The sequence below is a fragment of the Cibotium barometz genome, chromosome 30, assembly GCF_041138505.1.
Source record: "Cibotium barometz isolate CiBa-2024 chromosome 30, ASM4113850v1, whole genome shotgun sequence".
In the NCBI taxonomy this organism is placed as follows: domain Eukaryota; kingdom Viridiplantae; phylum Streptophyta; class Polypodiopsida; order Cyatheales; family Cibotiaceae; genus Cibotium; species Cibotium barometz.
In genome coordinates, this window is record NC_141075.1 from 14,765,804 (window position 1) to 14,837,892 (window position 72,089).

General features: G+C 38.6%; 1 protein-coding gene across 1 annotated transcript; it reads left to right on the forward strand.

The window, feature by feature from the left end:
- The first annotated feature begins 18,991 nt into the window (after positions 1–18,991).
- On the forward strand, positions 18,992–32,703 carry LOC147621201 (uncharacterized). The gene is made up of 3 exons (XM_086823762.1): positions 18,992–19,340; positions 19,440–19,604; positions 32,689–32,703. The coding sequence occupies exons 1-3, from the start codon at positions 19,176–19,178 to the stop codon at positions 32,701–32,703; spliced, it is 345 nt and encodes a 114-aa protein (XP_086679888.1). The 5' UTR covers positions 18,992–19,175.
- The last annotated feature ends 39,386 nt before the right edge of the window (positions 32,704–72,089 follow it).

Here is a 72,089-nt window from a genome sequence, read left to right on the forward strand (position 1 = left end):
CGTCACCCTTCTCGTGCCTGCACCCCCTCCCCCTTTTCCACTCATCGTCCCCCCCTTCTGTCCTGTCCGATTGGGCCTCCCTTCTCTCCCGATGCTCTCGCCCTCGCCCTCTCTTGTTTTCGTCTATGCTCATGCCCCCTATGACCCCTTATCTCCCCCAGCCTCCTCTATCTCCCCCTTTGCTCTTGCTTGCACCTTCCCTGCCCCTACCCCTACCTCCACTCCCTCCCCTTTTTTGGCCCTCGTCCCCCCCCTCAGTCCTTCTCGCCAATGCTACCACCCCCTCCATTTTTATCCCCCCCAATCCCGCTTGCATCAACTCCCACCTTCTTGCAACCCCCCCTTTTTCTTCCTTTCATCCCCCTTTTCTTGGCACTCCCTTTAGCGCTTCCATCCCGCCCTCATGCCTCTTGCCTTGTCATCCCCCTTCTTCTGTTGTTATTGAGATCGCCCTCAGCTCGGGGCTTTCTTTTATTTTTGGCAAGTTTCGGGCCCTTTTGGTCTTCACCCCCAAGAGATTCCATGGTAGCTGCTCTGTCTTCCCCGAACGAGGGTGCCATTACCTACCTTTCATTTTCTGAAGCAGACCTGTAGCTTCTCGCTATCACTACCCCATCCCTAGAGGCCTCTACTATGGTACATGCAAGATTGTCTGTAATCGCCCCATGTGTGGCCAACTTAGAGATCTTCTTGAGGCTAGTCTCCTAGGTGCACCTGTAAAGATCGTAGATATTCATCCTTTTGGGTGTGGCTTCTACCAGGATAGATTCAACTCACTAGCGGCATGTGATCTTGTCATGCAGCTAAGCCCTGTTTCATTGCATATGGCCCAGGCCTTCTTTGCATAGTGGAAGCATGGCTTCGACCCGACATCTGACCCCCTAGGTAGAGTTTTAGGCTTTCCCGTGACAATTTGCTTTACAAGCATTAGGAAGGAATGCCTTTCTCTTCTCCTCCCACTGATTGGTGGTGCCATCAGAAGAGTGATGGGATCCCCCCCACTATTGCCTCAGCCCTCGCACAAGCTGTCGGGATTCCATCTCTCCTCATCTATGTTGCATTGTCGGATATTGTGCCTCACATGATATTGATTCCCAACCTTTGAGGAGACGCCATTATGTAACAAGTGGAGTATTCTGGCATTCCAGGCCAATGCTTCATTTGCAACAAACAGATGGGTCATCTCACGAGAGCTTTCCCTCGGCACGTCAGTCTAGGAGATCCCCCGAGTGGTTCCCCCCCCGCTTCCCACTTAGATCCCACTAGGGGGCCAAGGGAGGAGAAGGTCCTCCTAGGCAGCAGAGCACCAAGTAGATGACCCACTAGACAGAGTAGTGGTAGACGATTGGCCCCCATCCGGATTTCTACCGAGCACCAGAGAGCTGAACATCAATGCCGTGTGTGCCAGGCTCGTAGCATGCGGCAGGATTCCATTTGTCAGTGAGCCCTTATGAGCATTTATCTCAAGATTCTCCTATTGGTGACGTCCCCTCTCCAGTCGTGAAGCGGGCCCCTCCAATCCCACGAGTATGGCGACCGATCCCTCATCTCGGGATTCCCCCATTATCCTCCGCAGTGTTTCGAGAGGTTGACCGGTATCTCTGAACCCCCATTGAGACAATCCCCGTAGTCATCCTCTCTGATGGATCTCTCCTAGCAGCACCCTCCCCTGCCCCTCCACCCCTCCGCCCTCCCTAACGGCCTCCCTCCCCTTCTCTCCTCATCCTCTCCCTACTTTATCATTGACTTTACCCAACGTTGATGGCACGGAAGCGGTAAAGCTGTTTACGCCTTTATAGAATGCCACACTTCAACACACGCATGCAGACACACCAGAACACCAGACCAAAGAGCATGAACAAGACTTATATTTCAGAAAAGACCACTTTTACAGAGTCGGATATCCTAGATACCAGCTTCACTCGCAATCAGCCCTCTCCAGCTCCTGGTCGCTCCAAATCTGTTCCCTCTCTTGCTACTCTGCAGAGCTGACCTCTTTGTTCTCTGCTCTGCTCCTCAGCTGAAGACCACTCTCCCCTACACTACCAGCACACTGCCAATTCCCAAAGCAAGACCCAGTCACACCTCTAAACCTCCCTCTCTTTCTCTTGTAGTTCCAGCTTGCTAACGTCTCTTTGTTTTGCAGACGACCCAGCCTCTGTAGCAACCCCGCCAGCCCACTATTCCATCATCCCTCTCTTTCTCTTTGCACCAACCATTCCCACCAGTGACGCCTCAAACCGCCTCCTTTCCCACCAGCCATTCCCACCAGTGACGCCTCAAACCGCCTCCTTTCCTCTCTCACCACGCCTCTGCAAGGCGGCCCACTCTTCGAAAACCCACTGCGTTGGCTCTGTTGGCTCACTAGAGCACCTCTGGCTACGCCCAGCCTTGCCTTGCACCTTGACGCCCTGGCGGCCTTTTCTACAGCCCGCACTTCCACTCTTATTCTCCTTTCGCCAGCAGTTCCTAGGCGCCTCCCACTACTATTTGGCGTTCTCTCCTCTACAGCCGGCACCACGCCAGCCTTGCACGTCGCCTTGCGCTGTCAGCCCGTCCACCTTTGACGCCTTCTGGGCCCTGCACTTCATAAGCAGCTACTTTAACGCTAGTCACAGCTGCTTCCTTCCTTCGCTACCAATCGCTAATCACCAACCGCCGCAGCCCCACACCTGTCCTCTGTGACGGCTCCTCCAGCTGCTGCTGCTCCTGGGCGGCTCCCACACGCCAGCCAGTCTTCGTGTCGGCCCTCTAGCAGCCACGTCTGCACGCTCGAGAGGCCCCACAGCTCTCCACTGTCACAAGGTCGCCTCCAGCTCCTCCTCTGCGTATGGCTGCGGCTACGCCCGCCTGAGAACCTTTTTACACGACCACCACTTTCGACTTTTCAACAGCTACGCCGACTCCACGTTTCCATTGTTGCGCTGGCCAGCTTCCAGAAGATGCGCTGGCAGCCATTTAAAGCTCCACGCAGCTGGCCACATTTTTCATCATTTTATTATTTTTTTCCAAGGCCTAAAGATGGCCACCCTCACACCTTCATTTCACACCAATATCAAGCTACATTGGCCACTTCATCTTATTTGCCCATGCTTCCATATATACTTTCCAATGCAACTTACGAGTGCCATTGTATTTCTAGGACGTCCACACAAATTCAGACTACCAAGCAGCTGATCTCACCTCCAGCACTACATTCCGGACACAAGCTGTGCTTCCAAAATTTCATCATTTTTCCTGCATATACACTTTCATCAAAACCAAAAGCCTGATTGCCGCATCCACAACGCCCACACTGAGTCAATGGGTGCTCCCATGACTTTACCACAACACGAACAACACTCATGTACACATGTACAAGTTGAGTTTGAGGTTCTCCAAAAACTTCATACATATTTAGCAACCCCCTTATTTTCTTCACTTCTATTCTCATTGCATCCATCTATCCATTCATTCCTATCTATCTGATTCACATCCCATCTCATCACATCTATTTACCTCTCATTCTCATCACTTCTATTCTCATCACATCCATCCATTCATTCATTCATTCCCATTCTCATCACATCCATCCATCCATTCATTCCCATCTGTCTGATTCGCATCCCATCTCATCACATCTATTTACCTCTCATTCTCATCACATCCATTCATCCATTCATTCCCATCTATCTGATTCGCATTGCATCTCATCACATCTATTTACCTCTCATTCTCATCACTTCTATTCTAATCACATTCATCCATCCATTCATTCCCATCTATCTGATTCGCATCCCATCTCATCACATCTATTTACCTCTCATTCTCATCACTTCTATTCTCATCACATCCATCCTCTACTCATTCTCATCTATATGATTCATATCACATCTATTTATAGAATGTAAGAGAATTCTTATTTTTGATATAAAGATTCTTTACGCATCTATTTATGCATAAGAACAACTTCAGTGAAAAATAACACTTTTATAAAAATCCGTTTATGCATCTATTTATGCACAAATTTAAATTTAAGGAGAATAACACTTTCAAAAAAATATATATCTTTTATGCATCTTTCTATGCATAAAGTCAAAATTGATGAGAATAACTCTTCTGAAATAAAAATAAATTTCTTTATGCATCTTTCTATGCATAAAATCAAAATTGATGAGAAAAACTCTTTTGAAATAAAGATAAATTTCTTTATGCATCTTTCTATGCATAAAATCAAAATTGATGAGAATAACTCTTTTGAAATAAAAATAAATTTCTTTATGCATCTTTCTATTCTTAAATTCAATTTTAATGAGAATAACTCTTTTGAAATAAAAAGAAATTTTTTTATGCATCTTTCTATGCATAAAATCTAAATTGATGAGAATAACTCTTTTGAAATAAAAATAAATTTCTTTATGCATCTTTCTATGCATAAAATTAAAGTTGATGAGAATAACTCTTTTGAAATAAAAATAATTTTCTTTATGCATCTTTCTATGCATAAAATCAAAATTTGATGAAAGTAACACTTTTATAAAAAAAATTCTTTTATGCATCTATTTATGCATAGATTCAATTTTAATGAAAGTAACACTTTTATAATAAAAAATTTCTTTTATGCATCTATTTATGCATAAAAATCAATTTTGATGAAAATAACACTTTTATAATCAAAATATTCCCAATATGCATCTTTCTATGCATAGAAATTAATTCTAATAAAAATAACACTTTTATTATAAAAATATTTCTAATATGCATTTTTCTATGCATAGAATAAAAGTAACACTTTTAGAATACACAAGCGGTGGGGATTACTCTTTTTGAATAATAAAAGATAAAACTTATTTCACAAAATTTAAGAAAATTTTGCCATAACCTCCTTTGTATGGCTGACCATTTTTCCATTTTTTTCATTCTCAAGTTACTTAGAAATTATCCCAAATGGTTTAAAGCATTCTAAACTAATCGAATTCCACTTTTTAAAGAGAAACAATATGAAAAGTTGAATTCTAACAATTTGATTACACATCTAGGATAAAGAAAGGCTGAATTCAAGAATGAAGAGAGGGGGAAAGCCTTCCCAACAAGGCATAGCATCATTTTTCATTTTAAAGGAAACAAAAATTAGAAAACCATTAAATGGAATAAAGAAAAAGTAGGATTTCTACGTTACATGAATTTTTTTGAGCTTTCCTTTGGCTTGATGGTTTGAGGGATCTACTCTTGTTTGCAACAAGAGTGGCCACCAATTCTTTTGAAGAGGAAATGGTCAAAAACTAATGAATTATCAATAAATTCACTGTTTTTAGCTCTGGGGGGAGGAGTAGAGTAACAGGACATAAAACACTATTAACCATTTACAAAGGGGGAGGCTTCATTTATAGAAAAAAGTGAGTCTCTAACCAAGCAAACTGATTCTAGAATTTTCCAGATCAGATTGGTCAATTTTTGACCATTTTTAGGTCAGTTTAGCTTACTTTTTGGATCTAGTTGAAGCAGGAGAGAGGAAAGATGAAAATATCTCATTATTTGTGAGTTTAAAACTCAACCAAACATGTGAAATAGGTGCCTTCTTCATGAGGGAAATTCCCGCACATTGAGGTGTAAAAAATGCATCATTTCTTCTAAATATCTCTTCTTTTTTAACTAATAACTTTGTCCTTAGTCAACACTTCATCTTATGTGAGTATTTACTCATTTTTGGGGATATTTCCCTTTAATCCAAATGTAGGGAGGATATATATTGAAGAAACTCAGACATGGAATGATCTCAAAATTTACCTAAGGAAGAGATTATGTCCTCCCGGCTTTTTGGAAACAAAGATGAACGAGTTCGTAGAGTTAACCCAGGGGAGCAGAACTATTGAAGTATATCACCAAGCATTCGCTCTCCTCCTCAAATACTCACCACCACTGGTGGATGAAGAACGACTGATGGTGGCCAGGTTGAACGAACCTTTGAATATCCTAGTGAAGAATGCCAAGCCAGTTTCCATGGCCGAAGCAGTGCAGATGGCGAAGGATTTCGCCAAGGCCTTTGATGTCAAGGTCACCCCAAAGCTAGCACCATCACCTTTCAAAAGGTTTCTCCAGAATTTGATTTCAACCTTCCACCATCTAAGAGATATAAGGGTCAAGCCTAGGATATGGGAAGTTCCACAATGGAAGAAATGTCCTTTTCCCGGAACTCAATCCCTTGGAATTCAACTTCAGAAGTTCCACCCTTAAACAAGGGAGTGAAATGCTATAACTGTCAAGGATTTGGACATCGCAGTATGGATTGCCCAACTCCTTTTGGAATAGAGTTTTCATCGGGGTGGGAAAATTAGGGATCGAGATTCCAAAATCCAGCTCCTCCCTTCCAAAGTAATCGGGTTTCTTTCCGCCAAAATCCAAGAAATCCCAAAGGCATACCCTCTAACCAACCCGCAGTTTTAATCCAAAGTAATGCAAGACCTTCGCCTCAGAATAGTGGAAGTCAAAGAGAGATGTTCCCAAATCGGTCGTCCACTTCCAATGCAGTAACGCTGGAAGTGATTGAAGAAGAAGAAGAAGATGAAAGAGATCATACTCCACCTACGAGGAGATGAGGACATCTCGCATTTTTGAAGTAGGGTAGGCTGTAAGATTCCTCCCTCTAGCTTTTAAGGTGTAAACAAGGCATAAACTCTTCAACTCTCTCTTCATTTGCTTCATAGACACCAAGGTTAAAGCAGGGCTACAAATTCCATCCAAACATAGCTCTTTGCCTTCATGCATAAACTACATTTTCATGTGCTTTAAATCCATTGAAAACTTTCCCAAAGTGTGCAATATTCCAAGCACCACATCAATGGGCCCCATGTCAAACATGATCAAATGGCCATCGTAGGCATAATCAGAAGACAAAGAAATCCTTCTTGCAATGCAACTCTTACTTAGCTCATGCTGTCCATTTTGCAACCTCCACTTTTAGAGGCTTCATCATCTCCATTGGGCATAGTTTCAAAGAATTTATTGATTTAGAGTTCACAAAACTATGTGTGCTCCCTAATCAACAAGTATGTGAATGGATCTGCCTCTTGAATCTTCCCCATGAGCCTCAAAGTGTTGGAACCTCTGCATCCCGGTTTAGCTTCTTGTGAAATGGCACATAACATGGTTGACCTTTCTTTTGTTTCAACTTCTACCCAATCCTCTCCACCCAGATCAAATGGAAACTCTTGAGAAGGGACAAGAGTAGGCTCTTCTATCACATCATTTGCACAATCTTAAAATTCAGCCTCATCCCATATAATCCAATGATGCCTCTTCATCTTTAACCACCTCAAAGATCAGGTTAGCTCTGACCTCCTTTGCCTTGCAAATCTTTTTATGCTCAGAACTCCATTTCTCATTGTTGCAAAGGAAGCAAACTCCTTTCTTCCTCTTCTCATCCATCTCATCTTGTGACAATTGCTCAAATCACTTTGCCTTGAAGAAGGGAAGAGGATTTAGCATCACTTTTGAGACGAGGTTTGGGCATAGAACCACTCCATTTCACATTCCTTGCTATCCATACACACTAGGATATCGTTGTATGGGAGTAGAAGTTGGAGTGAAGCTTGCACGAAGTACATAAGGTGTTGAAGAGGTAGAAGTTGGCCATTTTACTACATTTGAGCTGAAAGTAGATAACTTAGTTAATCCCGAATTCCATCTATTTGGAACATCCACCTTATACCTAGATTCAAAGACCTCTGCATAATACATGGCATCTTGAAAAGTTTGTCTTTGAGCCTTCACATCAACTCCAAGTGATGATTGCAATCCATGTATGTATTTCACTATCTTGTTGTACTCATTCATTCCCCCAACAAACATGGAAAGCTTCCTAAATTGGTTACTATACTCCTTGTTGATGGAACTTCCCTTTTGCTCCAAATCATACCATTGTCCCACCAATTGAGCTCGTTCCAGTGGAGAGTGAAGTTTTGAAACATGGCATCCTTGAATGCCTCCCAAGTGTCAAAATGCATACCCTCATGTTGAGTAAACCGCCACCATGAATGGGCATAATCTTCCATATGCAACACAAAAAATTGTACTTTGTTTTCCTCTTCACGGGGATACAATGCAAAGTACATTTCCACCTATCTTTGATCCCTTGGTGACTCTAATGTAGAACGTCCATGGGTAGTGTGTAGTATATCCCATTTCCCACTCACATTGTACACACCCCTTGAAGAGCACTCCATGGGATACAAAACTATGGGCTTCTTTCCAAGCCTAGAACCCAAAACATGCCCACTTTAATGGTCTCTTGAACGTATATTTGACTTTCTTTGCATAGCACCAAGATTCCCATGTGGATTTGGTGCATGTCAAGCCTTTCCACACCCCTTTGTACACCTAAAATCAGGTCTTTAAGAGTTTCAAACCTTTCATCCATCTTGTCCACCATTTGATATATCAACTTGGCATTCTCATTGCCTTGATGCATGCCTTGACGCATAATCTCACTACTAATGTAGAGCAGCTCCTTTTGGGCATCTCTATGTCCATCCTTGGTTGCATATTGGTGAGAGCAATCCTTAACATATCCAAAGTGATTTTCCCCAATGAGATTTGATCATGTCACCACTAGTGTGCACCGGTAATCCTTCATTCACTATTTGCCCATTAATGTCATGTAGAGGTACCCTTTCTTGTTGCATTGTCCTTAAGTTTTTCCCATGTTCAACAATGGAATGTGATGCCACATTTTGACCATTTGGATCCTCACCCAATGGAGAATCACCCACATGTACCATGTCATCACAAACCACCTTATTGGCATCATCTTGACCATTTGTACCCTTTGGATCCTCACCCAATGGAGTATCACCCACATGTACCATGTCATCACAAACCACCTCATTGGCATCATCTTGAAGTTGGTTCTCTTTACGGGCAATTGTGTTTGAGCTTTCGATGGCCTTCCACGATTTCCAATGCTACCAAGTGGTTAGTATAGCAAATGGAAACCAAATTGGGAGTTCTTTAGTTTTTGGTGTTTGTCTTGATGAGAGGAAAACTCCTATCACCATGAATCAGCACTTTGAGCACCCCTATACCTCTGTATTTACTCTTTTAGCTTAAAGTCAACTATGTGAGGTTGACCACCCAAAGGGTAACAGAATTGGAAGCTTGTTGGCTCATTTGTAATCTCTTAGGTAGTACTCTTAAGCTATGTAAACACCTTGAATTCAGTCCACCCTGTTTAGGACTACAGTAGGGTTTTCAGTTTGACCAAACTAGCCCCTTTGGACCCTGGAATGGTTTTCAAATCAACCACATGATGGCTTGTTCGATTTTCCTTGAGATGCCCTTTTAAGGCTTCCCAATGCCCTTCAGAGATTTTAAAAGGTTTGGGACTGAACTACACTTTTTTATTCACTACTACAGAGAGTGCAGGAAAAGCATAAAAATTTAGCCATACTCTCCCCACAATACGGACCAAATCTCAATCGTAATCCACTAGCATTTGCCCAATGTCCAATCATGACATAATGTCCCAAGTAATAACCACCAAAAGCATACACTTTCCCATGCAACTCTTATAATTTGATCATTACCAAGTGTCCATGGCATGCTCAATCAAGTAACAATTGGCTTCCATAGCCTCGGCATGCTTGCAATGTAGTCGAGTTGTGTGTCGAAGGAGCACTTTATGGTTGCCAATCTCTCGGCCAGGCCTTCCCACCATCGTACCTAGTTCGAATCTAGGCACAAGTTGGGGCCAAGTCTTCATATCCAATGTACCTAGTCCCCCTCCTTGTCACTTTTCCAAAAGCGCTCACGATAAGGAGAGTTCATGCCATGCTCCCCCCGGGTCTCTCCTCCAATGCCCGAGGTACCCTCACAAGCATACTAGATGCTAGGAATTAAAGTGAGAGTACAAGTGAGGTGTATGTGGATGTAACTTCAAAAGAGAAGGTAGGAGCACTTACAATGTGTTTAGCATGACCCATGCTATTTTCATATTATCCACTACAACGAGCATGTACTCATGCTTTCCTTCAATCATCCAAAGTAGCTCCGATACACCAAATCACATCAAAAAAGCATCCAACACCATGTGAATCACAAGGCATATGATTTGCAAGGATTAGCTTCAAGTAAGGGCTCCCAAAATCAATGCAAGCATTGGCCATTAGGGAAAATTTGGACTCAAAAAGGGGCCTGGTAAGAGATCCCTTGGGATGGTGATGTGGACAAAGCAAGCCAATAAATCCACATATAATATTGGAGGGTACGTGCATCATTTTTGAGTTCTTTATTCCATTAACTGACATGTAGGGTGTTTTTTAATTCAAAACAATGCATCTTGAGTATAGTTTTTTATTCCCACTATGGTGCCTTATTTTATTGAAAAAAGACACCACTCTCTTTCTTCATTACACTTTTGAATGTAACGAAGCCAACTTTGCTAACCAAACTTGAACCGAACTTCGTCCCTGCAACCCATCATCTTGCATTGTCTCCCTCATTGTCTTCCCGACTGCACAACCACAACCACTCCAAATCCGAATTTTTTTGAGCGGGAGGTTTTTGATTTTCTCTTCTTCTCAAGGCGGCAAGTTTTGAAAAAGGATGGAAAAGTATTTGTTCTTCATGCGCCATACCTGCTTGTGCATGAATAACAATCCCATTTCTTACCTTTTTCAAGTGAGGGTTGTGCTTACAAGTACTCTGTACATTTTGGTTCATCCAGGATACCAACAAGTTTGTTTGATGGACAAGGAGGTATTATTTAGTGATGTTGTCTTTTGGTTTTAATGAAGCAATCTTCTTCACGGGAGATAAGTGTAATATCTTTGGTTTTTTTTGGTTAAAGTGTGAGTTCATGATGCTTTTTGGTGTTGTTAAAGCACAGAACAATGCAATGGAACCTGTGCAACAAAAGAGGAAAAAGGTGGACATCCACTTCCAAGTAGAACCCGATTATGCTCCCTGCTGTAAGAGAAATTGGTTTAGGCCAGCATGCGAAGCCCGCATTACTGAGCTTCGAAATGAAGGAAAGAAAAATATGGACCTATGGTTGGATGGTAGTATTTACCCACCAGATCCAACCTCCTCTCAATCTCCATCATTCTTTGGGTTGACAAGTTTCTTCAAGTTTGTGTGTGAGGGTGAAAATGGATTGCTTGGGTATTGCAAAAGACTGTTTGGCCAATGTCAAAGTATCTTTGAAAGACATTTGAGTGATAGAGATGCCAGGATAAAAATGCTTGAAGGTGCGAATTTTTACTTCGCATCGATCACAACAGCTTTGCAAGCTTCAAACGAGGACAAAGCAAAAGTTTGTGCTGGGTTACAAAAAGAGTTTGATCATTTGCAGCAGACTATTTGTAAGATGTAGGACACTATTAAGGAAAAGAATGAAATTTTGGTAGTTCGAGAAATCAACAATTTCACATTGGAGAGTGAGAATGCACACCTTCGAGAACAACTTGAAAAGTTCAATAGAAAATTGCAATATTTGAAAGACACACCATTGGGTGCTCGATTATGCAAGAGACAGATCAAACCATTGGAAGAACTCAATGTTGGAGGTGGCCAATGGAAGCGTCGTGTAAAAGCTTGCAGGTATTGGGATCTATAATTTCTTTGAGCTTAAATTTCTTTGAGCACTCACTTTCATTTTCATATTTAGTTCCTTTTTTGGAGATGGGGGATTGGGTGTGGGGGTGGTATAGTTAGATGAATGGTGGACTGAAATAGCTATCGTTGTTGCTTCAGGATGGTCACATATGTTATGGATCCAAAAGAGCAAGGTTCTGATATATTTGGCAAAGTTCTGACAAAAGACATCGTGGAGTCAGCAATACAGCATCCTAAGTTTGCAAGACTTCGATCAGACATAGCAAAGCAATCCTTGCAGGAGGTGAGTGAAGCATTCACGCCTGCAGATGCACAAGGTATATGTGACATGGCTGGTATAAGCACAAAGTCTTACAGGATGTTGTTTAATAAAGTTAAAGAGGGTTTCAATTGTAAGCTTGGAAAAAAAACAATAATTCCCATTCCAAAACCATTTCACGTGAACAAAGCTCGAAATATTCTCAACTTGGGAATGGTCGAACTTGTTGGAGAGCCTTGTCACGTGTCTAGCACATTGACAGCGACTAAAAAGAGCGGGGAACAGAAAATTATAGAGCTTACAGAGTTCAACAATTTCATCATGGATGTTCGAAAATTACAAATGGCTATGGTGAAATTTTATGACATCAGTGTACATGAGTGCAATGGAAGGCTGAAATTTGTTTTGAAACTTGATGAGAGTGAGGTGATCAAAGGACAGAAGCTGGAAAGGGTTAGCATTACTTTAATGAATAGAGCTTTGGATGCAAGTATCAGTAATGCTGATGAGAAGCACTTTAGTGTACAATCTGAAAATGAGATTTGGTGGCTGGCTGCATTTGAGGTGACGTGCTATCCATTTTAAAAAAAAGAATATTATGTTGCTATCCTCTTGTTATGATGTTGTAGACAATCTAACAGTTGTTGTTAACAGGTTCCAACAGAGACCCATGAAATTCTGAAGTGGTACTTCAACCAGACTGAGCTTCCTTCATGTAGAAGGATATGGTGAATATGAGGTTGAATGGCACCTGGCTACAGATCTTAAAACCTTGAAATGCATGTTTGGTATTTCCCAAGGAGCAATGGCCAAGTATCCTTGCCTGTATTGTATGACCGACCGAGGTGTCTCCAAAGGAGGAAAAGAGAGAGAATGGAAATGCCTAAATGCAATCAGTAATAGGCGTGAACCCCCAAATCGTGATGCTCCAGGAGTGGATCCTAATTGGGATCCAATTCTTCCTATCCCTTTGATCAGAGTTCATATTTGTGTTTTGCATGCGCTGGTTAGAATAATTGAGAAACTAGTCTACATGTACATCGAATTTTCATGGAATATGAAACCAGCAGTAGAGAGTGAAAGAACTATTAAAAAAATAGAGAAAGTGCTTTCAGATGCAGGTTTACATTGTAGTCAAGTGAAGATTGAGAAGGACTTGAGAAGATCAGGGAAGACCGGAAATGTTCCTAGCAAACCATGTTTTGGAGGTGCAAAAGCCAGAAAGTTCTTATCTAATCATACCCCCAGAGAGGTCATCTGGGTACAGATTTTGAGGTGTGGAGGAAGGTTCATGCAGCTGTACCTGATCGAGGCTCTTCAGGACAAGCAAGGGTGGCAAAGGCCAAAGCGTGGTTGGCACTTGATCGCCTAGCACCTTTGTTGCAAAAAGCAAGGTTTGAAGATGGGGATGTTGAGAAATTTGAGGCAGTTGTGACAGAGTTCTACACTAGCTATGAAAAGGCATGGGGTGCGACAAACTTGACACAATACATGGTTATTACTTGAAAACCTACAGCTTTGAGTTTTTTGTGTTGTTCAAAAAATATTGTACGATACTAAATGTCTTGTTGTTGTTGAGCATTTGTAGCACATTTTGCATGCACATGGAACCTTTTTTGCGGAAGAGTTTGAAAGCCTTGGGATTTGGTCTACCCAAGGCATGGAAAGATCTCATTGGCAAGCACGTTGTGCCTATCAAAGGGCCACTCAACATGGAGGAGGAATAAAGAAAAGTAATCCCATGAAGCAAATATGTCAGTGGTGGTATAGGCGGATTCAAGTGAGGGCTCGTGTGAAGATCAAACATGCTGAATCAGCTGTGTCATGTGCAATAAGAAAGGTTCAGGCTGAACGGAGACGTTCAATATATGTCTCCTCACAGGGAAAGCAGAATCATGCTGAATGGCTAAGACAACGACAAAGACAGGGCAGAGTGTGGAAGAAAATTGATCATTGAAATATATATTGTAAGACAATGATGTAACTGTGAAAGATTTTAAAAGAACAAGAGCTTTCATCTATGTCCCATATAAAAGTTTCCAATATATATACATTTCATAGTTTGTAATGGTAAACAAGAAGAGTATTGAGAAATATGATGAAACTTCTTAGCAACTGGAACAATCTAAATTTGTTAATCTGGAGCAGAGACTTCCCCCAGCCGAGCCTTTTTTGATGACATTTCTGCATCATCTTCTTCATCCTCTATCAATGGCACAACAGGGACCTTTGGCCTTGCTGTTCTAAGAAGATGATTCTTCCCGTAATCACTCAACAGATTAGGATCTGTGATTCCACATGCCAACTCGTAAGCAGCATATGTTAAATAATATTTACATCTTAACGAATATACTCCAGGTCCCTCTCCAAAAATTCGAACAGCTGTTTGCCGCTCCAAAAGTATTGCCTTGTTTGCATTCAGCCTTAAGTGATAGCCACCTAAATACCTGGATAGAGTCTTTATCGCCATTAGAGGAAAACTGGCATTGTCCTTGGAGAAGCTAGCGTGAAATATCACAATTTGAGGGAATTTTAGGCGATGTATATATGTTCCTAGTGTCGAATCGTGGCCCAATCCCGCCATACGCTTGCCTGAAGCACATTTGAGGAATGTGTCTTCATATATTTCCAATTGAAAAAATAAAGGAGCATTAGCCAAAAACAACATCACCAAACATTTCAGGACAAAGTTGATAAAGCCAAATCCACAACAAAAAAAAACTAACCTCTTGGTTCTCATCTGCTTCAAGCAAGGCGTCTTGCCATAAATTAGTGCTCGAACTAGGAACGGTTTCCGCTGACTTATTTGGCACATCCCTAAACCCTCCCATGTTGGTGATATTCAGTCTGTCCCTTGCTTCTTGTAGCTCTTCCTCTGTGGCATCTTTTCCTTCATATCTAAGGGCATCAGCATAGATCATCTTTAGTGTTGCTGCAGCAGATAGGAACTCTGTCTTTCACATGGCTATCCACTAGTAAGTACTTGTCTATCCCATCATCATCTACAAAATTGTCATCGACCTCCAGATTTTGGGCTATGAAAGCTATGCAATGGTCCTCCCTTAAGTTAAATACATGTTGTATGTCTGTGAGCAATATATACTCTAAATCTCCTACTTGGTAGGAGGGGAGTAATGGCATTGGAATGGGGGAGGAGTCATCTGATCCAATCACAAGCTGACCTATATCACTGTTTTGTTCTCTAACTGTCTCAATATCAACCGCCGAACTGAGCTTCCTCTCTTCTTCAACATTGAACTCCTCAATCACATGAGGAGTGTCCTCCTCTTCAGCAACATCCTCAACGGTGGGACTAGCCTGACGAGAAATCGTGTCTTCACTTTCATTTGTTGCATGCGGCTCTGTACATTCTTCATCTGTTAATTGCACGTTCATGTGCAAGAAGCATAAGAAGGCATAAGAGTATTCCATCAAGCGGCATTTTCTTTTGTGAAAAGGGCATAGCAAAGCTCTCTTCTTATCACATGGCACCTTGTGCCAATCCCTGTTTAACCTCTGCTTCTTCTCCGGCGACACCTTGAGATTAAAATGAATGTGATTTTTCCCATCAATCATCATTGGTTCTTCATTTGTGAGCTCGTCAAACTCTTGCTTTGCCTCTTCGAAGTATCCATGATGGCTAGAAAATGTATCCTCCAGAGAAAAATCGCAATTGAACATCAACGAAATTGCAGGGTGCAAATCATGATGTCGACATTTGTAGAGGAAATAGAGTTGCAGGTGTTTCTTTAATCTCTTCGTCCACATCAAACTCGACTTGAACTTGCGCCATGGCTGAATTCAAGGGTGTAGATAAGACATGGAAAATATTAGTTCAAGCAATGAATCAAGAGACAGTCGATCTTAAACAACAAATCTCTGTGTGGTGTGAATGGATTCAACATAACGCGAGAGGAGATGCCAGAGGAATCCAGGTATTCCTCCTCGCGTTGTAGTGAATCTATTTTCCCTAACGCAAATAAAATTGCAGCTAAGTCAAGGACCTCTTCTCGCGTTATGGTGAATCGATTCACCATAATGCGAGGAGGAATATTGTGCTTCCTATGGGACCTTCGCTCGCGTTATGGTGAATTGATTCGCCGCAACATGACGACTTTATCATCCTTTGGCAACGCCTCTTACGTTATGGTGAATTACAAATAAAGATAGTTCTCCAGTACCCATACTGAGAGAGGAGGTGTCAAACGAATTAAAATACTCTTCTTCGCAGTCAATTCACCATAAGGCGAGGAGTCATAGGTTTTCAATTCACCTTAACGCGATGAAAAGACAAAGCAAGAAGTTCTCCACGACTGAAACCAAAACAACGAAATAACAAAAGAAGAAGGAAGCACAAAAGAGATAAAAATACCAGGAAAACAAATTGTATACAATCGTCGCAGGAGATGGAGATGAAGGAGGTTGGAGGTTTGTCTTTGACGTTGGATACAGGAGGATGATTGATGAAGGAGGGTTGGAGGAGATAATCAGTCGTTGATGGAGATGAAGGCCGTTGGTGGGGAGATAAATGAGAATACGAACTCCAAGAGAGGCAATAAATGAGATGAGTATCCTAGAAAATCCGTTTTTAATGCTACGCGACACGTCAGCGCCGCGTTTTCACCCACCATTCCATGAATGCCACGTGGTAGCCTGCCGTGTACCTAGCACGTGTACAAGCTATAAAGTTTAATCAAAGCCCTTTTTAATGCTATGCGACATGTCAGCACCGCCTAGTCGCCTTAGCAGCCCGCCAGCACGTGTGTTCGCTCTAAAGACTAATCAAAGCCGTTAATCACGCCACCTTTTCGTCCTCTTATCGATTTTACCTTGTCCGTCCTCCTGCTTGCCTCCAGGTGACTTCCGACTAGCGCCACAGTACTGAACCAATTTTCCACCTCCTGCACGACAGTCTCCATCCATTCGCACGCAAGAAATGTAAGTTTTTGTATACTACTTGATTGTTTTGTAAGTTTCTTGTATATTGCTTGTTTGTTTTGTTTTTTCTTCGACTGTTTGCCCTGTGCCATTGTTTTTTCTTCGACTGTTTGCCTTCTGCCGTGGTGATTCGATTCACCTTAAAGCACACGACGGGCCATTAGAATCTCAATAAGCTCCATGTCTTATGGTGAATCGAATCACCATGGCAGAAGGCAAACGTAAGAGATTCGCGATAATCCTCCTCCCGTTGTAGAAAATCGATTCACTATAACGCGAGGAGGATTGTTTTGCTTTGACTGGCCCTTAGACTCGCGTTATGGTGAATCGATTCACCATAACACAAGACCAAGGGGCAAAGGATTCACGATAATACACCTCTTATTGGTGTCAATTAATTCACCTCCTACACAACAGTCTCCATCCATTCCCACTCATAGAATGTGATGAAAGTGTATTACTTGATTGTTTTGTGAGTTTCTTGTATAATACTTGATTGTTTTGTTTTTCCTTCGACTGTTTGCCCTCTGCCACTGTTTTCTCTTCGACTGTTTGCCCTCTGTCATGGTGATTCGATTCACCGTAAAGCAAACGACGAGTCATTAGAATCTCAATACTGCTCTATGTGTTATGGTGAATCGAATCACCAAAATGCAAGATGGAATGGTAAGAGATTCGGGAGAACCCTCCTCCCGTTGTAGTAGATCGATTCACTATAACGCGAGGAGGATTGTTTTGCTTTGACTGGCTCTTAGTCTCGCGTTATAGTGAATCAAATCACTATAATGCAAGATCGAAGCTCAAAGGATGCACGATAATCCGCCTCTTATTGGTGTCAATGAATTCACCATAATGCGAGAAGGATTATTGTGTTTCTGTGGGCCTTCATCTCGCGTTATGGTGAATGGATTCACCATAACGCGAGGAAGTGCATATTGCTTTCTTGGCCACCCTCTCTCGCTTTATGGTGAATTGTTAATCATGTACTACTGAATAGCAAAGTTTTCTGCTTTTTCTTGCGTTTTCCGATGGCTCGTGTAAGGCATACAGCTAGACCCATTGACAATGCAGCTCCCTCATCTACTGGGAAGAAGATGGGCGTTCTGAAAGCCTCAAGATCCAGAAAATCAAGCAGTCCTTCCCGATTGTCCAAAACACAGCCTAGACTAAGGCGTTTTGCAGAGCATTCGACAGCCCTGCGAGAAATCAAAAAGTTTATGAAGCACCCGACAGCTACTATTCCCAGATTGCCTTTCCAGAGGCTTGCCAGGAGAATTTGTGAGCAGAATGGAATTTTGTTTAGGTGGAAGGCATCGGCCTTGTTTTGCTTGCAGGAGGCCACAGAAGATTGGATGATCAAATTTTTGTTGGATAGTTACGTTCTTGCTGCCCACGCACACAGGGTGACAGTAATGAACAAAGATTTTTTCAGCCTAGTAGCCCTTCGTTTCAGATACGATAAGTTACTTAGACCAGTTACGTTTACTGATGAACGAATGTTACAAATTTTGGTGGATGTCCCTCCTGTACAAAAAGTGAGAATTGAAGAGGTGACCGAGGGAGGTCCAGATCATGAACATCAGACTCGGGCAAATTTAATGACAAGCACTCAAAGGGAACATCCAGCTGCAATGCTTGCATTGCAAACAAAAAGGGAAAATGTTCGCACACTCCACGCCATGAATCGGGAGGCGCTGCAATTTTTGTTGCCGGAGTTCTATGTACCCTTTAATATTAGAGGGCATAGATGTTATTTCCTGATTCATGCTGAAGAAATCAACATTTTGTTTGATCCCAAAACTGAAGTCAACGACAAAGTGCTCAGATGTGTTTTAAGGTATACTCTTTTCTCTGTCCTCCCACAATTTTTCATTCTTGGCTCTTAAAGTTGATGCCTCACTCTTGATATGTTTCCTTGTGAAGTTTTGTTATTTCGCTATTGCCCGAGGATGCAACGAGTGTTCCAGATTGATTCACTGGTCTCAACAATGTTGCTAGTAGAGTCAGTTCCGTACCTCAATGTGCTGAACTGGTTTCGGGAGGTCCAGCTGGACGATGCCCGAGTATTTTTTTTGGCATATCATGAAAAGTGAGTTTGTCTCTCTCTCTCTCTCTCTTGCATGATGTTTATAGGAATCACTGTACACGAGTTATATAGTGCTTCCTTTGGATTGAAACTAATAGAAATCTATTGTGCAGTTCCCATTGGAGTCTTCTACTAGTCGACGTGCAAGAAAATGTCATTTACCTTGCAAATTCGACATCTGGTGTCCATGGAAATGTTTTGCTGTAAGTAAAAATCATTAAGATACATATTATTGTTTGAGTTAGAAGTTCGGATTGATCAGGATAATGATTGGTCTCTGTTTACAGTGGAGTCAGGAAACTAATGGCAGCTTACGAGAGCCTCAGCATGGACATCGACACCCTGGATCGATCGACCATCCGAAGGGTTAGTGTCCCCAAACAAGAAGATGGCTACAGCTATGGGTGGAGGGTTGCACTTAATGCAATGTTGCTGCTACGAAGCATTTTTCAGCTCCCTTCAGAGGATGTAAGCATTTTCAGCTCCCATACGCATGCGTGCTCTTGTTTATCTTCTTATATATTGTCATGTTGATCTTATTTATGCCTTGATGAATTGTGATGGCAGTTTCCATCAATGTCTCGCTACGTGGACCTAGACGTCCAAACGTTTAGGGAGGAAACGATTGCGAAATTGATCGAGGTCGCTGAAGTTATGCCTCCAGACAGGCCAGTGGACTTCATCCCGCCCAATCCACGAGGGGGGATAGGCCCCCCTGAGCCTCTTACATGGGCTCCATACTTGGGAGAAGAGCCATGGCTCCATCCTGAAGCCGATACCTATGGGTTCCAGTAATAAATAGTTTTTTCCTTCTTCCAACAAATGTACGTTTGTAAATATGCAGCTATACATGTATTGGAGAGAGAACATCAATTGTAAATACACTTTTCATTTGAAAATCAGAGGATCAAATTTGCTACTGTGTTCCTTCACTGCTTGCTTTCTTACTTTAAGCCTTTTTTGTGTACATAAAAATTCAATTGGGGAATTCTTGCCTTCATTACATTGTTTTAAACAATAAAGCATTACAAAAGCAATGTTCTGAATAGATAAGTTTATTGCATATGGAAAATACATTGTCACCGTATACATGGTCACATCATATATCTTCTAGTGCCTCCAATTCATGTGGGGCTGCAACATCTTTACAAATGATCTGATGCTCTCTTCTTTTACTTAGCTTTCGACCATCAAGCTTGAAGCAAAATTGATCTGGAGGATTCTGAATAGCTACTTCTAATTCCTTCCTAACATATTCGAGAGTCCAATTCTCTTCCACTTCCAATGTCAAAGATGGGTGACCCTGTCGAATCATAACTATATCTATCAAGCAAGAGTGGCTGCCATCTCTTGTATCTTGGTCCATGCTTTCCCAGTTGTTGTTGATCCATCGCCACCTTCTATAAGTAAATGACATGCACAGATGTTGCCTGGCAATATAGTATCTGATTCCAAAATATCATTAGGATAATTTTCTGAGTATAATCAAATAAGCGTTGTAACTGTTTCACAAAAATACATTATAATGTTATAACACTCACCGAAATGCAATGTCGGAGGTGTTCAATCGACATTCAATCAAATCATCTCCCTTTGATGATTTCACTCTCCAACCTTTGTCAAACAAATGATCAAGCCAGGCTTCATCTACATCTTTGCACACAAAAGTTGTTCTAGTTTTTCTCAATTGTTTACAATCAGAAAATAAACAAAGCATGCAATTGGAACAAACAAACTTAAGTGCACATTTCTTGCACCAATGCTAGGCTTCATAGCACATTTAATATCATTAAACATTTTGGTCCTGTATGACTCTATCACTTCTGTGTCAAGCAATGGCCACTCAGGACTATCAAGTGTGCGGGCAACGGAATACGTTCCAACTTTCCATGTCGACTCGATTGAGTGGGCAAGGTATAAAATGAGTCATAGAAATATGTTCTACTTCTTGCGAGATCACTTGGTGCACGACCTTCATATTGAAGTTCCCCCACCTCACCATGTACGACATTCAAGAATCCCGTCAAGCATTGTGCAGGCTCCCACTTCTGAAGATTGGATGGGTACAAATCTGTGCAAGGCAAAAAAATGTATATCAATCACCTTATTTGCAACATTGAAATACAAAACACAAGCACTTACAATGTGGTCTGTGTCTTGGAAGTCCTTCCAATGGTCCCACGTTGATCTCTTTTTACATGAATACATGCTGGATCAACACTTCTTTGACAGTTTTCCCTCCTGGTGCCATCTTAAAGTCAAGGATCGTTTCTTTCCAATGTTTGGCCAAGTCTTCAGATGCCTTTCCCTTCACTCGGTAGTGGCCTTGTTTTCCTGGCTGCATAGTGACCCAAGAGTACTTCCTGTATACTTGGGAAATCCATTCTTCGTTCTCGTCTTTTATGTTATACAACACAACAGATGAGATACTGCTCCTTGCTCGTTTCAGTCCACTTTCGGGTGCCATGATAGATTAACAGACGTATGAGAAAGAAGAAGTAGCAGAAAGTGGATGACTGGGCTAACCGCTTTTGTGGATCAAGGAGGAAAGAAGAAACGAGGGACGGTGTGTTCTTTTGGGCGCCAAAGATGTTTCGAGATTCAAAAGTGGAACCAAGTTGAGGGAATAACCAGGAGAATGTGTATCTATCTATTGCAAGCATTCAAGCTTCATTAGTTCTAGGGGTGGTGGAAAGAATTTTTTAGTGCTCCACGTCTAACACAGGAATGTGGAAAACATTCTTTTATTGTGTTAGTTTTTGACAAAAAAACGGTTTTAAATATTTTAAGACAAGGTGATGGTTTTTTTTAATATTTCATGAAGATAAGAGTTTCTCCATGTTTTGGGTGGGTTTGTACAGAGGTCCCACCACCGGTGAACAGGGATTTCACTGACGTAAACGAGAACATGTGAACATGTTAATAACATATATTAATAACACAAAAAATCTTGTGATCACATGTTATATTCACAAAGCTTTCACAAGGGCCTAAAAAAATTATCTTTGTCGGGCATAAAAAATCTTCTTAGGTGGCCCACTGACCTGCTATTATGTGAAGATGGTAACATGAGAACATGTAAATATCTTATTCCCATGTGTAGCCAAGCTTTTAAGGGGTTCCCAAATGGCAAGTGACCTGTTATTTTGTGAACGGTAACATGAGAACATGTGAATAACTTGTTCACATGTGTTATTATCACAAAAAATCTTGTGATCACGTGAATATTAAATCCCTGCCGGTGAATCTCGTTCGTAGATTACATGTCACTCAATCTATGTGTCTATTATTATATTATTGTTGAAACAGCCCTCTTTTGAGTCCAGAATTTTCCTAATGCTCATGTAGGCAAGCATTGGCTCATGTAGGCACATGCATGTATGTGCTTGCTTTAGGACAAGTTTTGGCACTAATATGAAACCACCATTCATTGTTTTTATGGATAACACTTCAGCCCTTTGCCATCACTCCATAGCCATCATTAATGAGAGCAAGATAATCATCCAAATGGTAGCTAGAAGCTTCAATGGATCAATGGCAACATAAGATGCAATTCTTGCATAATGCCAAACAAAAGCACATGAGGATATTAAGAAAATTTATAGAACCTCAATTGTACCATACTTACGCATCCCCAAAATCACTTTAATGGTAGACAAATTAACCAAGCAAAAGCCTCCAACTAAAGGCAATGAATACCATCATTGTATGTGGTATGCAAGAAAGTAAAGTAATGGCATTCAAAGCACTTAAAACGCAGCCTTATTGTATGCAAATCGAAATGAAAGAAAGTTGGATGCCATTCACAAACTAGGTAATGAACTACTATCGACTCTCGCCTATGGATAAATGGAGACCTTGAACGTGGGTCAATAGTAACCTTAAGCATAGACTCATGGTACAGTTGTGCACAAGGAAGATGGATGGCCAAACCAACCCAATTGTTTTGTGAATCTGCACTATTAAACTATGGATGGTGCACTCGAAAGGGCTTGCTTAAGCTTAGTCTAAGCTTAAGCAAGTTACATTGGTCTTCAATGAAGCATGAACAGGCGGCCATCAACAAACTCCAACAGTGCAAAAAAAAAATTTCAATCACGACTTTCAAGTAACCATTGATAACTCCTTCGTATTGATTAGGATAAAAATCATGGAAACTCTAGGTGAATGCCCAGTTCAAGATGGATTGAAACCCTAGTTCTCTGAGAATCAACATGAGGAGGAGAAGATAAAATCATAAAAGTTTTGATTAAGAAAATTAATCATGATTAGCAACAAATTTCCCCCAAATTTGGTCATGCCATTCAAATTTTGGAGCGGCTACCCAAATTTTGATCCACAGTGACCCATAGCCCCAAAAAGTTAGAACAAATCAAAGTTCAAGGAAATTTTCTAGCATCCCACAATCATCATGCTCCATTTCTTGATCAAGAAATCAACAAAATGAAGAAAATTTTCAAGAAAATAAAGAAAGATAAAGAAAATCAAGAAAATAAAGAAAGATCAAGAAAATCAAGAAAATAAAGAAAGATCAAGAAAATCAAGAATTCCAAGAAACTGCCAAATTTCCTTAGATCTAAGATGGAAATGGATCAAAGACAAAGCTATGATACCACTATAATGATGGGGAGAGAGAGAAAGAGAATGTACTCATAATGGAGTACCACATGCTCTCAAGGGGAGTACCATCATAGCCCTGGAAGCTTGGAGCTCCCAAAAGTATGATTTTGATTAGAGAAATGATCTAGATGCCCCTAATTACAATTTGTTCACTTATATACTTGCCAACCTTTTTACACTTATTAATGTTGGGCCCCCATACTTGGCTGCTGGCCATATCCATGCCCATAGGCTTTCCTTATGTTCAAAAGCCAAGGCCCCTTCATTACAGCATACATGGAAATTATCTTGCATGCATCAAACAGCCTTACATTTCACATAAACCTTTGCTAAATTCACCAAGAATAATCACTTATCATAAGTACTAATCTTGCATTGTTTGCTTAATTTTTGGCACAAAATTGTATAAATAGCTCTTAAGCATCAAATTGTTATGCATTTTACATAAACCTTGCAAGATTCACAATATTGCAGATTCTAAGCATAAAGATTTGTAATAAACCATAAATTTTTTTGCAAGATTTTGTCTATAGTAGAGGTTTTTGTCCTTTACAATCTTTCTTGGAAAACTTTTTTTTTTTGCAAAGCATTGATTTCTTGTAAGATAATAGTAGAGGCAAGATAAAGATTAAGAGATTGTTAAGGAACACTCACTGTTGTCCATTCTTCTCACGATTTGATTTATGCACTGTGTCTTTGCATTTTCTTGACAAAACTGCACAATCTTCAATACTTTGCATTGTTTCACAAAACATCTTTAAAACATTATGCACAACAACCTTTGAAAATTGTGAACTGCTCCCAAAGCTCTGCAGAGGAGCCAAAATCTCTGCACAGCAGCCTAAAAACTCTACACAATAATCTAAAAACTCCGTAGAGTAATATTATGCACTCAAATCTGTAAGAAAAATGTGATAACAATGTAATAGATCTTCAATTTATTGATTGTTGTTGAAAATTACACCCAAATTTGTAATATTTGTAATCTATCTCCAATATTTTTGATAATATACACCTTTCTTGATGAATCTTTTACCAAAAATTGCACTGCAACCAAGAATGTCTCCAAGAATGCAAATAACTCAAAGGATCTTGCAAATGATAGTAGGAAACTAGGGTTTGTGTGAAGATTTGATGAAAAGAGACTCTAATCCATGCAAAATTTCTACAAAATTCAAAAAAATCAAGAAGATTTTCAAGAACATCAAGAAATGCAAAAAAATCAAGAAAATGCATCTTGAAAACTATGGAGATTTCTAATCTGAGCAGTGAGAATGATTATTACTAATCATGATCAAGAAAATGCATTATGAAAAACTAGATTAATAATAATCCAAAAATGATTATAACTAATCATGATCAAGAAAATGCATTTTGAAAAATTAGATTAACATTAATCTAAAAATGATTATCACTAATCATGATAAAGAAAATACATTCTAAAAATTAGATTAATAATAATCTAAAAATTATTAACACTAATCATGATCAAGAAAATACATTCTAAAAACTAAATTAAGAATAATTTAAAAATAATTAATCATCTAGTCACTCCCTAAACAAAGATCTAAGCCAAGAGATCTGATACAAATTGAAATGCAATGACCATAAGCTGAGATTTGGGACAAATCATTATGTAGATTAATATGCAATTAGCAAGAAATCATACACAATGCCTAATTTATTTTACCTTTCACCAAAGGATGGAAATAGCCTTCCATAAGCCAAGGTATGGTAGCTCTAGGCTCCAATGTCCATTCCAAGATTCAGATGATAAAAAGTATCAAAAGATACAATAGTAGTTGACGGACCCCACCCCCCCTTTTATACTTGAGTCCATGACCAAGGTCCTAAACCTAATCTAAAGTTGTTGCTTCATTATACAACATAGATTTTCTTCTAATAATGAGTGCTAATGTGAACCATAAGCACTTCAAGATTTAATGAGATGATTCTAGCCATTCTATAGCTAATGATATCGTTACACAAGTCCTTAATAGGTATGCAATAGAGGGAAACTTGAAGTTGCGCTCCCGCCTATCGTCGTGCTCTGTGTGTTCCTCCCTCTTCCCCACCCTTCTTGTCCCCCTTGCCTCTCCTCTCCTATCCGTATGTGCCTCCCCACCCCCTCACTTCTCGGTTTGTAAGATTCCTCCCCAGCCCTCAAGATGTCCAGTATCTTCCCCTGTAATCAATCCCCTCTTCAGAATAATAAAAGATCTTGTTTCTACCTATTGGCTTAGAGAGAGAAAATGTTCTAGAGAGAGATTATTCAGTTTTTAGATATTTTTGGATGGAAAAATATCTCTTATTAAAATAAAATCCCCCGAAACAGAAGCTCAAAAATAATTTCAGAAGGTACATAATTCAGGGATTTCACTGACGTAAATGAAAACATGTGAACATGTTAATAACATATGTTAATAACACAAAAAATCTTGTGATCACATGTTATATTCACAAATCTTTCACAAGGGCCTAAAAAATTTATCTTTGTCGGGCATAAAAAACCTTCTTAGGTGGCCACTAACCTGCTATTATGTGAAGATGGTAACATGAGAACATGTGAATAGCTTATTCCCATGTGTAGCCAAGCTTTTAAGGGGTTCCCAAATGGCAAGTGACCTGTTATTTTGTGAACGGTAACATGAGAACATGTGAATAACTTGTTCACATATGTTATTATCACAAAAAATCTTGTGATCACGTGAATATTAAATCCCTGGGTGCATTAGAAATAAATTATAGACTGTTCAAAAGGCCTTAGCCTAAGGGTCGAGATTTTCTGAAAATTTTAGATTAAGGTTCCTATGGACCAATAAGATTAATCCAAATGTAGCAAGGAGATAAATTGAAAAATAAAAGAAAAACTCTCCAAAAAATGAGTTAATATTCTCACATAAGATGAAGAGTGGACTAAGGACCAAGGAAAATAGTTAAAAAACTAATTTTTGACACCTCAGGATAGGGATTCCCCCTCCTAAAGTAGGTGCCTTTTTCTCATAATTTTCTTTCAATTTCAAATCAATAAAATTAGATATTTCATCTCTTCTCTCTCCTATTTCAAAACTGGATCCAAAAAGTGAACTAAACTGACCCAAAAATGGTCAAAAATTGACCAAACTGATCTGGAAAATTCTAGAATCAGTTTGCTTGGTCAGGGGCTCATTTTTTCCTTTAAATAGAAGCCTCCCCCTTTTTAGAAGCATAATAGAAGCCTCTCCCCTTTGTAGAAGCATAATAGTGTTTTATGCACTGCTACTCTATTCCTTCCCAGAGCCAAAAACATTGAATTCATTGATAATTCACCTGTTTTTGACTATTTCCTCTATAAACAATTGGTGGCCACTCTTGATCCAAGCAAGAGTAGAACCCTCAATCCCTCAAGCCAAAGGAAAGCTCACAAAACTCCATGTAAGAACTTAGAAATTCTACTTTTTTTTAATTCTATTCTATGGTTTTCTCTTTATCCAAGATGTGTAATCAAATAAATAGAGTTAAACTTTTTGTATTGTTTACTCTTAAGAAAATGAGAATGGATTAGATTAGAGTGCTAAATTCATCTTGGGGTAAATTCTAAGTAGATTTAGAATGTAAAAAATTAAGAAGTGGTCAGCCATACAAAGGAGGTTATGGCAAAACTTTCTTAAATTTTGTGGAAAGAAGTTATATCTTTATGTTATTCAAAAAGAGTAATCCCCTCCGTTTGTGTATTCTAAAAGTGTTATTTTCATTCTATGCATAGAAAGATGCATATGGAAAATATTTTTATTATAAAAGTGTTATTTTTATTGGATTTAAATTCTATGCATAGAAACATTCATATGGGAAATATTTTTATTATAGAAGTGTTATTTTCATTAGATTTAATTTCTATGCATGGAAAGACGCATAAAAGAAATTTTTTAAATTATAAAAGTGTTACTTTCACTAATATTGATTTTTATGCATAAAGTGATGCACAAAAGTAAATTTTTAAATATAAAAGTGTTACTTTCACCAATATTGATTTTTATGCATAAAGTGATGCATAAAAGAATTTTTTTAATTATAAAAGTGTTACTTTCATCAACATTGATTTTTATGCATAAAGTGATGCACAAAAAAACAATTATTATAAAAGTGTTACTTTCACCAATATTGATATTTATGCATAAAGTGATGCTTAAAAGAATTTTTTAATTATAAAAGTGTTACTTTCACCAATAAAAGAATTTTTTTAATTATAAAAGTGTTACTTTCACCAATATTTATTTTTATGCATAAAGTGATGCACAAATGAAATTTTTTTATTATAAAAGTGTTACTTTCACCAATATTGATTTTTATGCATAAAGTGATGCATAAAAGAATTTTTTTTATTATAAACGTGTTACTTTCATCAATATTGATTTTTATGCATAAAGTGATGCATAAAAGAATTTTTTTATTATAAAAGTGTTACTTTCATCAATATTGATTTTTATGCATAAAGTTATGCACAAATTATTTTTTTTTTAAAAGTGATACTTTCATCAAAATTAAATTTTATGCATAAAAGAATTTTTTTATCATAAAAATGTTACTTTCATCAAAATTGATTTTATGCATAAATTGATGCATAAATGATGTTTATATCAAAATTAGGGTTCTCTTTAATTCTATGTTTAATTTCCATGAATAATTGATAAATGAATAAGTAAATACTTTGTGAGAGAAAAATTTTAAACGTTTCATATTCACTCGGATGGTAATGAAAAAAAACAAAACTAAAAAAAAACTATCAAAGTTGAAATTTCATATAAATGATTAAATTATTCTTCATAGGAATTTGTGATTAGTTTAGAAATCAGTTAAGTAAATATTCAATGAATGAAATTCAGAAAAATAGTAATTGAAATAAGACCCCTTTCGAGAAAGTTCAGGAAGAACTTTACCAGACTCAAATCCTGAATCAGGCTATGACCAAGACCAAACTCCTTCATCAGTTTCAGGAAAGATGCTGTGACTAGTTCTGAAAAAAAATACACTCAAGACACCCACCGAATCTGAAACTAAGTTGAGACCCTTTTGATTTTGATCTGAGGATCAAGGTTACAGAATTCGAGGAATTTTGTTTGAAATTGAGACCTGCGATCCAGAAGTCTTGGATACAGATTTAAGATATACTCATTGTATTCAAAAGAAGATCAAAATTGAAAACTTGTATAGAAACCCTGTTTTCTTAAAGGACTGTCTTACGCCACCAGAATGGTAGAGGGAGCATTTAGTATATGTGTTTTTCTAAGGGAAGTTTGGTTACAACAGCTGGCGGGGAGTGTTCAAAGGAGGGCTCACGCAGCAAAAACCTGCCCAGGTCTTGACCAGCCTCGGTATGGTGAAAAATGGTGTGCTTCCGATACCATGGGCGAGGGCCGACGAAGCGGTCCCTGAGTGAAGTGCTTTGACACCTAAGGAGGATCCTGGAGGTTTTTGACCAGGTGATGCACGGGCTCGCGGTGCTTAGGACACCCATGCGTATGTCGAGGAAGATATATATGTATGATGATGAAAAAAATTATTGTAATCTGTTACTGGATCTCGTTGGCTGACCAGCTGGATCTCGTTTTGCTGATGAGCTGGTGTCAACGGAGAGTCCAGAGTGATACCTCTTTTTGAGAAACATGGAACTGGATGGAAATTTTGAGTTACGATATCTGTAACCATAACTGCTTGTTCAATGGATCATTTTATAAGTTCAAGTTTTAAAGAGGAGTGTGTGTGTATCTATTTTCTAAAGCTAAAGTTAAGAAAAGCATTCAATTATGGGTGGGTGAGTACTTGTCTGGTTCTACCAATTCCAATGGTTGGGCAGTGGCTTTTAACCCATGGGCCGGATGGGTTGGAATCAGTAGAGTTTTAATAGTAAAATTGTTTAATAAGAATACGCTTAGAACTCGAGTAGTTAAATAAAAGCGTGAAGACTTCTCAAATGAATAGATCAATGGATGTGCCTGATTCAATTAGAAAAATGCATTGATTTCTTCAAGTTAAGTCTGTAAGTTTTCCTTCTATCGGGTTTATTCAGATAAAGGTTAGTTTAGTCTCTTGACCCCGTTAGAAAATTCGTTAATAAATTCAAAAAGGTGGAATCGTCCCCGTTTTTCGAGCAAGGAAAATTTTCCCAGTTTTGGTTTCGGAATGACCACCAAATTAGTCTCATGCCCAGACATTCGAGGGTGAGGCCCTAAGTGGGAAACCTTGCCCCGCGCAAGAGGGAGCTGCTTCTGCTGCCAGCAAAATCGGGAATCCAGTGCGCGGAGGGGGCAATGGGATCTCACAGTTGGTATCAGAGCGCTGTTGTAAACTTATGAATCAGTAGTAGAAACTGCCTAAAATTCTAAAGTAACTCTGCAAAAAAAAATGTTTTCACTTGCTAAGATTATGTTTGAAATGAATTCATAAATTGAAAACTCAAAAATTGAATTGGATTTTTAGATGGATACCCCAAATCTTTCTAGCATTCCTGTACTTTCCTAGAGTCAGGATATAATCGCCTTTGCCTTCGAACATCTCGTCAACTCTGCTACAACCCATGTAAGTAGAGTGAGGATTGCCGTCACTTTGAGGATCTATACTTCCCTGATCCTATAGAGCGATGTCGGTATATGTGGTTCTCTAGAGGAAGATGTATTAATATCAATACCAATGAGCATTAGAGACTCAGAAAAAATATTTCCTTAGCCATGATCTTTAGGGGTTGTTCATTATGTACAACTCTTTAGGGGTTGTTCATTATGTACAACTCTTTAATCATTCACCTAGGAATTTTAGAACTTCTTGCCCAGTTTTTAGGCTTCTTAGCCGCTTTATCCCTAGAAGTAGAATTACAACACCTCTTTCAGTGATGAATCGTGTTTATCATGGCATGTCTCCTTCGCAGTTTTGCTTCTTTATGCATATGCGATTGAGGCAGTGGCTTTGGAGCCCTGATGCTCTATGTATATATCTCAAACTTTTGATAATAAATGATGTTTTGCAAAAAAATTCCAAATTGTTTTCATGATTGTGAATATGGTTAGTAAAATTATCAGAGTAAATCTTGTTTCAAGAAGTATAATGAAATATTTATCTGTTTAAAGAATAAATCACAAAAATTAAATAATCATAAATCTGTTGTCAAAGTTAAGTTGACAAAAATCTCGTTTTATCAGAATCACGAGGCGACGCGTGGCCCGTGCATGGCAACCGGATCCTCTAACCAATGAGGAAGAGTTAGATTTGGATGTTCGTAAATCCCTGCACAGATCCCAACCTGGTCCCTTCAAGGGTGAAGGGGAGCAGTCAGGTGAAGTAGTGGAAAAGTGGATTGAGGCAATGGAAGAATACTTTGATGTAACTGGCTATAACGAGAGAAGCAAGATGGCTCTCGCCAGATTAAAGATTGTGGAAACGGCCAGGGTTTCATGGAGGAACCATTGCGAGACAAACCGTCTCGATAGAAATACCCAAACCTGGTCAGATCTTAAAGCATACCTCAGGAAAAGGTTCTCTCCTCCTGGGCTTCCTTGAAACCAAAATGAATGAGTTCTTAGAACTAAAGCAGAATAGCCGAACAATTGAAGAGTACCATCATGCCTTTGCCCTTCTCCTCAAATATTCCCCACAATTGGATGAAGAGTAGCTGATGGTGGCCAGATTCATTCGAGGAATGAACGAGCCACTGGACACATTAGTGAAGAATGCCAAACCTGTCTCAATGGCCGAAGCTGTCAGAATGGCAAAGGACTTTGCCAAAGCCTTTGTTGTGTTAAGGTCCTGCAAAATCCTACACCATTCCAAACCCCAGGAAGAAGTACTTCAAACTTTCCCCCCCAAAGAGACAGCAAGGCCCAAATCAGAATCAGGATACTGGGAGATTTAGAAGTGAAGGAAGACCCTTCCTTGAAGGAGCCCCACCTATTTCAAGGATTCAGAGGGATGAGCTCAGAAGTGAGAACCGGTGTTTTGGATGTCAGGGTTCTGATCACCAGTTGAAAGACTTCCCGACTCCTACCATGTCAAGGGGACAGGGAAGTCAAGGACCGAGAGTGTAAAGACCAACCCCTTCGTATGAGTCTGTCTCACCAAAATCAAGGCAATCCTAAGATAACTCCAGCTGAGCCATCTGCCTCTGTTCAGAGTAGTCTCAAAACTCCTTCCCGAGAGTGTAAAGACCAACCCCTTCGTATGAGTCTGTCTCACCAAAATCAAGGCAATCCTAAGATAACTCCAGCTGAGCCATCTGCCTCTGTTCAGAGTAGTCTCAAAACTCCTTCCCAGAACTGGGTTAACCAAAGAGAGAGAGTTTCACCCCAATCTGCAACAGCACAGCCAGAGCAGTCACAATAGCAGAAGTAGTGGAAGAGGAAAGAGGATAGATTTATGCAACAATTGAAAACCAAGGGCCAAATCGTCAATTCTCTGTCATCCATACTCCAACTGAGTATCAAGGTAAGCCTTTTAAGCTTTTGATTGATTGAGGCGGTACTCATTCATTTATTTCTCCAGGATGCTTGTGTAAGCTAGTCTTAGAACAGAAATCAAGGAAACCTATGCAAGCTGAATTGGCTAGTGGGAAGATTCTTTTCACTCACCATGAGACAGATCGTATTCAGTTCAATCTAGATGGTAATATAACTGACTGCGAGTTCAGAGTCTTACCTTTGGGAGTTTTCAAGGGGATCCTTGGAATGGATTGGCTCCACAAAAGTCAAGCTGACATTCACTATCATAATAGAACCATTTCTTTCGGTGACCTTCACAGAAACAAAATTCAAGGAACCGAAATTTCAGCATCCCCAAGTCTGCAATTAGTAAAAGCTTCTAAGTTACTAAAAGGACTTAGAAAGAAGCAGCTCATTTACGTTGTCAAAATGAATCCGATAGACACAAAGTTAAAAGCTAAAGAACCTGAATGGTTAAGTGAATATCATGATTTATTCCCAGCAGAGCTAATAGAGATGCCTCTAATTCGGGAAGTAGATCATGTGATAGAATTGCCCCCCGGAGCTCAACCAGTAGCCGAGCGCACGTACAAAATGCCAGTTCTTGAAGCCATCAAACTCAAGGAACAGCTTAGATAGCTGCTAGAATAAGGGTTTGTAAGACCCAGTGTTTCACCTTGGAGAGCGCCCGTTCACTTTCAGAAAAAGAAGGATGGAACGTGGAACATTAAGACTCTGTGTGGGTTACACAGGTCTCAACCAGCTGACAGTTAAGAATAAATATCCTATCCCTAAATTACATTTAGAATAATAAGATGGTCAGAATAGGAAAGCAAACATCATTAAACATAACTATTAATCCCAAATTAGCTTTTATAAATTTATATAACACAAAAATTAACAAATAACATATCTTAAATGAGAAGGAACATTATTGAACATAAAATACAAACTTCAATATATTCTAGATTCAAATCATAACTACTAATCAACAATTATATTTCACCCACATAACCTTGTAAACAATTAAATTCCACGAGCCACCATAAACTTTAAGGGGGCCCACCTTTTATCTTGACCCTCTATGCGTGCCAAATTGCATAAGCCTCTTCTCCCCTTCTTTTGGTCGTTTTTTCCTCTCCAGGTGTCCGATTTAAGTGATTCAAAAGTCCTTTTTGGGGTTTTTGGCCACTCTGGACGAAGCATCTAATTCCTTTGTTCAAGGGTGGAAATTCTTAAGTTGAGTTCTAGGGGATTGTGTTCCGAGGAAAAGGTCATCGTAGCATGGAATGCCCAGCTCCTTTTGGATCAAGGTTTTCAGGACAAGGAAGTCAAGGACCAAGATCCCAGATTCCAGCTGAAGGTTAGTTCAGTATCTTGACCTCCTTAGAAAAATTGGTTAAGAAATTCAAAATGGTGGAATCGTGCCCATTTTCTGGGCATGGAAAATTTTCTGGTTTCAATTTTCGGAGAATGAGCACCAGCTTAGTCTCGTGCCCGGACATTTGAGGGTGAGGCCTCAAGTGGGACACCCTGCCCCGCACATGAGGGAGCTGCTGCCACCACTGCCAGCTACCGGGAATCCCCGATGCGCAGAGGGGGTAGTGGGATCCCACACATAGAAACTGGCTTAGCATTTTTCACCAAGTTATCCAAGGGTTCGTTCATTCCCCGAATGAACCTAGCCATCATCTGTTCTTCATCCAGCGGTGGTGGTGAGTATTTGAGGAGGAGAGCGAATGCCTGGTGCTATTCCTCCATAGTTCGGCTTCCCTCGGTCAGCTCCAGGAACTCATTCATATTTCTCCCCAAGAAGTCTAGAGAACAGAATCTCTTTTTGAGGTATGCTTTGAGATCATCCCACGTCGGGGTGTTCCAATCCAAGCGATTTGTTTCACAGTGGTTCCTCCACGCTACTCTAGTTGTTTCTACAATCTTTAGCCTGGCAAGAGCCACCTTACTCTTTTCATTGTAACGTTGTGACATCAAAGTACTCCTCCATAGCTTCGATCCACTTCTCTACTATTTCTCCCAAGTGCTCCCCTTCACCTTTGAAAGGTCCAGCCTAAGATCTATGAAGAGATTTGCGAACATCTGGGTCGAGCTCTTCCTCATCGAGTTGGGGGTTGACATTTCTACCACTACGAACTCGATCCATGATCCTATCAATAAGAAAATTCTTTGTCAAGTCCTTTTTTCCAACTTAACCAAGACACTCAAGAATCTCAGGTGAAAAGACCACTTTATTTATATCTCAAATCCAAAAGGAGGTAAACTTTGATCCAACTGATTCTGGGGTTCCTTAAAGTTTGGTCAACCCTCTCAAAATCCTGGGATAAGAATACCTTCTATAATAAGAAATATACATAACTCATTATTTATCAGAAAATAGATCATTCATATCCTTAACACAATAATGGTCCATCAGACCAGTAATTTCTAATTAACATCTGAACATTCCCCACAGAAATTTCACTTATACAGGTTCTCAATTCGTCATTCCACAATTGGGTCCATTGGGCCAAAGATCAAGCTACGAACAATCTATCAGCATGATCCACTAATCTTATAGTGATCTGCTAAAAGTCTTGATCATATTCCATGTTCTCACTTATACAGGTTCTCAATTCGTCATTCCACAATTGGGTCCATTGGGCAAAAGATCAAGCTGCAAACAATCTATCAGCATGATCCACTAATCTTATAGTGATCTGCTAAAAGTCTTGATCATATTCCATGTTACTAACATCATTATACTAGTATTTTCTCCATTCAACATCATCATGACTTATTTAACTCATCTACTTTCAACCAGAATTCAAAATCAACATCCTTCAATTCAATTCATCAACTTTCAACATGAATTCTAAAATTATATCAACCAGCATTCGAAAAATCATCATCTGGGATAGCATTTTTGCTCATAACTTCAAGCTCTTATATTCACTCATATATATTGTCAGTATAGATTTACAGTTATACCCACGGTATATACGTGGTCATGGTCCTTGCTGTTATAAGGCAAATGCCATCATATCTAGGCCTCAAGCAAGTTGGGGATTCCACACAAATGTGGTACTTCCATCTAAAACCCAATTTCTTATTTATGAATTTCCATTCTGAATATCAATTTGTACAAATTTCAACACACAATTACAATCTTTCACTGGTAACTCATAAATTTTTCGCATTTCTTGCCTCTTGGTTTATCAACTTCAACCAATTCGCTCTGATACTAACTGTGAGATCCCTGCCCCCTGCGCATCGAACTGTGGAGTGGTTGTAGCGGAAGTAGCAACCTTCAACACAGGGCAGAGCTTCCCACTCGGGGCCCCACCCACGAATGTCCGGACAAGAGACTAATCCGGCGGTTCTTCCAAAACCAAACCCGGAAAAAACTTTCCTTGTCCCCCACAAAGCATAGGCGATTCCTCCAGGAGAATCTTCTAACGTAGTCAAGGGCCTTTTTTATCCTTTTCTATCCTTTGTATTCTGACCAAACCCGCGGGTCACATGGCCGAATCAAAGGAGGAACTTGCACTTGGTTCATAGAGACCAATGCTTTTTTCCCCATCAAAAGAGGCACAACCGTTGATTCTTTTCCATAGAACAAGGATTATTGTGTGACTTACTTCAACTATCGTAACTTGAACAGAATTGAATTTTATTATAGGAATCCATCGATCCATCCTAACCCTATCCAGTCCCAGTTAGCCAACCACCCAACCACTGTATTGATAGGATCCATTATAAAAATTTGGTTATGTTGAGTACCAGGGAAAAGAGTTCACAGGCCCCCTATTCGGCTCTCATGCACAAATTAAATAGACACACCACTTACACACCCAATATGAAATTGTCTTTTCTTAGACTCAGCTATTTCCAAAATAGCATTACAATAAAACCACAATGTTTCCATCGAAATCCTCAGTATTCCATTTCTACGTCCAATTTCCAACTTTTGCACTTTCCAACCATAAATCCAATTTTCAGTCATTCCTTCCTTGGCGTACCTATGGGCATCATCGACAACTAGAACGCTCACCACCTGATCAATCCCTCTAGGCTCACCTAGTATTTCACTCAGGGGACTGTTCAATAGCTCCTAGCCCATAGTACCTAGGAGTATAATCTCATAAAATCCATATGGACTCTCCGTTGAAGATTAGCTAGATCAACCAACAAGATCCATCATGTAAAAGAGCATGAACTCATCCGTTGAAGACCAGCAAGGTCAATCAACTAGATCCATGCCCGTTTTCAGAAAACAACTCCAACTCATTTTCTTCCTCGTCGCATGCGTGGGTATCCTAGGCAACCGAGCAGCATCGTATGGTCGGCACCCTCTAGGCTTCTTCGCAGGTGACCTAGCGCTTCACTCATAGGCCACCTCCTTGGCCCCTCATTCACCGTACTAGAAGTTCACCATTTTAACCAATCAAAACCTCGGTCGATCTTGCCACGCGAGACGTCCTTCTTTGACTCTCCCTTAGCTGTTGCAACATTTTCACTTAGGTCCCCACGCCCTCATTCCACAAGATAGTCAAAATGCTTCCCCCAGCATTCTTGACGTAAAACAATCTTTAAAAAACAATTTTCACATGCAATTATAGTTTCCAAACAAAATTCCTATCTTTCCATATCATTTATCTTTATTTCACATTATTCCTCATCATTTCTCATCATCCTTATCATTCGACATTATTCCACATCTTTCAACATCATTCCACATCTCATCCCACATCCATTCACATTTTTCCACATCATTCACATCATCCCACATAATTTCCACATTCATTCACATCATTCCATATCATTTCCACATTCATTCACATCATCCCACATCAATCCACACAACATCCATGTCAATCCACCACTCCACACATCAATCCACATCAATCACATCACTCCACACATCAATCCACATCAATCACATCACTCCACACATCAATCCATATCAATCACATCACTCCACACATCAATCCATATCAACCATATCAATCCACATCACTCCACACATCAATCCATATCAATCCACATCATCCCACACATGACTTCTCATCACCCCACATCATTCTACACATCCCACACATGACTTCTCATCACTCCACATGATTCCATACATCCCACACATCACTCCACATCATTCAACACATCCCACACATCACTTCTCATCACTCCACTTCATTCCACTCACATCCCACACATCACTTCACATCATTCCACAAATCACTACACATCACTCCACATCAACCAGGTTAAAAGTATAGTTACTCTACTTTTTTATACTGACAGAACTCTCTAAGTATCGGCCATTTACTTGGCTCAGTTAAGGGATACTTTTTTTCCGACTCAATTCAATTAAGTTTAAATTTTGTTGTCTTTTGGACCCTCGATCCTTTCAAGAATTCCAAATTGACCTTTTGTTAAAACCCTAAGATCTCTCTAGATAATTGTTATGCATAAACATGCATAAATCAGGCATAAACTCATCCACCCGACCACTCCCCCTGAGCCCAAGGAATGCACACATGAATTATAATGAAATACATCATACCTTTATCTTGATGTCACATACCATCAAGAGGTATAACTCCAATCCAATAGCATGTAGCTATAGTGGAAATGGTAGGTGAGTAGTTATGATCCTCTACACAAGAGAGAATAACATAACCTAGCCTCAAGGTAACATTAAGAGACCATAGCCTAAGCCTCAAGATAACATAGCCTTAGCCTCCAAGACCCCCTTGATGAGTGTTCCCCATGTCCCTATTATATAGGAGGGCCCTCAAGTGACTCTTGACTCTCTATTTCCCATGTGTGACCCTTGGATGCATGACCCTAACCTTAACCCTTAAGGTTAGTCATAACCCATGCTCCACTAGAGCTTCTTCCCATGCTCCCATGCTCACAAGCCTAATGTGGGTTAGCCTCCTAGTATATGCACACATAATGTGCATATGACATACTTCACCTCTCTCAAAACATTGCACTCTTGCAATGAAAAGAAGGATAACTACACTAAAAAACCGACTCCCAAGTCGAATCCTCTATTTCGCTATCTTTCCACCTAATTTTAACCTCAGGGATTAGTCAACTATAAAGTTTCATTTCCCTAAATTTAAGTACCTTATCAGGTTCATGTGGAACATAGGATAATTCTTCGACTTCAACGAGTTCTTGAGGAGTAACTATGTTATCATCACCTCCCAGTTTCCCTTTCAATCTATTGATATGAAAGACTGGATGAACTCTAACATGTGGAGATAGTTTAAGTTCATACGCAACCGTGCCAATTCGATGTATAAATAAAAAATGGACCACAATATCTAGGAGATAAATTCAATCATTTTCTTATTGACAAAGTCTGAGAATCTTTAGAAACATTAAAATAAACCAATGCTCATGGTTCAAAAGATCGAGATGAGCGTCCCCTATCAGCATAAACCGTGCCCTATCAGCATAAAACCGTGCCCTATCCTGAGCACTCTTGATAGAATCCTGAGCTTCGGTCAACATTTCCTGCATATCATGCAAGAAATCCCTTGATGCATCAAGCTTGATGTCCTTAAGACCGACATCAATAGATGCATCAAGCTTGATGTCCTTAAGACCGACATCAATAGATGCCATGGGTTAATACCCATGGCATTAGCATGAGCGAACTAAAACCAATAGCCGTATGTTTAAAACTATTATAGGTAAATTCATCATGCTTATGTATGGGTTAATACCCATACATAAGCATGAGCGAACTAAAACCAATAGCCGTATGTTTAAAACTATTATAGGTAAATTCATCATTGGAAGATATTTTTCCCAATTTGATGTTTTTCCAGAGATATATGGATGAAGCATATCCTCTACAATCTGATTCATACGCTCTGTTTGCCCATCAGACTACTGCAGATGATCAGAGGAACTCATACTCAAAGTTATTTCCTCATTGTAAACCATTCGGAATAAAGTAGGAAAACATGGCATTATAACACCAGGAACCAAGGATTCATCGGTGCCCCGACGTACCCACATCTGCACATGGAATTATCGGTGTCTCAAGTTACCCATATCAACATAGAGAGTCATCAACGTCTCGATGAGTCACATACGTCCATCCATAAACCATCAAGTTGATTGTATAAATCACCTAAAGTACGAAACTAGAGAAAGAAATGCCAACAAAGAAAAAATCCAAATTTCCTTAATCCAAACACAACAAGATAAACTTATTGAACTCTAAAGAAAGAGATTTCAACAAGTGAAAATGCCAACGAGATTACACTCATCAATACATGCAGACTATAGATAAAAGAAGTTTATCTAGAGAATGCCCACACTAGAACTTCTAGTGAAATCAGAAAATGAGATTGTCTTTGAATGTCGAAGTCAACATGCTAAGTGATGTAAGCAAAGCAACAATCTTGAGCCCAAATTATCCCATAAGATAATATATGTGAGGGATCACTAGCGTCCCATACCACCATGATATACATACCTTAACAATTTGAAACTCCCTAGTATGCCGTCTAGGAAATATGAATAAAATTTTGTATAAAAAGAATAAGATGGCCTTATCCCAAACTTTTACATACTAAAATGTGTCTCTATATACCTGAGACCACATCAAGGAATAACCCTTTCCGAGTACATCATTAGAAAAGAAATTGAATTATTGGTGCCTTTCTAATGATAACTACCCAAAACACAATAAAGTTAGGGTAGAAAAAGAACTCACCTAGATACATAAACAACTAGGTATCTGAGTTGGAATATGTACAAAAGTACAAGGAACATAGTCTAAAATTACGTACAAAAAACGAAGGCAAATACTACCTTCAAAGCACATGATATTATCCAAAAGATCCATATAAAACCATGGATAAAAGCATAAAAGCTCCTCAAATCAATGAAAACCATAGTTGATCATAAAAAACAATGCATACCATCTAATGGACATTAATCATGCCAAAAGAAGCATTAAAATTGGTGGCCAACTCATCAATCCAGAGTATATGAATGTGGTGTCGTTCAAGCAAAACTCCAAAGTAAGAAAGTGAAACACATTTTTGTAACACTCAATAAAAATCCCCTAGACACAAGTGATCTAGGTAAAACCTGATAAGTCCATATAAAACTTGGAAAATATCCAATAAAATCCACCAAAACAGACCGATCGACTGACCCATGATAGAGTTTATCTTCGGCTTAGGAAACTAAGCATAGACTACACTTAAATAAGTGCAAAATAAATCATCATGGAAAAGTGTTAAAGGTGAAACACACTTTGAACACAAATTCTAGCCATCAAAAGAAATTAAGGAACATGTCCAAAAAGAATGGCTAAACAATGGTAAAAATTCATGAAAACACCGTTTAAAATTAATCCAAACAAAAGTAACTACTAATACGAGGTACAATCGTATTAATAATATGCAAATAACCCACACCTATCTAGTGTGAGCATGAGAAAACGTACTTCAACATTAAATAACCCTAGAAAATATTCAATTCTCAAGAAAAATAATTATCATGATTTTTTTCTAATTTTCTAGGGCCTCAAAATATGATGATTTTGAATTCAACCAAACCTATCTTATGGCATTCCAAAACTATATTTTTCTAAAAAATTTAGCAACTAGATTTGACAAAATACCATTGATATTTTTTAAATACCAATTTTTTTTAGGATTTCTAAAAATACTTTCTAGAAAATTCCTAAATTTTCTTAAGAATCCCATCGTTACGAAATTCTCAATTCCGCCCGGCAATTCTCAAATCCAATGAACCGACTACCTACCATGGGCTACGCGTCTCATGATTCTGACAAAATGATATTTTTGTCAACTTAACTTTGTCATCAGATTTATGACTATTTTATTTTTGAGATTTATTTCTTAAATAAATAAATATTCCATCATAATTCTTGAAAAACAAGATTCACTCTGATAATTTGGTCACGGGCACTCGAATGGACATACCACATGCCAAGCACCAACCCCACATTTTCCAAAAATTTAAAATAACCTTTGTCTAATTTTTCACTAATTTTTTAGGAGTTTTTTGAAATTTTAAAATTACCCCGAACGCATTTAGAATACGAACGGTCAAAAAAATTTGGAATTCCAATGGTTTTCTCGAAATACAGAAAGCCCAAAGTTTTAGGAAAATGAAAAGACAAAAAAAAAATCAGAATGTGAAAGGTCAAATTCCGGAATCCGAAAGGTCAAAAGATTTTCCGGAATTTGGAAAGCCAAAAGGTTTCGGGAAAGCGGAAAGCCAAGAGGTTTCCCGGAAAATGAAAAGCCAAAGGCACCAAGAAAAAATCTCAAAAAAATTTTAGAGAATTTTTTTCTCAGATTTCAAATTTTCTCTAATTTTTAGGCTTTTTCCAAGCTTTTTTTTTAAACAATTTCAAAAGCTTTTTTTTTGTAAATAACAAAATTTATTTTTTAAAAAAAAACAAAAAACAAAAAATAAGCTTAATAAGCTTAATAAGCTTAGTTAAAGCTTATGGAATTGATTTTTTAGGGGGAGGCATTTTTTTTCCGCCGGCGGTTGCTACGTAGCCCCCCTCCCCCCCTCCCCGCATGTGCATAGATTTGAGAGAGAGGGATCTCTCCATTCTCCTCTCTCCCCTTCACACCATTTCCATGGTTCTTCTCCACCCCCTCCTTCACTATTAGATAGGAGGTTGATTAGGCTTTAATTAATCTTTTTAATTAAACTAATCCTAATCATAATTAAATATTAAATATGATTAATATTTAATTTAAAAAAACTTTTAAGAGAAATTCACATGGGGAGAGGAAAAAAGAAACAAAAATCAAAATTGAGAGGTAGAGAGGGTCCCACGCACGTAAGAGAGCATTTCATGCATCAACATACTGCCCCCTACTGTATTTCAACAGAAAATTGGCAGAAATTTGATCGCATACCCACGGAAAAACCTGCAAAAATGTATAAAAATACATTTTTAACCATAAAAATGCTCAAAAAATTTTTAAAAAATTAGGAAAAATTTCCTAAAAACTCTAGAAATTTAGGGAATCCATTCTACCAAAATATCCATAATACAATATGTGGTATTTTTGTAAAAATTTCCATTCATGCTTATTTTAAACCACAAAAAATAGGAAAAAATAGCATTAAACTCACGAAACTCCCCCACAACATCGATTCATCCATTGAATTGTAGTAACACACATTCCAATTTCCATATCAACAATCCATGTGCAAATCATCAACACAAATCAACAAAATAGCATTTTTATTAGTAAATATTAAAATTTACTTCAAAAAAATGTAAAAATTACAATAAGAAAGAAAAATCAATAGAAATTAACTAGAGATTGCTCTGATACCACTGTTAAAATCCTAAGATCTCTCTAGATAATTGTTATGCATAAACATCCATAAATCAGGCATAAACTCATCCACCCGACCACCCCCGAGCCCAAGGGATGCACACATGAATTATAATGAAATACATCATATCTTTATCTTGATGTCCCATACCATCAACAGGTATAACTCCAATCCAATAGCATGTAGCTATAGTGTGAAATGGTAGGTGAGTAGTTATGATCCTCTACACAAGAGAGCATAACATAACCTAGCCTCGAGATAACATTAAGAGACCATAGCCTAAGTATCAAGATAACATAGCCTTAGTCTCCAAGCCCCCCCTTGAGTGTGCCCCATGTCCCTATTATATAGGAGGGCCCTCAAGTGACTCCTGACCAATGATTTTATATTCACGTGATCACAACTTTTTTTTTGTTAATAACATGTGTTAACATGTTATTAACATGTTCACATGTTACCGTTCACAAAATAAACAGGTCACTCGCCATTTTGGAACCCCTGAAAAGCTTGGCTACACATGGAAACTAGCTAGTCACATGTTCTTATGTTACCATCTTCACATAACAGTAGGTCAACAGCCACCTAAAAATATCTTAAAGTCCTGGAGAAGATAGTTTTTTTAGGTCCTTGTGGAAGCTTTGTGAATATAGCATGTGATCACAAGATTTTTTTTGTGAACACGAGGTTTTGTTAACATGATCACGAAATTGTGAAGACGTTAATGAAATCCCTGCTCCTGACTCTCCATTTCCCATGTGTAACCCTCGGATGCCTAACCCCAACCTGAACCCTTAAGGTTAGTCCTAACCCATGCTTCACTAGAGCTTGTTTCCATGCTCCCTTGCTCACAAACCTAATGTGGGTTAGCTTCCTAGTATATGCACACATAATGTGCATATAACACTTTCCCAGGGAATCTAGGAATAAATCATCCACAAGTATTTACATTTCATCCAACTAATAAGCATGTTTCAGGTCTTTTTTTTGGGAAATCCTTTTCCTGTTTAAAATGTACCCAAGATTATATTTTTTAAGAATCTAGACATATACTTCATAATTCCAAAAGTTAAATGTGTTCATGATTCCTCTTTCTGATTAAAATTTATCCATGTTTTGTCGATGCATTGCTATGAATATTTTCACATTCTTTTCTCGAATTTTTCATAATAAAATATCATGGAAATCCTTCTTTCAGCATAAAATATTTATGCACACCTAGTATCCATTTTTATCAAATTTAATTATATTCATAATCATTTCTATAATTCTCATAAATTGAATGAATCTAGAAAATTTGTGCATAACCTTCTTTATTTTTTTGACAAATGAATAATGCTCAAAACTCCACTTTTAGCATAAATTAAAAACTATTTATGCATAAATTTCATTTTCTCATGATAAAGACTTTACCATAACTTTCTCATATTTTCTATGAAATGAGAATGCTTACAATTCCACGTTTAGCATAAGAATTTATTATGCATAAAATTTATTTTTTAATGATAAAAATTTTGCCATCGTTTCCCCGCATTTTCTATGAAATGAGAATGCTGAAAATTACACTTTTAGAATAAAATTTATTCTATGCATCAACTCATTCTCTAATGATGAAATTTTTGCCATAGTTTTTTTGTATTTTCTATGAATTGAAAATGCTCAAAATTACACTTTTAATATAAAAATTAGTTTATGTATAAACCTAAGCTTAAACATAAATATTAATTCATCATAAATCAAGAAAAGTATGGTTTTAAGAGGAAAACCATAAAATAAAATGCTTCCCAAGCATGACGGAGGTTAGGAAGAAGATTAACTTTAAAAACAGAGCATAAACATCATTGTTTAGGCTTACCCTTGGTTTTCTTGATTCTTTACCTTGCAAAAGTTGTGTAGCCCTCAAAGAGAAGGCTTGGCCACCAAGGGGAAAGGGTAATCTTCAAGAGAAGAAGAGGTTTAGTGAAGCCCCAAAGCTTCACAATGGAGGGCCTTCACAATGGAGGGCCAATGAAGAGGGAAGAGGAAAATACACTAAATTAAAAATTACACTAGTATAAAATTACTCTAAGAAAAAAATACAAAGGAATAAGGGTCTATTTATAGGTGATGGAGGCCACCAACCAAGTCCAACTAGAATCTAGAGGCCTCCAGCTTCAATTTGATCCAATTTGGATCACAATATATGACAACATTTCTCTCCACATGCAACCCCAAATCAGCAGTAGCTTATGTAACCAAACTACCTCACATGATGCTGCCACCGCAACTCCTCTGTACTCAACAAGGCAACTATGGGGTGCTTCTTGCTTCTCCATGTCACAACAGCACTCCCCAATGAAAACATAAATCCACTATCTGAGATGTTACTTGCCCAATCTGCATCCGTGAACCCATATAGCTCCAATGGTACACCTACTGCATAAATCAATGCATAATCAAAAGTGGCCTCAAATACCAAAGTGTGCTTTGCACACTGTCAAGATGTGGTTTTCGCGAAACCTGCATAAACTGGCTCTCTAAGCCAATAGTGTAGCTAAAATCTCGCCTGCGGATCGTGACATAGATCAAACTCCCCACAATCTTCCTATACATAGTGGGATCCTCCAACTCATTGTTAGAAACTAAGGGGGAAAGAGAAGTGAGGCATTCATATTAAAAAAAAAGATATGATTGCATTGATACAAATGAGCTTGTACATAGTGCTTATATAGCCATGAGAGGTACATTCTATGTGACGATACATTTCTACATGATATCATTAATGAGGTAGCATAATCACAAGTGGCTAGCAAGGAGGTGATTTTATCCTATGTGATATAGCTTACGATAAATGATTGGATTATTTCTAACACCCCCCTTAAGCCAAACATTTCACTCAATACATGGGCTTATACCTAGTAACCCCTCTTGATACAAGAATGAGATAGAGTCCCCCTTAAGCCAAACATTTCACTCAATACATGGGCTTATACCTAGTAATACCCCTTGATACAAGAATGAGATAGAGTCCCCCCTTAATGACATTGGGTGTGTGTATTCTTCTCCATAATACAATCAAGGTCATGTAGGATAAAAGACAAGGTTTCAGAACCTAAAAACAAAGAGTGAACTAGAAAGCATAGGATTCATCAAAGTCTTCAATGCTACTTATTGCCACAAAGTGGCTTTCCTCTGCCTTGACAATATTTTTGGAACTGTAGGAGGGGCGATTGGTTGTGTAGAAACTGTGTGTACTGCAAAGAGGTCGCAAAGTTGGCATTGGGTGTATGTATAAAAATTGAGGTCACTGGTTGTGACAGTTTGGGTGTAGTATACTACCGTTGCTCTGCAGAGAATACAACAGTTTGTGCAGGTCAAAAGAGTGTTGTTTTTGGTAAATTTGTGTTGCAGTAAAGATGTCGAATGATGGAATAAACCAGATTGTTGCAGAGAAGCTTGACAAGAACAACTTCCATGCTTGGAGGTTTAGATTGAAAAATGTCCTGATGGGAAAAGGTTACTGGGACTACATTGAAGGTGAACATGATGAGGCACCAGAGATACCAGAGATCAATCCAGCTGGTGCAAATGTAAAAGATTTCAAGGATTGGAATCAAGGAGATACCAAAGATTAATCCAACTGGTGCAAATGCAAAAGAGTTCAAGGATTGGAATCAAGGAGAAAGGAAAGTCATGTATTGGCTTTCTATCAGTATACAGTATACCACGATTGGGCATATACAGGATGCCAAGTCACCTATTGAAGAATGAGCTTCATACTATGGAGAAGAAGAATATGTATGTGAATGATTATGCCTTGAAGATCAAGGGAATTGTGGAATCCCTTGCATCAATTAGTGTTTTTGTTGATGATGACGATAAGGTGGAAGTGTGTCTACATGGTCTCGGGCCACAATACAAGGTGTTCAAGATGTCTATTCAAACTCAGGAGAACATTCCTAGCATCACCGACTTGGTTTCAATGGTGATACTGAAGAGAAGAACTTGGGTGAAGATCAACAGTCTTCACAAAACAAAAAAAGTTCAGAGCAGCAGGCCTTCTACACGAGTGCAGGTAGAGGATGAGGTAGAGGTCATGGACCTGGCCAAGGTGGTGGCCAAACAGGTAATTTGAATTATGGTCAGCAGAGGCAGCAACAATCCCAGGATTCACAACAATAACACACAAGTGGAAGAGGCCAGTTTAGAGGTAGGGGGGGTCAAAGAGGTCATCGTAATTGGCAAAGGCAGAATAATGATACACGAGGGTGTTTTTACTGTGGTAATCTTGGACATGTGGTGCAGGCAGATTGCTAGAAGAATCAGAGTGACATGTGGAATGGAAAAGTGTAGCAAAACAACTATGCTTTCTCTAGCAGAAATAATGAGGACAATGAGAGGTTGTTTGTTATGCAACATGTGGTTAATGTTGTGTCTCGAAATGATGTAGCAGCATGTAAGGATGATGTATGGTATATTGATTCAAGTGCTTGAACCACATGACAAGTCATGGTGAGTGGTTCAAGGAAATGAAGAGTCTTGAAAGACTAGGTTTTGTTGAAACAGGGGATGACACTGCTCATCCAATTGCACATGTTGGAGATGTGCCATTGTCTATGTAGGATGGTAAGGCGAAGTACCTTGCAGATGTACGTCATATTCCAAACATTACAAAGAATCTGGTTTTAGTTCGCCAGATGATTGAGTAGGGTTTATAGGTCTAGTTTAACCCTGATGGCTGTTATGTAGAATACTTTAAAGATAAGTGTAGGTTGGTTGCAAAAGGCAACAGAGTGGGCTACAAGAGACTAATCCCTTTGTTCATCCCAGAATCGAACCCCGAAAAACTTCCCTCGCCCAACAGACACGCGATTCCTCTAGGAAACTTTATTCTAACATAGTCAAGAGTCTTAATTTACCCATTTACATTCCGACCAAAGCCATAGGTCACATGGCCAGGTCAAGGGAGGAACTTGCACTTGGATCATAGAAACCAACGCTTTTTTCATCATCAAGAGGCATAGCCATTGATTCTTTTCTATAGAACAAGGATTTTCCGTGATTTACCTCAACTATCATAACTTAACACAATTTAGTCTTATTTTAGGGATCCATCAGTCCAGCCTAACCCCATCCAATCCCATGGGTTAGCCAACTGCAAACCACTGTATTGATAGGATCCATTTAGAAATTTGGTTATGTTTTGCCTCGGGTACCACGGAAAAGAGTTCTCAGGCCCCCTAGCTGCTGGCGCTTCAAGCAAAATTTAAGATAGTCACACACACACACCCAATATAAAATTGCCTTTTTCATAGATTCAGCTTTCTTTAAAATAATCTTTAATGAAATTGTCTTTTTTCATAGATTCAGCTGTCTTTTTTCATAGATTCAGTTGTCTTTAAAATAATCTTTTAATGAAATTACCTTTTTCATAGATTCAGTTGTACTTAAAATAATCTTTTAATGAAACCATAGTATCACTGATCATAATCCTCCAAAATATCTAGCTTGAATTTCAATTTTCAATCATTCCTTCATCGGTGTACCTATGGCATCATTGGCAAACCAGAGCGCTCACCACCTACTCACTCAGGGGCCTATTCAATGGTTCCTAGCTCATAATACCCAAAAATATAATCACATAAGAAAAATCCAGATGGACTCTCCGTTGAAGATCAGCAAGATCCACCAACAAATCCATATAAAAGAGCCATGGACTCATCCATTGAGGACAAGCAAGGCCAATCAACCACATCCATGCACGTATTCAGAAAACAACTCCAACTTATTATTCCATTTTCTTCCTCGACGTAGGCGTGGGTATCTTCGGCGACCGAGAGCCCGAGCATCGTATGGTCAACACCCTCTAGGCTCCTTCGCAGGTCACCTAGCGCTTCACTTATAAGCTGCTTTCTTGGTCCCTCATGCACCGTACCGGAAGCTCACCATTTGAATCAAACCGAGGCTTGTTAAGACCTCGACCGTGACCTTGCCACGCAAGACCTCCTCCATTAACTCTTTGTCAGTTGTTGCAACTTTCACGTAGGTCCTCATGACCATAATCGACAAGATAGTCAAAATGCTTCCCAGCATTCTTGGCATAAAATAGTCTTTTAAAAACAGCTTTCATAAATACAGATTTTAACAAACTCTCATCTTTCCACATCATTTCTCGTTATTCCCCATTCTTCTACATTAATTCACATTGTTTATTCCAAATCCACTCATATCTATTACATCTCATCACATCTATCCACATCACATCACATTCATCCACATCACATCTCATCACATCCATTTACATCTATTTAGATCCTCGTCACATCACGTCACATCCATCCTTATCACATCTCATCCATTCACATCTACCCATATCCACATCACATCACATCAATTCACATCTCATCTCATCCATTCACATCTACCCAGATCCACATCACATCACATCACATCCATTCACATCACATCTCATCCATTCACATCTACCTAAATCCACATCACATCTATCCACATCATATCACATCACATCACATCACATCTATCCACATCACATCACATCATATCTCATCCATTCACATCCATCCACATCTCATCACATCCATTCACATCTACCTAAATCCACATCACATCTATCCACATCATATCTCATCCATTCACATCCATCCACATCTCATCACATCCATTCACATCTACTCAGATCCACATCACACCTATCCACATCACATCTCATCCATTAACATCTCATCCATTCACATCTACCCAGATCCACATCCATCCATATCTCATCTCATCCATTCATATCCATCCACATCTCATCTCATCACATCCACTTACATCACATCTGTCCATCTACATTTATTCAGATCCACATTTTATCTTATCACGTCCATCCACATCGCATCTCATCCACATATCATCATATCATATTCACATCCATTTACATCATATCACATCCATTCACATCTCGTCACATCTCATCACATCCATTCACATATCATCACATCCACTTACATATCATCACATTCACTCACATCTCATCACATCCACTCACATCCATTCACATCTCATCACATCCACTCACATCCATTCACATCTCATCACATCCACTCACATCCATTTACATCACATCACATCCATTTACATCACATCTCATCACATCCACTCACATCCATTTACATCACATCACATCCATTCACATCTCATCCCATCACACTCTCATCCATTTACATCAATCTACATTCATTCAGATCCACATCACATCTTATCACATTCATCCACATCACATCACATCCACATATCATCACACCCATTCACATCTTATCACATATCATCACACCCATTCACATCTTATCACATCATACTCACCTATCATCACATCTCACACCCACATATCATCACATCCACATATCATCACACCCACATCACATCACATCCACATATCATCACACCCATTCACATCTTATCACATCATACTCACATATCATCACATCTCACTCACATCCATCTACATTCATTCAGATCCACATCACATCATATCACATCCATTCAGTATGGTTAATCTACTTTCAATACTGATCAACTTTTCTAAGTTTTTGCCAATTGCTTGGCTTAGTTAAAGGTAACTTTTTCTCGATCCCATTAAATCGAAGTATTAGAGTGTTGTTGAAGGTGCAAAAAGGGAAAATAAACCTTATCAAAATTTTATAATAAAAACTCCGAAAGAGCATCTACGTATTGTGTTTTCATTCCTTAAGCTTCATTAATGAGATTAAATCTAAACTTCTGTTTTCTTATTGGATCCTTGATCCTCTCAGGGATTCCAGATTCCCTTTCCTCATTAAGAATTATCCAAGTTTTCTCGATGGATATTTTCACATTCTTTCTCAAATTTCTCAAAAAAGATATATTCAATATTCTTCTTTTTGAATAAAAGATTCATGGGATTTACAAAAATCAATTCTACCCATATTTCTCAATAAAATGATAATACTCAAAATTCCACTTTTGATAAATACTCATTTTTTGAATTATGCCAAAAATTCCTCTTTTAACATTTAATTGTTTGGATCTCAAATATCATGGGAATTCCTCTTTTTGCATAAAAATAAATTTATCAAAAACTACTCTTTTCTCTTAATTAAAATATTTATGCATAAATACTAAAAAGTATTCTTTCATGAATATGATGAAAATCATTCTTTTTGCATAAGATCTCTAATCCTAGAATATGGTAGGAATTCCTCTTTTAGCATTATGCATAAAAATAAGATATGTATTATTTTCTGAAAAATTTCCCATAGCTTCGTTGCCATTACTGATAATTCTCATTTTTTCTAAAAGAATAAAAGCTTGTAATGAAAATATGATAGAAACTTCTCTTTTAAACTTGAAATTAGAGTTTTGTATTGATAGCATAATTATCACCATAATTAATGCATAATTATGATTAAGTATCTAGATTAACCTAAAATAATCATTCCTCATTTATAAAACTTTTAGCATAATCTCCTTTCCATTTAGGATGAATTTATAGGATTTTTCATACCATAAATAAGATTAAGAGAATTAATCTTTCTTTTTCCTAGATTAAAAATCGTGAAAAATAACTAATCTCTTTCTCTAGCTTGCCAAGCTTAGAGTTAGCTTAAGATAAAGAGATTATGAAATAGAATCATCCTTTTCTCAACATCTAGCTATAAGAATGACTAGTATTTTCAAGAGATAGATTTTCTTAAAGAAAAATATTAAAATTAAGCATAAAATTCAACATTAATCCAAATAGACATTAAGAGACTTTGCGGAAGCTTGATTTGAATAAAAACCATCATTTTAAAATCTTTTCAAGCTTGAGAGGGGTTGAGAAGAAGAAAGACGTCATTGAGAGAATTGAAAAACCATAAAAATTAGTTTTACCTCCAAGTTTGGCTTGATTCTCTTGATAAGCAGTCTCGAGGGGTGCACTAAAAGAAAACTCTAGGTATCACGTGCATTCAAGAGGTTTTTAAAAAACCCCTGAACTAAAATTTTCCCCCCAATAAAACAACTCCTCTTCACTTATGAACTAATGGATTTTTTTCTAAAGTTTAATTAAAAAACCCCTCTTAGGGTAATGTAATCCTATTAATTTTTCTCAATGTATCTAATTAAAAAACCCCTCCTACTGAACTCATGTGGTACACTAACATTTTTTGAGGTGAACCCCCTGAGTTAGCAGTCAACCAATCAATTGGTCCACCAAGAGGAGAAGAGCAACTTCAAGAGTTGTTGTAAAGAGAGAGAAGCTCCAAGCTCCCAGGAGAAGAGAAAAATTAAGGGATAATACAAATATGCTTATTTTAAGATAATACTAGCATGGTATAACTCCAAGATGAAAATACAAAGGAATGAGGGTCTATTTATAGGTGAGGGAGGCCACTAACCAAGTCCAACTGGGTTCTAGAATTTTCCAACTTCAGTTTGACTGAATTTGGACAAGATTTGGATCAGTTTTTGGCTCCCTTTTTTATCTAGTTTTCTCCAAGAGAGAGGAGAGATAAAAATCACATTTTTTTGAATTAAAAAACCCAACCACACATGTGAAAAAGGCACCTACCTCAAGAGTCTCTCTCTCCTTACCAAGGTGTCAAAAAAGTATCATTTCTCCAAAATATCTCATTTTTTTACTAATATCTCTTAATTTTAACTAATAAACCTTGTACTCAACTCTTCATCTTATGTGAGCATTTACTCATTTTTGGATATTTTCTTTTATTCTTTGCATTTATCTTATCCAAACACTTGGATTAATCCAATTGGCCCATTGGAACCTTAATTGGACCATAATCCATTTTTTTTGAAAATGTAGACCCTTAGGTAAGGTCCCTTATACCATTTTCAATTAATTTCTAATGCACATTGGAAAGTTCATTTTGAACTTCTGATTCAAGGGAATCCATTTTAGAAATTAGGAGAATTTTTGTATCCAAAGATATCTCAATTTTGAATTATCTCTCTCTAGATATTTTCTCTCTCTAGGCCAAAACAAGGTAAAACAAGATCTTTCTTCTATTTCAGAGAGGGGATGATTACAAGAACAGAAGGGGAGGTTCTTACACCTTTACATCTCAAAAGCTAGAGGGAGGAATCTTACATCCTACCCCACTTAAAAAAATCGAGATGTCCTCATCTCACTAACAACTGGAGAAAAATCTCTCTCTTCTTCTTCTTCTTCAATCCCTTCCAGTGTTACTACCTTGGAAATGGATGGCCGATCTAGGAACATCTCTCTTTGACTTCCTCTATTCTGAGGCGGAGGTCTTGCATTACTTTGCTTTAAAGCTGAGGGTTGGTTACAGGGTCTTCCTCTGGGATTTCCCTGATTTTGACAAAAAGGAACTTGATTACTCTGGAAGGAAGGAGCTGGAGTCTAGAATCTTGGTCCATGACTTCCCTGCCCCGAAAACCTTGATCTAAAAGGAGTTGGGCAATCCATGCTACGATGTTCGAATCCTTGACATTATGGCATTTAGTTTCTTTGTTCAAAAGTGTAATTTCTGAAGTTGAACTCCAAGGGATTGAGTTCCGGAAAAACAACCTTTCTTCCATTTTCGAACTTCCCATATCCTGAGATTGATCTTGTTGCCTCTTAGGCGGTGAAAAGTTGGAATCACTTTTCGGAGCTAGAAATCTTTTGAAAGATGATGGTGCTCTGCTGGCTTTGGCGGGACCTTGACAAAAAAGGCCTTGGTGAAATCCTTTGACATACGTACAGCTTCAGCCATAGAAACTGGCTTGGCATTCTTCACCAAGGTATTCAAGAGTTCATTCATTCCCCGAATGAACCTCGCCATTAGCTGTTCGTCATCCAGCGGCGGTGGTGAGTACTTGAGGAGGAGAGCGAACACTTGATGATACACTTCAATAGTTCTGCACCTATGGGTTAACTCTAAGAATTCATTCATCTTGGTTTCCAAAAAGCTGAGAGGACATAATCTCTTCCTTAGGGAAATCTTGAGATCATTCCATGTCTTGGTGTTTCGATCCATAAGGTTTATCTTGCAGTGGTTTCTCCATGCCACTCTAGCTGTTTCTACTATCTTCAGCCTTGCAAGAGTCATTTTACTCTTCTCGTTGTACCCAGTGACATCGAAGTATTCTTCCATTGCTTTGATCCACTTCTCCACAACCTCACCCAAGTTTTCCCCTTCACCCTTAAAAGGTCCAGGCTGTGATTTATGAAGAGTTTTACGAACATCCGGGTCAAGCTCTTCCTCATCGAGTTGGGGGTTATCATTCCTACCACCAGTACCTCGATCCATGATCCTATCAATACGAAAATTCTTGTTAAGTTTCTTTTTTCCAAATTAACCAAGACACTTAGGTGAAAAGACCACTTTATTTATAATTCAAATCTGACTTTAGATCTAATTGATTTTGGGGTTCTTCATAGTTTGGTCAGCCCCCCACAGAATCTTGGGATAAAGATCCCTTCTACAAGAAGAACATACAGAACTCATTACCAAAGAATAATTCATTCATATTCTTAACACAATAATGGTCTATCAGACCAAAACTTCCATCTGAACATTCCCCATGGGAATTTCAGTTCAATTTGTCATTCCTTAATTAGGTCCACGGGGTCAAAGGTCAAACAGCAACAATCTGTTAGCACAATCCACTAATCTTATAGTGATATGCCGAAAGTCATAATCGTCTTCCAGTTACTAACATCATCACTAGGATTCTCTGTTGAGATATCGAGCTCATCTAGTGAGGCGGTGGACACTGATGACCCGCCTGGGGGATAGGCCCCACAACTACACCACTGGCATGGTTGGTGAGATCATGGGTGTGATATGCGGCTAGTGGGATGATAGGCTGTGTGACAGCCATTCTAGAGACTGGCATAGTTATAGCGCTATCTCATTTAGTTGGGTTCACACTATAGAAAACCCTAGTATGTATTTGGTTGAGTACCTTTTCATAGTGTGTACTCTTATCTTTGTATATGGCGTGTTGTGTGAAGAAGAAGAAGATTTTCAGCCTCTCACCTTGTGTGTTCTCTTTTAGGGTTTTGTGAGTGTGTGTGTGCTTGCAAGATCTCAAGCTCTCTTCTACCCTGCATCTTTTCATGGTATCAGAGCATAGTTCATGCTAAGGGCTGAGCTACAAGCAAGAGAAGCACAGGAAGCGGTACGAGGGTAAGAGCTTCATCTACTCTTCCCTATTTGTGTTGGCGACGACACCCTTGCCGGGAGCTCTATGGGAGGCAATGATTGAGGAGCTTTCTTTGCGGGAATAAAGCTACAGGGCAACTATTCTGTCCTATTGGACTACATTTTTGGGTCGAAAATGCGTTTCGGGCGCGTTACGACCTCCATTTTTCAGAAAGCAGGCGATTTCGAGCACTGTGGGGTAAGTCATCGATTCTCTGCAGAACTCTGTTTTAAGAACTGCAGGAAGACAGATTGGTTATGCAGACATTGTGTGTGCTACAAGGAGGTCAACAGTTGCCATTGGGTGTATGTATGCACATTGAGGTCACGGGTTGTGACAACATTTGAGTGTAGTACACTATCGCTGAAGAAAATACAGCAATTTGTGCAGGACAAACCAGAGTGATGTTTCTGGTAAATTTGTGTGTTTGGCAAGATGTCAAATGATGGAATAAACCAGATTATTGCTTAGAATCTTGATAAGAACAACTTCTATGCTTGGAGGTTTAGGTTGACAAATTTTCTGATGGGAAAGGGTTACTGGGACTACATAGAATGTGAGCACGAAGAGGCACTGAAGATACCGGGGATCAATCCGACTGCTGCAGATGTGAAAGAGTTCAAGGATTAGAACTAAGGAGCTAGAAAATTTATGTATTGGCTCTCTATGAGTATACAGGACAACAACATTGGGCACATACAAGATGCCAAGTCCCCCAAGGAGGCATGCGACACCTTGGTAAAATTCTATGAAACGAATACCAAGGCACGAAAGATACAGTTGAAGAATGAACTTCATACTGTGGAGAAAAAGAGTATGTATGTGAATGACTATGCATTGAAGATCAAGGGTATTGTGGAATCCCTTGCATCTATTTGCGTTTTAGTAGATGATGATGATAAGGTGGAAGTCTGTCTACGTGGTCTTGGGCCACAATACAAGGCGTTCAAGACGTCTATTCAGACTCGGAAAAACATTTCCAATTTCATAGATTTGGTGTCTATGTTGATTATAGAAGAGAAGAGCTTGGGTGAAGACCAACAACCTCCACAAAACAAAAACAGTTCGGAGCAACAGGCCTTCTACACAAGTTCAGGAAGAGGACGAGGTAGAGGAGGCCGTGGACGCGGCCAAGGAGGTGGCCGAGTAGGTAATCAAAATTATGGCAAGGAGCAGCAACAAAAACAGTCCCAGAATTCACAACAACAACACACATGTGGAAGAGGCCAATTGACAGGCAAGGGGAGTCAAAGAGGTCGTGGAAATTGGCAAAGGCAGTATAATGATACATGTGGATGATTTTATTGTGGTGAGCCTAGACATGTGCAGGAAGATTGTTATAAGAAGCAGGCTTACATGCAAAATGGAAAATTACAGCAAAACAACTATGCATCCTCGAGTAGAAACAATGAGGATAATGAAAGGTTGTTTGTTATGTAACATGTCGTTAATGCCATGTCTAAAAATGTTGGAGTAGCACATAAAGATGATGTATGGTACATTGATTCAGGTGCTTCGAACCACACGACAAGTCATGGGGAGTGGTTCAAGGAGATGAAAAACCTTGAAAGGCTAGGTTTTGTAAAAACATGGGATGACACTGCTCATCCAATTGCCCATGTTGGAGATGTGCCATTGTCTATGCAGCAGGATGGCAAAGTGAAGTACCTTGCAGATTTACTTCATGTTCCAAATATAACAAAGAATCTGGTTTCAGTTGGCTAGATGATTGAGCAAGGTTTGCAGGTTCCATTTAATCTTGATGGTTGTTATGTTGAAGAATTTAAAGACAAGTGCAGGTTGATTGCAAAAGGAAACAGAGTGGGCAGAATGTTTACATTGAATGTAAACATGCTTGAAGTGCTACGATATTTGCAAATGGTTTAGGAATTAATGCAGACACAGACATTTGGCATAAAAGAATTGGACATGTGAATGTGCAGAGAATGAAGTCTATGCAGACTAAAGGAATTGTGACAAGGCTACCAAAGTTTAAAGTTGAAGGTATGTAGAAAATATGTGAAGCATGCCAATTTGGAAAGCAAACAAAGCATGTATTTCCATGTGATAGAAATGTAAGTAGAAATGCACTAGATGTTGTGCATTTAGATGTATGGGGTCTTATGAAGACCATGTCTATGGGAGGCTACAGGTATTATGTGACATTTATTGATGACCACACAAGGAAAGTGTGGATATACTTCATGAAGAAGAAGAGTGAGGTGTCCATATCACTCATTTTGAGAATTTCAGAGTTATGGTTGAAAAGCAAACAGGGAAATATGTAAAGTGCCTAAGGTCAGATGGAGGGGGGAGTACTTCTCCAATGAGTTGTCTGACTTTTTGAAGAAGAATGGTATTTGGAGATAGATTACATGCAGATACACTCCGCAGCAAAATGGAGTTGCTGTGAGCAAAAAAATAGGCACATTTCTGAGATTGCGTGAGCATTGATGGGAGAGAAGAATATGCCGCATAGCTATTGGGATGAGGCTGTTATAGCAGTTTACATCATGAACACGACTCTAACTACGACCATACATGATGTAACTCCCAGAGGAGAGGTTTATTGGCAAAAAACCTGATTTGCCTCATCTTTGGATGCATTGCATATGTGCATGTACCAGATGAGCTGAGAACTAAGCTGGATCCAAAAGCTGAAAAATGTGTGTTTATTGGGTATTACCTTGAGCAAAAGGGATACAGGTGTTATAACCCTGCTACACGTGAGTTGAGCGTAAGCAGGGATGTTGTTTTTGATGAGATGAGTAGTTGGTATGCTGCTAAAAAAGAAGCTGTTGGGGATGATGTGAGTTGAGGGTAAGCAGGGATGTTGTTTTTGATGAGCTGAGTAGTTGGTATGCTGCTAAAAAAGAAGCTGTTGGGGATGATGTGAGTGGAAATGTGGTTGCACAGAATGCAAGTCAAAAATCACAGTCTTTGAGTGGACCAGGAGAGTCCTCATCTAGTGGTTCAGTTTTGTTGATAGACTATGGAGTGGCAGGTTGCGTCATAATACCAGTCCTCCAAATGTGATTAGTACAGCACAAAGGCAAAGAGAAAGTGGTTGAGCCCCTTAGTATGCCTAACATTTCTACAGGGCATTCTCATGTTGATGGAGAGTCTAGTGGCTTAGAGATGAGCCTTGATGAGGATCTTGGGATACGAGCTATGAGAACACCTGGTGTAAAGAAGGCTATGGAATCCATGAATGCAAAGTTGCGAAGATCTGGGAGAGCATTAGGAACTCAATGGAGTCTTTTTGGGCCCTTTAATTTGCCATGAGGTTATGGAAACGTTTAACTTTTTTACAAATAGGAGCCCGCCATGTAAGCAAAAACCATGGGTTTGTAAGAGAGGTGTAAGAGTGGTCAAAGGGTGCACTTTTCCCCCCAAAAGGGGGAGGGGGCAATTTTACAATTTTCGGACTTCCATAACTTCTACATACAAGCTCCGATTTGAGCGGAGATTACAGATCCGTGATCTACACATCAAGAGCTTTCCATAGATATGTTACATGATATGGTTTTATCCGCTAGATTTTAAATTCCATTTTCTCTCCAAAATTCAAATTCGAATAAAGTAGCCGTTTTGAAGCTTCAAATTAGAAAACGTTTCTTCTTAAGAGAAAAGGTTTGACTCCCTTAAACTGCCAAATAAAAGGGCCCAAGAAGACTCCATTGAGTTCCTAATGGTGAAGAATCCTGTGCAAAGGTTTACCTATGATGGTTATGTGGCACATCACTATGCATACATGGCAAAAGTTGTACAGGTTGTAGAGCCCACATGCATTGATGAGGCTATTGGAAATATGTGTTGGGAGAAAGCTATGGATGAGGAGATGGATGCACTATATGGAAATGAGACTTGGGATTTAGTGCAATTGCCTAAAGGCAAGAAAGCCATTGGATGCAAGTGAGTGCACAAAGTAAAACATAACATTGATGGAAGCATAAGCAGGTACAAGGCTAGATTGGTAGCCAAAGGATATGCACAGACATATGGCATTGATTATGAGGAAACTTTCAGCCGAGTTGCCAAGATGGCAACAGTGAGAGTTGTGATAGCAGTGGCTACGTCAAAGCAATGGTCTTTACATCAGATGGATGTAATAAATGCATTCTTGCATGCGGATATTTTGCAGCCACCTGGTTATGAGGATGTGAGTCACCCCGAGCATGGTTGCAGGTTGAAGAAAGCCTTGTATGGCTTAAAACAAGCACCAAGAGCATGGTCTAACAAGATTTTTGAATATCTTGTCACTATTGGCTTTCATGTAGCCAATGCAGATTTCTTGCTGTATGTGAGACACAGTGATAGAGGGGTTGTGCTTGTTGTCATCTATGTAGATGACTTGATCATTACGGGGGACCATGATGCAGAGATCTTTGATATAAAGATCTTGCTTAGAGAGAAGTTTGAGATGAAGGATCTGGGGGAGCTCAGATATTTCTTGGGCGTTGAGGTGATTCGGTCACCACATGGTATTGGATTACTGCAGAGACAGTATGGCTTGGACATGTTGTCCAAGTATGGTATGACAGGCTGGCCTATCTCAGTGCAATTGGATCAGAATGGCAAGTTGAGTGCAGATTCCGGAGAGATTTTGGAGGATCCTACTATGTATAGGCACATAGTAGGAAGCTTGATCTACATGACGATCACCAGGCCAGATTTGAGCTATGCTGTACTCTTATCTTTGTATATGGTGTGTTGAGTGTTGTGTGAAGAAGAAGAAGATTTTCAGCCTCTCACCTTGTGTGTTCTCTTTTAGGGTTTTGTGAGTGTGTGTGTGTGTGTGTGTGCTTGCAAGAGCTCAAGCTCTCTTCTCCCCTGCATCTTTTCATTCTCCCCATTCATCCTCATTGTGAATTTATTCAACTTATCTTCTTTCAATCAGAATTCAAAAATCATCATCTTTCAATCAGAATCCGAATCAATTTATCAATTCTCAACCAGAATTCTAAAATCATATCAACCAGCATTCGAATTCATCATCTGGATAGCATTTTTGCTTATAATTTCAAGGTCTTTGATTTACTCATATATATTGCCAGTGTGAAGAGCTGCAGTTATACCCACAGTATATACGGGTAGTCACGGTCCTTGTTTGGAACTATAAGATAAATACCATCATATCTAGGTCTCAAGCAAGTCACGGATTCTGCATAATTGCAGTACTTCCATCTGAAGACCCAATTTCCAATTTTTGAATCTTCATTATGAATATCAATTTGTATGAATTTCATTAAATATTTATAATCTTTTACTAGTACTTCATAAATTTTTGACATTTTTTGCTTCTCGGTTGATCCACTTTTTTAGAAAATTCACTCTGATACCAATTGAAAGATCCTTGCCCCCACTGTGCATCGAATTCGGAGGTGCTAGCAGTGGAAGTAGCACTTCTTGACCAGGGCAGAGTCTCCCATGTGGGGCATTTCCCCACGAATATCAAGACAAGAGACTAACCCAGAAAAACTTCCCTCGCCCAGTAGACATAGGCGATTCCTCCAAGAAAATTTATTCTAACATAGTCAAGAGCCTTAATTTACCCATTCACATTTCGACCAAACCCATAGGTCACATGGCCGGGTCAAGGGAGGAACTTGCACTTGGATCATAGAGACCAATGCTTTTTTCCTCATCAAGAGGCACAGCTGTTGATTCTTTTCCATAGAATAAGGATTATACATTATTTGCTTCAACTATCGTAACTTAACAGAATTTAGTCTTATTTTAGGGAAATATCAGTCCAGCCTAACCCTATCCAATCCCATAGGGTAGCCGACTACCTTATCACTGTATTGATAGGATCCATGTTATGTTTTGCCCCGGGTACCGGGGAAAAGAGTTCCCAGGCCCCCTAACAGGTGTTTCAAGCAAAATTTAAGATAGTCACACCACTTACACACCCAATATGAAATTTCCTTTTTCACATATTCAACTGTCTTTAAAACAATCTTTTAATGAAATTGCCTTTTTCACATATTCAACTGTCTTTAAAATAATCCCAATATGAAATTTCCTTTTTCACATATTCAACTGTCTTTAAAACAATCTTTTAATGAAATTGCCTTTTTCACATATTCAACTGTCTTTAAAATAATCTTTTAATGAAACCATAGTATCACTGATCATAATCCTCTAAAATATCTAGCTTGAATTCCAATTTTCAATCATTCCTTCATCGGTGTACCTATGGCATCATTGGCAAACGAGAACACTCACCTGTTCAATAGTTCCTAGCTCATAATACGTGGAAATATAATCAAATAAGAAAAATCCAGATGGACTCTCCTTTGAAGATCAGTAAGATCCATTAAGAACCAGCAAGGCCAATCAACCAGATCCATGCCCGTGTTTAGAAAACAAATCCAACTCTTTGTTCCATTTTCTTCCTCGATGCATGCGTGGGTATCTTTGGCAATCGAGAGCTCGAGCACCGTATGGTCAACACCCTCTAGGCTCCTTTACAGGTCACCTAGTGCTTCACTCATAGGCCGCTTTCTTGGTCCCTCATCCACCGTATCGAAAGCTCACCATTTAAATCGAATCGAGGCTCGACCGACCTTGCCATGTGAGACGTCCTCCATTGACTCTTCATCAACTGTTGCAACTTTCACTTAGGTCGTCTCATGACCATAATTGACAAGATAGTCAAAATGTTTCCCAGCATTCTTAACATAAAACAGTCTTTTAAAAACAAGTTTCATGAATACAATTTCTAACAAACTCTCATCTTTCCACATCATTTCTCGTTATTCCACATTCTTCTACATCAATTCACATTATTTATTCCAAATCCATTCATATCTATTACATCTCATCACATCGATCCTCTATCACATCACATTCATCCACATCTATCCACATCACATCACATTCATCCACATCTATCCACATCACATCACATCTATCCACATCACATCACATTCATCCACATCACATTTTATCACATCCATTTATATCTATTCAGATCCTCATCACATCTCATCCATTCACATCTACCCATATCCACATCCATTTACATCTATTCAAATCCTCATCACATCTCATCCATTCACATCTACCCATATCCACATCACATCCATCCACATCTCATCTCATCCATTCACATCTACCCTGATCCACATCACATCCATTCACATCACATCTCATCCATTCACATAGACTACCCAGATCCACATCACATCACATCACATCTATCCACATCATATCTCATCCATTCACATCCATCCACATCTCATCACATCCATTCACATATACCAAGATCCACATCACATCACATCACATCTATCCATATCACATCTCATCCATTCACATATACCTAGATCCACATCCATCCACATCTCATCTCATCCGTTCAGGTCCATTCACATCTCATCACATCCACTTACATCACATCTGTCCATCTACATTCATTCACATCCACATCACATCTTATCACATTCATCCACATCGCATCTCATCCACATATCATCATATCACGTTCATGTCCATTTACATCATATCACATCCATTTACATCATATCACACCCATTCACATCTCGTCACATCCATTCACATATCATCACATCCACTCACATATCATCACATCCACTCACATCTCATCACATCCATTCACATATCATCACATCCACTCACATCTCATCACATCCATTCACATCCATTTACATCACATCACATCACATCTCATCATATCCATTCAAATGTCATCACATCACACTCACATCCATTTACATCCATCTCCATTCACTCACATCCATTTACATCCATCTCCATTCATTCAGATCCACATCACATCTTATCACATCTATCTACATCACATCACATCACATCCGCATATCATCACATCCATTCACATCTTATCACATCATACTCACATATCATCACATCCATTTACATCCATCTACATTCATTCAGATCCACATCATATCTTATCACATCCATCCACATATCATCACATCCACATCATATCTTATCACATCCATCCACATCACATCACATCCACATATCATAACATCTTATCAAATCACACTCACATATCATCACATCTCATTCTCATCCATTTACATCACATCTCATCCATTCACATATCATCACATCCATTCAGTACGGTTACTCTACTTTCGATACTGATAGAACTTTTCTAAGTTTCTAGCAATTTCTTTGCTTAGTTAAAGGAAACTTTTTCTCGATCCCATTAAATCGAATTATCAGAGTGTTGTTGAAGGTGTAAAAAGGAAAAATAAACCTTATCAGAACTTTATAGTAAAAACTCTAAAAGATTATCTACGTATTGTGTTTTCATTCCTTAAGCTTCATTAATGAGATTAAATCTAAACTTCTGTTTTCTTATTGGATCCTTGATCCTCCCAGGGATTCCAGATTCCATTTCTTGATTAAGAATTATCCAAGTTTTCTTGATGGATATTTTCACATTCTTTCTCAAATTTCTCAAATAAGATATATTCAAAATTCTTCTTTTTGAATAAAAGATTTATGGGATTTACAAAAATCAATTCTACCCATATTTCTCAATAAAATGACAATACTCAGAATTCCACTTTTGATAAATACTCATTTCTTGAATTATGCCAAAAATTACTCTTTTAACATTTAATTGTTTGGGTCTCCAATATCATGAGAATTCTTGTTTTTGCATAATCTTTTTTTTATCAAAAATTACTCTTTTCTCTTAACTAAATATTTATGCATAAATACTAAAAAGTATTCTTTCATGAATATGATGAAAATCATTCTTTTTGCATAATATCTCTAATACTAGAATACGGTAGAAATTCCTCTTTTAGCATTATGCATAAAAATAAGATATGTATTATTTTATGAAAAGTTTACAATAGCTTCGCTGCCATTGCTGATAATTCTCAAATTTTCTAAAAGAATAAAAGCTTGTAATGAAAATATGATAGAAACTTCTCTTTTAAACTTGAAATTAGATTTTTGCATTCATAGCATAATTATCACCATAATTAATATGTAATTATGATTAATTATCTCGATTAACCCAAAATAATCATTCCTCATTTTTGAAAATTTTAGCATAACCTCCTTTCCATTTAGGATAAATTTATAGTATTTTTCATACCATAAACAAGATTAAGAGAATTAATCCTTCTTTTTCCTAGATTAAAAATCATGAAAAATAAATAATCTCTTTCTCTAGCTTGCCAAGCTTAGAGATTAGCGTAAGATAAAAAGATTATGAAATAGAATCATCCTTTTCTCAAGATCTAGCCATAGGAATGACTAATCTTTTCAAGAGAGAGATTATGAAATAGAATCATCCTTTTCTCTCAAGATCTAGCCATAGGAATGACTAATCTTTTCAAGAGAGAGATTATGAAATAGAATCATCCTTTTCTCTCAAGATCTAGCCATAGGAATGACTAATCTTTTCAAGAGAGATTTTCTTAAAGAAAAATATTAAAATTAAGCATAAAATTTAACATTAATCTAAATAGACATTAAGAGACTTTGGGGAAGTGATTTGAATAAAAACCATCATTTTGAAATCTTCTCAAGCTTGAGAGGGCTTGAGAATGTGAGATCCCTGTTCCCACCGCGCAACGGATTCGGGGTACTAGCTGCGGAAGTAGCACTTCTCGCGCGGGACAGGGGTCCCACATTCGGGGCCTCCCCACGGATATCCGGACAAGAGACTAATCCGTCGGTTTTTCCAAAACCGGACCCGGAAAAACTTCCCTTACCCGGAAAGCACGGGCGATTCCACCTGGATAACTTTTTACTCTAACGTAGTCAAGAACATTTCTGATCGAGCTGATCCAATTGCATCTATAAGATACATGGTCAGATTAAGGAAGAAACTTGCACTTGGATCATTGGGATCAACGCTTTTTTCCCCATTCAAGAGGCACAGCCGTTGATTCCTATCCATAGAACAGTTACTGTCCGGGATTTATTTTATCTATCGTAAAAATAAAAGTTTGAGTCTCGATTTACGGATCCATCAGTCCAGCCTAACCCCATCCGATCCCATGGGTTAGCCAACCGCCCAACCACTGTAGTGATGGGATCCAATTTGGAATTTGGTTAGGTTTTGTCCCGGGTACCAAGGAAAAGAGTTCCAAGGCCCCCTAGCCGGAAGTTCATGCAAACATAAAACTAGCCACACCACTTACACACCCAATATGAAAATTGCCTTTTTTCTTAGCATCAGCTAACTTTAAAACAATCCTTTAATGAAACCATAGTACCACTGATCACAATCTTCCAATTTATCCAGTTGATTCATAATTTCCCATCATTCCTTCATCAGAGTATCTATGGCATCATTGGCAACTAGAACGCTCACCACCTGTCCACACAGGGGCCGTTTCAATAGTTCCTAGCCCATAATACTCAACAATATAATCACTTATCAAGATGGACTCTCGTTGAAGATCAGCAAGATCAACCAACAGATCCATATAAAAGAGCCATGGACTCATCCGTTGAGGACCAGCAAGGTCAGTCAACCAGATCCATGCCCAGTTCCAGAAAACAACTCTTACTCCTTGTTCCAATATCTTCCTCGACGCACGCGTGGGTATCCTGGGCGACCCAGAGCCCGAGCACCGTATGGTCAGCACCCTCTAGGATCCTTCGCAGGTGACCTAGCGCTTCACTCATAGGCCGCTTCCTTGGTCCCTCATCCACCGTACCGGAAGCTCACCATTTTAATCGAACCGAGGCTGGTCAAGACCTCGGCCGACCTTGCTACGCGAGACGTCTTCCATTGACTCTCCGTCAGCAGTTGCAACTTTATCAGTTAGGTCTCCACGACCTTAATCACAAGACGGTCAAAATGCTTTCCCAGCATTCTTGACATAAAACAGCCATTTACAAACAGCATTTACAAACAGTTTACAAATACAATTTCTATATTAACTCTCATTTTTCCACATTATCCCTCATACAATCCACATTACTTATTCCACATTTCATTTATATGTGTACTCATCCAATCATATCATTTTCCATCTCTTCACTTCAGATTCCTTCACATCACATATCATATATTCACATCCATATCCACATCCATACATCCACATCCACATCCACATTCACATCCATACATTCACATCTACATGCTTATCTCCATTTTCACATCCTCATTTATACATCCACATCCCATATCCACATTCATACATACACATCCATATCCACATCCATATCCGCATTCATACATACACATCCATATCCACATCCACATGCATACATTCATTATCATGTCCTCATTCATACATCCACATCCACATACATACATACATACATCCACATCCACATCCACATTCCCATTCACATCTATACATCCATATCTACATGCACATTTCATCCATACATCCACATCTATATCCTCATTCACATCCATACATCCACATTCATGCATCCACATCTACATGCTTATCTCCATTTTCACATCCTCATTTATACATCCACATCCCATATCCACATTCATACATACGCATCCATATCCACATCCACATGCATACATATATCCACATCCACATTTCCATTCACATATATACATCCCTATCTACATGCACATTCACATCCATACATCCACATCTATATGCTCATTCACATCCATACATCCACATTCATGCATCCACATCTATATGCATACATCCATACACCCACATCCACATTTACATCCATGCATCCACATCTACATGCTTAACTCCATTTTCACATCCTCATTTATACATCCACATCCCATATCCACATTCATACATACGCATCCATATCCACATCCACATGCATACATATATCCACATCCACATTTCCATTCACATATATACATCCATATCTACATGCACATTCACATCCATACATCCACATCTATATGCTCATTCACATCCATACATCCACATTCATGCATCCACATCTATATGCATACATCCATACACCCACATCCACATTTACATCCATGCATCCACATCTACATCCTCATTCACATCCATACATCCACATTCATACATCCATACATCCACATTCATACATCCACATCCACATCCACATTCACATCCATACATCCACATCTACATTCCCATATCTTTTATGCATACCTCTATGCATGAAATTCAATTATGCTAAAAGTAACACTTTTATAATAAAATATTCAACTTTTATGCATACCTCTATGCATGAAATCCAATATGATAAAAGTAACACTTTTGATATAAAAATTTTCCTTTATGCATACTTCTATGCATGAAAATTAAAAATGGTAAAAGTAACACTTTTAATATAAAAAATTATCTTTTATGCATACTTCTATGCATGAAAATTAAAAATGATAAAAATAACACTTTTGATATAAAAATTTATCCATTATGCATAATATTAAAATTCAATTTCTCCATGATTGTAATGAAATTCTTTCAATTAATCTAGGATGATAATTCCTAGAATATGGTAGGAAGTCCTCTTTTTATGCTTTGAATGAGATTATTTTATGCATAATTTTTATAAAAATTTTGCCATAGCTCCGCTGCTATGACTGATAAATCTCAATTTTTCTAAGGGATAATGCTTATCATTAAGAAAATAATTAAAATAATCTCTAATTGGATTATCAATCCATAATGGATTGAATCATTAATATATATAAACTAAAAGCATAGAAAAAGCCATTAATTTGGCCTCAAGCATAGCTTAATCTTGGGTTAAGGAAAAGCTTTATGAAAAGCTTGATTTGGATTGAGAACGGTTCATGATTATGACCATTTCTTGAGTGAGAGAGAGAATTTACATAAAAATAATTAGAATTTAAACATAAATGAAAATTAACTTCAATAGCATTATGTAACTCTTCACTACTATTCAAACTTCAATAGCATTAAAAAAAAACCATACCAATTAAACTTCTCAAGCTTGAGAGGGGTTGAGAAGAGAGAAACATTGAGAAATTATAGAAAGATCAATATTCACTAATTACCTTACAACTTGCTTGATTCTTTGTTCACGGTAGAGGCCCCCAACCAATCAATTGGTTAAGTATGTTGATGGAGCCACTAATGGGGATTGAAGAAAGAGGGAAGCTCCAAAAACTAGTGAATTATTAAATGAATTCACAGTTTCTGGCTTAGGTGGAGTAGAGTAACGATGCATAAACACTATATATTTTTCAACAAGGGGGAGGCTTCTATTTATAGGAAAAATTGAGCTCCTAACCAAACAAACTGATTCTAGAATTTTCTAAATCAGTTTGGTCAATATTTGACCATTTTTAGATCAGTTAGGCTAACTTTTTGGAACTAGACTTGAATGAGGAGAGAGGAGAGATGAAATATCTCAATTTTTATGAGTTTAAAACTCATTCAAGCATGTGAAATATGCACCTCCTTTAAAGAACTCCCCTTCCTTACATATGTGTCATAATGGAATCATTTTAATATTGCTCATAGTTTTTTTTACTAATAAACCTTGTACATTTTCAACTCTTCATCTTATGTGAAATATGCACCTCCTTTAAAGATTTCCCCTTCCTTACATATGTCATATTTTTAATATTGCTCATAGTTTTTTACTAATAATCCTTGTACATTTTCAACTCTTCATCTTATGTGAAATATGCACCTCCTTTAAAGAATTCCCCTTCCTTACATATGTCATATTTTTAATATTGCTCATAGTTTTTTACTAATAAACCTTGTACATTTTCAACTCTTCATCTTATGTGAAATATGCACCTCCTTTAAAGAATTCCCCTTCCTTACATATGTCATATTTTTAATATTGCTCATAGTTTTTTACTAATAATCCTTGTACATTTTCAACTCTTCATCTTATGTGAAATATGCACCTCCTTTAAAGAATTCCCCTTCCTTACATATGTCATATTTTTAATATTGCTCATAGTTTTTTACTAATAATCCTTGTACATTTTCAACTCTTCACCTCATGTGAGCATTTACTCATTTTTGGGTATTTTCTTTTTACAAGTTGGATTTATCTCCTCCCTACACATGGATTGATGCTATTGGTCCATAGGAACCTTAATTGGACCATAGTCTAAAGATTTCTGAAAATCTAGACCCTTAGGCTAAGGTTCTTTATAGCTATTTTCAATTAATTCCAATTGCACATTGGAAAATTCTTTTTGAATTTCTATTTCAGGGGAACTCATCTGAATTAGAAGAGATATTTTTCTATCCAAAAATATTCAAAATCTGAATATTCTCTCTCTAGAATATTTTTCTCTCTCTAGGCTAAAACAGATAGAAACAAGGTCTTTATATTTCTGAAGAGGGATTGATTACAGGGAAAGATACTAGACATCAAAAAGGGGGTGGGGGAGGAATCTTACATTCTACCCCACTTAAAAAAATGCGAGATGTCCTCATCTCGCAAACTGGGATAATTCGCAAGATGCACGAATATGAGACTTAGAGAAAAATTTTTAATCAAGATTAACCACCAAGATAAGTCTTAAAGAGAGCAAGATTCAAAATACGAACAAGATTTAAACTTTATTCATTCTCGGAACTTATACAGTAAAGATAGAGAAACTCTTTACACTTCCATAAGTCCGTCCATCATATGGTCACAAAAGCAGTCCTCACAAGCTGCACAAGTATAAGGTAACTCATCTATGGGAATGATTCTGTGGGTTATTGCTTCGCCTATCTCAGTGGTATGAGGTGTTTTAAGAAAAGGACCTCTGAGAGGCAAGCCAAAAACGGGATAAAGGCATATCTTCTCATGAGGAAGAAAACATGCCAGTAAGAAGACCCGCTCAGAAAACCCAAGATGCCTTGATCTCATGACACAGTAGTATCGGGGACCCAAACCCAAAGCTTCAATAACCATGGCCAAGCGGACATTGTTACGAAAGTGCTGCTGACCCCAGGGTGTTACCCTAGTTATGTTTTGATAGGTCCGCCATTTGGTTTGCGCTACAGAAGTTCCCAAGTGAGGGAAAAGTGAGCGCTCATACTGCTCTATAAAATCCTTCTTCACAGATTCACTTGCGTCTTGAAGGTGAGGAATCATTATGGATAAAACTAGTTCTTGTTGCCAAGCCATGAAGGAGATTAAGAAAGAAAGGAGATCGATGGAAGTAAGATTACTGTGAGCAACAAGTAAAAGTTACGACTTATATAAAGGAAGGAGCTAGCGTAACTTAGAAGCCAACGGTAACTTGCCACTGAAGTTTTACCGTCTTTCCATGATTTGGGTTTGACACATTTTTCTATAGAAGGCATTAAGAATTTTGAGATGAAGAGATAAAAGAAGCTTGTAGGCTAAGTCACCTACTTTCATTGAATTCAGATATAAGGCTCACAATATCTGGGGGATAACTTCATATACTCCCCAAGAGATAAAGAACTTCTTTTGGGCCGTACTCGAATGAAGACCAAAACCTTGATATCCAAAACATCGATTCTCACTTCTGAACTCATTGTTCTGAATCCTTAAAACAGGTGGGACTCTTGAGAAGTATTCTAGGAAAAGGGTCTTCCTTTGTTAAACAGAACTTTCTTTTATTTTAGAGAGGGAATAATTATAAGATCAGAAAGGGAGATTCTTACTCCTGTATACCTCGAAGGCTGGGGAGGAATCTTACATTCTACCCCACTTAAAAAGTGCGAGATGTCCTCATCTCGCAAGGTAGAGGACAACTCTTTTTCTTAACATCCAATTTTATTTTGGGATTCCTTATATTCTGGTCAACCCAACAGAACACTGGGATAAATATCCCTTATATAGAACTCATCATTAATATTCAGATCATATCATTCATATCTTTAACATGATAATGGTCCATTAGACCGAAAAATTTCCTTCTGAACATTCTTCCACGGGAATTTCAGTCAAGCAAGTTCTCAATTTGTCATCCCTTAACTTGATCTACTGATCAAGTGTTAACAGTAACAATTTGACAGCACAACCCACTAATCTCATAGTGATTTGCTGAATTCATTATCATCATTCCAGTTATGAATATCATCACTGGGACTCGTCCCATTCATCCTCATTGTGGTTTCGCTCAGCTTATTACATTTCAACTAAATTTTGAAAATCATCATTTTTCAATCAGAATCCAAATCAATTCATCAATTCTCAAACAGAATTAAAAATCATATCAACCACATTCGAATTCGTCATCTGGATAGCATTAACGCTTATAATTTCAAGTCTTAGATTTACTCGTATATACTGTCAGTAAAGAGCTGCAGTATACTCTCGGTATATACGGGTAGTCGTGGCTCTTGGAATTATAAGGTAAATACCATCATGTCTAGGCCTCAAGCAAGTCAGGGATTCTATATAATTGCGGTACTTCCATCTGAAGACCCAATTACCAAATTACGAATTTCACTTTGAATATCAAATTGTATGAATTATATCACACAATTACAACCTTTTTGTGCTTCTTGATAAATTTTTGACATATTTGTCTTCTCAGTTGATCTTTATTAACCAAATGCTCTGATACCAACTGTGAGATCCCTGTTCCCACCGCGCAACGGATTCGGGGTACTAGCTGCGGAAGTAGCACTTCTCGCGCGGGACAGGGGTCCCACATTCGGGGCCTCGCCCACGGATATCCGGACAAGAGACTAATCCGTCGGTTTTTCCAAAACCGGACCCGGAAAAACTTCCCTTACCCGGAAAGCACGGGCGATTCCACCTGGATAACTTTTTACTCTAACGTAGTCAAGAACATTTCTGATCGAGCTGATCCAATTGCATCTATAAGATACATGGTCAGATTAAGGAAGAAACTTGCACTTGGATCATTGGGATCAACGCTTTTTTCCCCATTCAAGAGGCACAGCCGTTGATTCCTATCCATAGAACAGTTACTGTCCGGGATTTATTTTATCTATCGTAAAAATAAAAGTTTGAGTCTCGATTTACGGATCCATCAGTCCAGCCTAACCCCATCCGATCCCATGGGTTAGCCAACCGCCCAACCACTGTAGTGATGGGATCCAATTTGGAATTTGGTTAGGTTTTGTCCCGGGTACCAAGGAAAAGAGTTCCAAGGCCCCCTAGCCGGAAGTTCATGCAAACATAAAACTAGCCACACCACTTACACACCCAATATGAAAATTGCCTTTTTTCTTAGCATCAGCTAACTTTAAAACAATCCTTTAATGAAACCATAGTACCACTGATCACAATCTTCCAATTTATCCAGTTGATTCATAATTTCCCATCATTCCTTCATCAGAGTATCTATGGCATCATTGGCAACTAGAACGCTCACCACCTGTCCACACAGGGGCCGTTTCAATAGTTCCTAGCCCATAATACTCAACAATATAATCACTTATCAAGATGGACTCTCGTTGAAGATCAGCAAGATCAACCAACAGATCCATATAAAAGAGCCATGGACTCATCCGTTGAGGACCAGCAAGGTCAGTCAACCAGATCCATGCCCAGTTCCAGAAAACAACTCTTACTCCTTGTTCCAATATCTTCCTCGACGCACGCGTGGGTATCCTGGGCGACCCAGAGCCCGAGCACCGTATGGTCAGCACCCTCTAGGATCCTTCGCAGGTGACCTAGCGCTTCACTCATAGGCCGCTTCCTTGGTCTCTCATCCACCGTACCGGAAGCTCACCATTTTAAT

Coding starts and splice junctions, on each gene's coding strand:
- LOC147621201 (XM_086823762.1), top strand. CDS start 19,176: ATGGCAGCTTACGAGAGCCTCAGCATGGACATCGACACCCTGGATCGA. Junction 19,341..19,439: donor TTCAGCTCCCTTCAGAGGAT/GTAAGCATTTTC, acceptor TTGTGATGGCAG/TTTCCATCAATGTCTCGCTA.